General features: G+C 35.6%; 6 protein-coding genes and 1 long non-coding RNA gene across 8 annotated transcripts in view; 4 read left to right on the forward strand and 3 right to left on the reverse strand.

The window, feature by feature from the left end:
* The first annotated feature begins 3,273 nt into the window (after positions 1 to 3,273).
* Positions 3,274 to 10,535, forward strand: si:dkey-79d12.5 (maternal B9.15 protein). Its single transcript, XM_051132188.1, has 5 exons — positions 3,274 to 3,455; positions 5,666 to 5,846; positions 7,186 to 7,323; positions 7,465 to 7,762; positions 8,988 to 10,535. Exons 2-5 carry the CDS (start codon positions 5,674 to 5,676, stop codon positions 9,180 to 9,182), a joined length of 804 nt encoding a protein of 267 aa, XP_050988145.1. The 5' UTR covers positions 3,274 to 3,455; positions 5,666 to 5,673; the 3' UTR covers positions 9,183 to 10,535.
* Positions 10,536 to 11,803: 1,268 nt separating this feature from the next.
* kcnn4 (potassium intermediate/small conductance calcium-activated channel, subfamily N, member 4) lies at positions 11,804 to 41,559 on the forward strand. Its single transcript, XM_051131523.1, has 9 exons — positions 11,804 to 12,534; positions 16,896 to 16,991; positions 22,242 to 22,696; positions 23,065 to 23,200; positions 31,755 to 31,865; positions 35,179 to 35,300; positions 39,679 to 39,748; positions 40,496 to 40,662; positions 40,743 to 41,559. Exons 1-9 carry the CDS (start codon positions 12,250 to 12,252, stop codon positions 40,744 to 40,746), a joined length of 1,446 nt encoding a protein of 481 aa, XP_050987480.1. The 5' UTR covers positions 11,804 to 12,249; the 3' UTR covers positions 40,747 to 41,559.
* LOC127178567 (uncharacterized) lies at positions 26,917 to 28,637 on the reverse strand. The gene is made up of 3 exons (XR_007829414.1): positions 28,549 to 28,637; positions 28,251 to 28,430; positions 26,917 to 27,037 (listed from the first exon to the last, which is right to left on the reverse strand). It is a non-coding gene; the product is annotated as an uncharacterized LOC127178567 (long non-coding RNA).
* A 1,131-nt stretch (positions 41,560 to 42,690) lies between the features above and the next one.
* Positions 42,691 to 49,154, reverse strand: si:dkey-79d12.4 (zinc finger protein 628). Of its 2 annotated transcripts, none has more exons than XM_051130482.1 (4): positions 49,088 to 49,154; positions 48,779 to 48,866; positions 48,570 to 48,649; positions 42,691 to 46,309 (listed from the first exon to the last, which is right to left on the reverse strand). In XM_051130482.1, the coding sequence occupies exons 3-4, from the start codon at positions 48,621 to 48,623 to the stop codon at positions 43,823 to 43,825; spliced, it is 2,541 nt and encodes an 846-aa protein (XP_050986439.1). In that variant the 5' UTR covers positions 48,624 to 48,649; positions 48,779 to 48,866; positions 49,088 to 49,154; the 3' UTR covers positions 42,691 to 43,822. The 2 variants fall into 2 exon arrangements, with proteins under 2 accessions (XP_050986439.1, XP_050986440.1); XM_051130483.1 differs by having other exon boundaries at positions 48,999 to 49,133.
* Positions 49,155 to 58,582: 9,428 nt separating this feature from the next.
* LOC127177892 (urokinase plasminogen activator surface receptor) lies at positions 58,583 to 60,295 on the forward strand. Its single transcript, XM_051130424.1, has 5 exons — positions 58,583 to 58,633; positions 59,021 to 59,128; positions 59,212 to 59,358; positions 59,444 to 59,557; positions 59,659 to 60,295. The coding sequence occupies exons 1-5, from the start codon at positions 58,585 to 58,587 to the stop codon at positions 59,865 to 59,867; spliced, it is 627 nt and encodes a 208-aa protein (XP_050986381.1). The 5' UTR covers positions 58,583 to 58,584; the 3' UTR covers positions 59,868 to 60,295.
* Positions 60,296 to 62,334: 2,039 nt separating this feature from the next.
* On the forward strand, positions 62,335 to 66,095 carry negaly6 (neuromast-expressed gpi-anchored lymphocyte antigen 6). The gene is made up of 5 exons (XM_051130404.1): positions 62,335 to 62,439; positions 63,839 to 63,952; positions 64,041 to 64,187; positions 64,304 to 64,414; positions 65,523 to 66,095. Exons 1-5 carry the CDS (start codon positions 62,391 to 62,393, stop codon positions 65,732 to 65,734), a joined length of 633 nt encoding a protein of 210 aa, XP_050986361.1. The 5' UTR covers positions 62,335 to 62,390; the 3' UTR covers positions 65,735 to 66,095.
* A 2,058-nt stretch (positions 66,096 to 68,153) lies between these two features.
* The window catches only part of ywhabl (tyrosine 3-monooxygenase/tryptophan 5-monooxygenase activation protein, beta polypeptide like), a 16,991-nt gene continuing 13,659 nt past the window's right edge, over positions 68,154 to 71,485 (reverse strand). The window contains exons 5-6 of the mRNA XM_051131401.1: positions 71,480 to 71,485; positions 68,154 to 69,253 (exon numbers count right to left, since the gene is read on the reverse strand). The exon at positions 71,480 to 71,485 is cut by the window's right edge and continues 90 nt beyond it. Of these exons, the coding sequence (XP_050987358.1) occupies positions 69,194 to 69,253; positions 71,480 to 71,485 (66 nt within the window). The 3' untranslated portion in view covers positions 68,154 to 69,193. The remainder of the gene's footprint in view (positions 69,254 to 71,479) is intronic.

The raw sequence follows: 71,485 nt of genomic DNA on the forward strand, positions 1-71,485 counted from the left end.
GCAGCTGGGAGAGCAGGAGAACAAAAAAAATTAAAAAGTACTTTCAGAAATTAAAGGTGAAATGTGTCATTTCTTCGGCACATTGCCAAACTGGCACAAATTCTGACCAAATTATTTGCTAAAATTACAAAAACTATGACCGAACACTCCCTGTGTCTGCCATTGGTCAGTCATGCAGATAGCCCTGCCCTAAACTCATGCCATTGGTCGAGCCACTGTTGCTGGGCTGGTTGGGATGCACAAACAAACAAAATGTTTTGATAGAACCACAGTGTTTAGACTTTAGGGAAATCAGCCTACGAATGGCTAAAATGTCACATTCAAGACCGTATTGAAGAAAACGAATCAAATGCAAATGAACCAAGTACACAGGTTTCTTTCATTATGGTTCACGTAACGCCAACCTCTCAAGGGCTGAGGTGCCAGGTCAAAGGAATGCATCACACTTTTAATTCAAGAGGGACGCCAAATCACCCATGGCTGTTTGACCAAATTAATTGCTTGTTCAAAGGCATCCAGGAAAAATCCAATCAGTCAACCCAGCTGAGGACCGGAATTACCCACTGACAAGGAACCTGGAGCCAAGTATGTATACAGCCAGTTGGAAAAGACAATGGAAGGGGGAGAAAATGAGGAGAAATCATGCTGTTTTCCCATTTTGTTATTAAATTAAATTACAGGCAGAGGCAGATTGGCTGCATTGTCAGTACAAACTTATTGAATATTGGTAATGGCCATCTGATCTACTTTCTCTCTTTAAATCTGTGTGCACCTCGCTTTCTTTTAGCCATAATGTCCTCGATATTTAGCACCTAGGAAATGCTGTATGAGCTGACCGTGACTTTGGTTGGAACTAAAGTGACTGACTGCAAAGGAATGATATTAAGAAAAATAAGTATAACATTTATCTCATGCTGTTCTCTGGCTGTTCTCTAGAATTCATATCATCAGGACATTTTCCATTTTCAATACAGGCAAGCTGAGCTAACACTTATGCAGGTTGATGAACATGCTCTTACATCAGATCCTCACCCAGAGAGCAACAGAAGAGCAGCAGAAATGAGAGAAAAAGGAAAGAGAAGGAATCAATTCTGCCATCTGCTGCACATCAGAAGTAGTTCACCCTCTATCAACACTCAGATGTTCACTTTCAGATAGTTTGAACATTAATGTGAGTTGGAAGTGTATGTACACATCTACCATATAATGATAAAAAAATCCATGCAGTGGTTTTTAATTAATCCGTAAAAATAATTTCCCCTTTTCCACATTTTTTTTTTATGAATCTCTGCAATCACCTTTCCTAATAACATGCTAGTTAGCAAGTTTCACAGCTAAACGTGCTAAATGCGGCTAAAGTAAACAATCTCTCAGAGCACAGCTCCTCACTCCACAGCGAGAAGAGAGGGGCGGGGCCAGCAGAGCTCATTTGCATTTAAAGGAACAATCCATCAGAATGGGTTGATTTTTGCAGAGCTCATTTTGACAAGGTAAAAAGGGTGTTGTTTTTAGGGCTGTAGCTATCGATTATTTTAGCAATCGAGTATTCTACCAATCATTCCATCAATTAATCGAGTAATCGGATAAGAAGTCGTTTTTCTTTATTAAAGAACAATACTAAATATACAAGAGAAAATAAGATAGGTCTCTTAAAATAAACAACTACATTAATAACCATAAAAACTAAACCCATTTTACATTTAATTTTAAATAAATAAAATGTAAAAAAAAATCAATTTCACATTACTTAAGAAAAAGGTAAACATTACAACCTAAAACAAAGGCATAAGTCAAGAAATTGAGGCATTTAGATGTAGGCCTATTTACACACCATTTAACTCAGCTTAGAGGGACAAGAATGCATTTAACTTGCAGCTACAAATGCATAGACAATAGTTTGTTATTTTAAATAAAACATTGAAGACTGATATTTACATGTATTGTTAAAATGAAGATACTTTAACTGAATCATTTAACAGGTGATTCATTCAAGAACGAAACACCGTCATGTTGCTCAAAGACGCAAAACGGTGCTGTGGCTGTGTTTGGAATGGTTATTTGTTGGCGAAATAGAGCAAAAACAGGCAATATGCTGTCTAGAATGTAAGTCTCTTAATATTAACTTCTTGTTTATTGATGAACTGTTGCATAAAATCAGTATCACATTTGTAATCATGCTGAGGCACTCTTCGTTTGATGTTGACTAACTTGCTGTGTCACAGAGAGGGAATGAGACAATGGCACTTAGTCTTTTACAAAACATAGCTAATTTAGGGACATATCATAACTAACCACCATTAATTTACGGTCTTAAATATGTCCAGCGTTTATCGGTTTGTGCGTCAGTAATAATGGTCCGTGGAGTTCCATATGTAAGTAAATGGACTAAACGAAGATGACTTTATGTATTTAAGTTACTTGAGGAATCGTTTCAGCCCTAGTTGTTTTACACTACCATTGAGAATTTTTAACCAAAGTATATTATAGACTTTTTATTAAGACCCTAAAGAATCATCAACTTGTGGAAAATGGCACTACTTTGTTTTTTAATATAGTGCAGTTAAAAATGTTTAACCCAGCCTTTTGGGCAGTTTTATGTATCCCAACCATTGCTTAAAAATTGCTGTATTTCGTGCTTAAAATGATCCTCAAATAGGTTGGAAACTAACATTTATTAATGTTTGAATAAATGAACATTGATTAATAAGTTGAATAAATAACCATTAAATAATAAACATGTATTTATTAATTATTTATTAATTGCTTATTAACAAGTGTTCACCTTTTGATTATCGCTGATGCCTCTAATAATGTCTAATTTTTAATTTACAAATTTTAGGTTCATTTTAGGCCATCCATATAGTAATTTAGATAGATAGAAAAAAAAAACTACCCAGAAAGATTAAACATAACCCAACCGCTGGGTCAAAACAACCTAACTGCTGGGTCAAAGTTCAACACAGCATTTTTGAAAGCATATAATTTACAGCCTTTTAATTTTTAATTAAATCTAAACTATACAGACGTAGTACACTATACATTTTAATCTATAATATGTTACAACGTCTTCTTAAATTCCTCATGTAAAGAAATATTCCGGCCAGCTGGATTTTATACTTACTTCCTAGTACATTAGCTCTGACCATATTTGGGCTGTGAGGTGAATCAGCGTCATAATAACAGACATGACTGCTTGTAGTTGAAACGGTGTAAGCTGTAGGCTAACGTTACTTTATGGACAAGGAAGTGAGTCATATGCTAATCGCTGACGGTAAAATGACGCGTTTGTTGGTCGACCGAGCCCAACACGAATGAAGAAACGTGGAACACTGGTGGATTAAACAACAAGGAAGAAACGTGCTTACTCAGGTTATTATTTGGATATAACAGCTTTAAGGAAGTAAAAGCTAAAGAGAACGAAAAACATCCAGTCGTTTCGGATTCAGCTTATATCGGTAAGAAATTACTTTAGGAACGATTATACACAATAACAGTTAAAGTTTTTCTTTCTTGTTTGTTCTCTAGAAGTTAAGGGAATTACGTTGTAAAAGTGTCTAAACATAAATGTGATGTATGTAAAATCGAGTATTACGATTGTACATGTTACTGTAATTGGATAGCAAAATTATCACCATTATATTAAGATAAAAAAAAACTGAAAAATACATTATCAACTACTTTTGGAGACACCACTGTTTTTTTATCACTTTGTATTGTATTGAATTTGTATTGTACATACTGAATAAATATGTATCTATGCCTGATGTATATACATACATATTACATACATGTGATTTGATTTGGGGGTTCTTTTGGGAATTTCCGATGATGCGCTTTCCCAACCGCTTGCTTGAAAATCTTCAGTATTGCATGTGGTGCGCGTGTAGCACGTGACTGAATAGCGATTCTTGTGTGCCTTGCGTTGTTTACTCCTTTATACAGTAATTTTACTTTACTTAGTTTTTTAATAGACCTATCTAGTTATTATCAGGTTTTATCAGACTGTAGCAACAGAAGAGAAAAAATGTATTACTGTAAACATTATCCCGCGACCCTACATAGGACACGCGGTTTGGAAAATAAGCAGAGACATTATCTGGAAATTTGCCTGAAATGGTCTGCACTGAGTTTATAACGTGTGATTCATCGTATGAAGACGTTCAGAGTTCATTTATAGTGTATGTCAATCATTTCTCCTTTTTTATTTGTCTGCTTCTGGTAAACAAACTTTTTAATCAACAGTCACTCATTTAAAACACAACCTCTCCTCTTCAAAATGATTTGTCAGACACATCATACGATATGATGTTTGTGTGATGTGTCTACGATTAGATTACACAATTACTCATAGCCTAGACCTGCTCACTTCATACACATGAGTCAGTGGCTGTTTGGAGTCCATCTGAGCCCATGCGCATGGTATTATGACTTTCTGCTTTGCTTAGTTTGCAGATTCTGTCACAAGTAGCCAAAAAGTGTGACATGTAGGTGGAAGATGGATTTAATTTCAGCTCTGTTTGAGCCCTTTGTGTATTCTTAAAGAGACTTACTGTTGAATGAGCGATTACTGTGTCACTCAAATCAGCATTCTGACTAATGCATGAGTAGATTCGCAGCGTGTTGCTCAGAGGTTGCATAATGCAACAACCTCACCCACATGCTTGGAGGGGCAGATATTTGGTTATTTGGTTTAATTAGTGTTATATAAATATTAAAGGTTAACCTGATTTTTTTTCTTGGAATTAACAAAGTAGGCAAACATGTTTCACAAAGATCAGTTGGAACAGTAGCTAATTGTAAAATAAAAAGTTGATTCATTTAACAATAACGTCTTTGTTGTTTTATTATCTCAAAAAAGGGAATATACACATGTTAGTTTTCTTAAGTTTTTCTTAGTGAGAGTTCCGAGACTCAAAGAACATCAGTATATGAACACGCTTTAAATGTCTTTGATATAAAATCCTGCGATTCATAAAATGTTAAAAAGTGGCAATAAAGCACTATTAGAATACTAATTTGACAATACAACATGAGTCCAAAGTATGCATGTCTTAATTTGCAACCGTAAACCTTATTTAGCAATATGCAGTTGGAAAAAGAGCGACTCTTTTTCCTTATTTGTATCTTATTTTCCTGTAATGCAAATTATGACTAGTATTCTATCAGTATAACAAGTCTTCAGATGTGAGTAACAGCTGACACAGCTTCAACAGGTGTCAGAGAAAAGAGAAAACAGTGGTCAGGGAAGTTCCTCTATCAGAGATAACAATAGAGATGACCTACAAATGCGTAGGTGCTTCAGGTTGTGGCTGAGCATGAGAATATATTTATATGATATGTGTTAATGTGTTTGGCAGGTGACTGGAAACTAATATGCTTTTTATTTGTTTATTTGACTGTAAAAGACGCCTAGAAGAGAAAACTTTTTTCAAGCCTGGATATTATTTAGTTATTTTTTTCAAGCCTGAATATTATTTAGTTGTTTTGTGTGTGTGTTTAATTCACCACATTTTAAAATGTACACTGAGTACAGTATTCAAAATAAGAAAGCTAGAACTTTTTTGGCTTAACCAAAGGAGCTCAATCAGAGATTATGTCCTGTCTCTTTGATTTATGAATGTAATAAAGCGGCAGATTGAAATATCAGTGATGTTTTTCTTTACAGTGGTGAGAATGAAGAAGGAAGTGAGTGCTGGAGTGAACTTTCTGAAAGGTTTGGCAGTGGAGCGTGGAGGTGTGGATCAAATCAAAGCCAAACTTTTCGCTGCTAAATTACAAGAGCTTCTGCTTGAGAAGTTCACCAACCACTGGTACCCAGACAATCCTAGCAAAGGACAGGCGTACAGGTAAATGAAGAAAAGAAGATTTAGTAAAACTTATTATACTTTTTATAGGAAAGTTATATATTTAAGTTATAAATTGCACTGCAGTGCACTGTTGTATATACTATACTATACTATATCAAAGTTTGGGGTCAAGGTTGCAGTTTTTTTAAAATAACAAAATACAGTAAACACAGTAATATTGCAAAATATTATTATAATGTAAAATAACTGTTTCCAAATTTTATACTTAAATGTAATAAATAATCTGTACACTGCCAGTCAGAAGTCTTTGGACATTAATATTTTTAATGTTTTTTAAAGTCTCTTCTGCTCACCAAGCCTGCATTTATTTGATCCAAAATACAGCAAAAGCAGTAATATGGTGAAATATTGTTTACTATTTAAAATAACTGCTTTCTATTTGAATATATTTTAAAATGTAATTTATTCTTGTGATCAAAGCTAAATTTTCAGCATCATTACTCCAGTCTTCAGTATCACATGATCCATCAGAAATCATTCTAATATGCTGATTTTCTGTTCAAGAAACATGCATTATTATTATTATTATCATCAATATTTAAATATTAATATTTAGATATTGAGTACTGATGAATAGAAAGTTGTAAAGATCAGCATTTATCTGAAATAAAAAGCTTTTGTAACATACAATGTACCATTCAAAAGCTTGGAGTCAGTATAATTGTAGAATTTAATACTTTTATTTAGCAAGGACACTTTAAATTGATCAAAAGTGATGATAAACACATTTATAATGTTACAAAAGATTTCTATTTCAGATAAATGCTGACCTTTTTTACTTTTTCTACTTTATGTTCATCAAAGACATCTGACAAAATTCTACTCAGCTGTTTTCAACATCATAATAATAATAAATGTTTTTTTAACAACAAATCACAGTATTAGAATGATTTCTGAGAAATCGTTTGACTGGAGTAATGATGGTAAAAATTCAGCTTTGAAATCACAGGCATAAATTACATTTTAAAGTATATTCAAAAAGATAGCTGTTATTTTGTATAGTTAAAATATTTCAAAATTGTACTGCTTTTGCTGTACTTTGGATCAAATAAATGCAGCCTTCAGAAATCATTCTAATTTGCTGATAAGGTGATCAGGAAACACTATTTTAAACATATTTTTATTATCAAACAGTTGTGCTGCTTAATATTTATTATGGAAAGTGATATTTTGATTATTAGAAGTTCAAAAGAAGAGCATTTTTCCAAATATAAACATTTTATGACATTGTAAATGTATTTACTTTTGATCAATTTAATGCATCCTTTTTGAATAAAATATTTTCACAATACAACCAAATTTTTTATTCCCTACTCAGATGCATCAGAATAAATAACACAATTCCCTGTGATGAATCAGTATCACAAGCTTGCAAGGAGAGCGGCTTAAAGCCAAGTGAGTTGGGCTTTCCTCGTGAGATCACAATATGGATCGACCCGTCGGAGGTGTGTGTGCGGTAAGTTCTAGAACATTTCTTGTTATTTGAGAAATATAAAGATTGACTGTTTCTATTGGCCTTTCTCTGAATGATTATAATTTACATTGTCTGTGAAGTGAGAACTTGTCACTGAAAGTAGTGGTTTATATGTTCCCACAGGTCTGGCGAGAATGGCAGATATTTTACAGTAGCTCAGTTTGCTAAAGTGGAGGATGAGGAAAAGGACTTAAATCAGAATGATACTTTTAGCCAAGTGGATTCTGTGAATCTGGATACATCCGACTACCACTCAGCGAGCTCATCTGACTGCGGCTCAGCAGTCTCAAGTGATACAGAAGAGGAGGCGAAAGAGGACGAGACGAAAAAAGTGGAGGGGAAAGCAGTGAAGAACACAGTTCACACAACTAGATCTAAAGCAAGAGAGCCTAAAGGGCCACGCAGGTTTCCGCCAGCTCAGGTAAATACTATTATGCATTGCTTAAAGCCCACTTCAGCAAACTACATTCAAGTAAAAAACTAAATTAAAAGAGAAGTTCACTTCCAGAACAAAAGTTTGCAGATAATTTACTCACCCCCTTGTCATCCAAGATGTTCATGTCTTTCTTCAGTCATAAAGAAATTACGTTTTTGAGGAAAACATTTCAGGAATGTTCTCCATATAATGGACTTCTATGGTGCCCACAAGTTTGAACTTCCAAAACGCAATTTAAATGCAGCTTCAAAGGGGTCTAAACGATCCCAGCCAAGGAAGAAGGGTCTTATCTAGCAAAACGATGGGTTATTTCTTTTTTAAATGTACCATTTTTATAGTTTTTAACCTCAGATGCTCGACTTGTCTAGCTCTGAGTGTACTCTGTGCACTCCGGTTCAAGACAACTAGGGTAGGTCAAAAAACTCTCATTTTCTCCTCCAACTTCAAAATCGTCCTACATCACTGTTTTGTCTTTTTTTGTAAAGGGCATTTGACTTCCTTTGCACGTTCACTCTGTAAACACTGGGTCGGAACATCTGCAGTGATGTAGGATGATTTTGCAGTTGGAGGAGAAAATGAGATTGGAGTTTTTCTACCTGCCCTAACTGTTTTAAACCGGGGTGCACAGAGTACCCGCGCACATTTACAGAGCTAGACAAGATGAGCATTTAAGGTTAAAATTATATAAATTGTACATTTTTTAGAAAATAACCGATCGTTTTGCTAGATAAGACCCTTCTTCCTTGGCTGGGAACTGCATTTTGGAAGTTTAAACTTGCGAGCACCAGTCAGTGCCGATAGCCTTGGGGTCAGCGCACGGACATATGGCGCAGTTGCGCTTACGATGTCCCAAGTTCGAATCCCACCTCGTGCACTTTTCCTGATCCCACCCCCATCTCGCTCTCCCACTTGCTTCCTGTCATATTTCCACTGTCCTATCCAGCAAATGCAAAACTGCAAAAAAAAAAACAAAACAAATCCACTATATGGAGATAATTCCTGAAATGTTTTCCTCAAAAAAGCATAATTTCTTTACATGAGTACATTATCTGTACATTTTTGTTCTGGAATTGAACTTCTCCTTTAACTGCTTTTATAATCAGTTCTTGCCAGATTTGTTTTATCAGCACTTTTTGAACACAAACTATGGTACCTCATGGTAATAAAAGTAATTAAACTAACATTATGAAATATTTTCTGTCATTAACAGATCCCTGGCCCACAGTACTTTTATAACCCTGGACCAATGTGGCCCCAGTATAAGAAGAAGAGAGGCATGTTCTTTACAACTGTATGTGCACCGGCACCTTCTCCGTTGTTTGCTTACTATGTCGTACCCAAAGCCCCTCCTCAGTTCATTGTGCCTCATGCTACCTTTCAAACTTGGGGGACAGTAAAAGGGTAAAGAGCTCAAAACCAGTGTATTAATACTGTATCTGCCAATCTGCAGGGAACTTTATAGCTTTGTTATAATGAAATCATAAACTTGAAATATAGTGTCAAGCATGTTGACTATTTAACTTTTCACTGATGCTATATGCATATATATTCTAATGAACTTTAAGCTTTTTTTAACTGTTCTGCCATTATTTAATTTTCTTTGGGTTTGTAGCTTTAGACGTATTTAAACTGCTCTTGCACAAAACACTGGCTCTGTTATTACTTGATCACAAACTGTACAGGAATGCCAAAGTTGGATTGCTACATACTTGAAATTTTTAGCCATAGATATAGTAATCACAACATTTTCAGTAGCTTCTGTAGTGATGTTTTGGTAACTTTTTAATTCATAGAACGCTTGTCTGATGTTTAATGGAATAGAAAATTTTGAGTGAATGAAATACTCAGTGGAAGCACATTCCCAAAAATTACCAGCGGTTCAGCTCAGGTGTGATAGTTTATGAAATTACCTCTAAAACTCCAGGCCTCCTATACCTTTTCAACAACAACAACAACAACAAAAAATCATCTCATATACTGAGGCCAAAGAGTGCTGTGTGGGTCAGGTTTCAAATGAAAAGTTCCTGACTAATGTGAATTCACCTTTAAGAATAATCATATCTGTTTAAGATGTAGGGAGGACTGCATTAACCAAAACATTATTTAGTTAATTATACTAGATTCTGTGCACAATGTTACCATTTACCTTTGCTAAATGGTAATGATAATTGTACTGTAATTTTTTCCAATACCACTAGGTGGTAGTATACATTGCCTTAAGCCATATTTCATTATAAGCCATATTTCAATATCTTGATATTTTGAATGTACATAGTAGATTTTCTTGTAGTATTTGTTTTGCAAAAACTGCATTTAAAAGTGTACAGTGTCATTTCACAAGTGCTATCATGTGTTCCAGTGTATGTGTGTATTTAATTTTATAATCTGCATTTTTATATTTGACTTTATGTAATCTCGACTAATTGAAACTATTATAACTTTTAATAGTGTAATAGTCTTCAGCGCTGGAATTTTACCTTTGATATATTTACTTTTTTATACATTATTATTTGTATTTAAATTGTGTGCCGTTTTGTATGTTATACATGTAAGCTTTACTATTACTTAAATTATGCCTGTTTTTTCTGTCTTCAGATGCATATTTATTTGTGCTTTCTTTCTCAGTAATTTTTTAAATAAGGTTTTGCAGTTATGTAATCGCTGTAAATGTTGCTTCTGCTTAAGCAAGAGTATTGAGATCTATTTTAAAGCTATGTTCAACTGATGTTACAAATACATATTTTATTACTTAAACAATTGCATTTTTCCATTTTATTTCATTATGATAAAATGTTCCTGAATTGCACTGATTTAACAGATTCTGGATATCTATTCCTATTATTAGTATTCTTCATAGACTAAAAAATTAACAAACTCTGACTCTTAAACCTTTTGTTAAATCTTTCCATGCTCATAAGGCCTGGCTGAAGAATGAAGAGTTTGGGGAGTCTCAAGTAGGCCTACTGCGAAGCCTAAAGGTTATAGAATATCTGTAAGCTTTCTTAAGGCCTTCTAACCTGTGAAATCAAGCCAAATGGTTGAAACTTCCTAGCAGGGTAGTACTCTTCATTGGCTCCTACAGTGAGCTGGACTAAACACTTATTGGGATGGTTGTTGTAGCTTCTGTGTTACAGGATGCCCTGGCGGAAGGATCCACATGGGCGAGTGCGTCACATGGCCCAAGGTCATTACGTCATTCCTAGAGGAAGACAAGCAAGGATTTGAGCATAGAAATAGAATCTGCTTCAGTTCATTGGGTTTGAAGGAGGGGGATTGTAAACGAAAAGAAGAGAGCAACAAACCTCGTGGCCATGCGTGTTTATTTGCTGAGTTCCTGTCCCTCTTGAGTTCATTATGGAAGTGACAGTTTGATATTTCATTTTCCAAATAGTCTACATAATCTCCTTATCCTATGGTTTAAATTAGATGTCAGTGTCAAACAAGCAAAAAATATATATATCAGCTGCTGTGGGCAGTGCAGTTGGTTGAGATCCACCTGCGAGCAAAGTTTGGTCTGACCTTGTTTTAAGGTACTTTAAACAAAGGCTCTGAGTCTTAAAATATATGTTCATTTTACATTTAAGTTTAAATGGCGTTTTGAAATGTTTCAATAACCCTGAAATGCAACTTGTTGCTAAACATACGCTAGCTGGTCGCTACTTTCACGCTTTCCGTTGCGGGCGGTACACAAACAAACATGACCGTCAGTATTTATCACTTACCTAACAAAAATATGTTTTGTGTAAAAAGACAAATAGCCTAGCAACGTCACGCGGGAACAGATTGTGCCCTGAAAAAACGTATACAATAATTTTTAGGAAGTCTCTGGACCTATACAGAACACAGTTAACAAACCGATAGTCTTGCACTAAACGGGTCTCCCACTAGAGGTACCCCTCTGGACAAATTTGCTGTTGTCTATATTGAGTGTATTTCGTAGCTCAACCGTGCTGAGAGCGCAAATATGAGCTATTAAACACTTAATACTAATTTCTAAGACTTGACAGTGTGTGGTGATATCAGAGTTTCACTCTGCCGTACAATGTACTTTTAGTTTCGCATTTCCACTGATCTTGAACTGTAACTCTTTCAGCACACTTTGCCAAAGTGTGAACAATAATATCCTGAAAGAAACATTAATGACAACAAACGAAGAAAAAATGTATGCCACAATCATCAGATGAGGCGATACCAATTCTACAGAAGTCGATGCGGTCCATCCACAGCATACGTAAGAGCGCTACTTCATAGTGCACATTATCAGAGCGCCTACCCACAGACCCAAGTCAAATGCTGAGGCGCGTAACAGTGTAAGTGTAAGTTCGCAGGTAGGAGCGCGCATTTCGGTCTTGACTCTGATACTTCTTGACTTCGACGTGCTATGCCTTCCGAAATTTTGGTTGGAGAGGGGGAAGGACAGGATGGAGAACAAGGCGACTGATGTCTGTATGGGCTGAAGACAAGAGCGCGCTATGGAGATGACCGCTCGCTTCGCGCACTTGGACACCAAGGTGGATGGCAGAAACTGTGATGGACTTGTCAACCACAACGGGGAAACGATGGAGATCAGAGTACCGCTGTCTCACACGGGGAAGAGACTCAGTCCAATCGAGGGGGGAAATCTGTACAGACTGCGTGACAGAAAGTTCCTTTTGGAGGACAAGAAGCGCCTTTGCGCCTGGGCACTGGGAACCGCTTTGTTGGGCATTTTGCTGATGGTATTACATGCTGAGCTGTGCCCAGTGGTGTATCAACCAGTAAGTAGATCTATAGCTATAGTGAAATACAGATAACAGAGTGCTTGAGACAACCGAGGAGTGAATTTGATGGATGGAACATCAATTGTGGGCTCTAGGGGTTAAATGATATTTAAAAAAGACAAACATCACACGTCTTTAGGAGACAAGACACAAATAATCATTTACCCAAATACAGTAACTAAACCTCCCAAAATTCTAATTTCAATTCAGTTGTGAGGAACTAAAACGTCGTTGCTGAATTAAGCAACATTTTAACTGTTTTGTTACACTGTAAAAAAAAAAAAGTGGATACATGCACTGTTGCTATTTGATGTAACCCTCAAAATGGCTTTAAACAAGAGTGAATTAGGCTGATTTAGTGGTAGACCTATTAAATAATGTTTCACTTGGATAAAAGCTGTTAATTTACGGGGGTTCGAGCACCCACGGAAAAGCACAAGATATTCTTACTTAACTTTCACCAATCAAAAACTCGATTCGGGAACTTTAAGGTGTCACACTGGGTCCCTGCGGGTCGCAGTTCACACAAATGCCTTTATACATCAGTGGAGTTGCGTTCGTTCCGTTTCCCAAATCAGCCAGTAATCTCGAAAAATGCTTGCGTTGAATCAGACTTGTTGTTTTTGAAAACACATTAATGGGAAGGTAGCAGGTTGACCAAAAAACATCTTTTTATCTTGCACATCATGACTCTATAGCAGGTTTATTTGGTCGTATATGTCTTCACAAGGAAAAAATTAATAAATTATAGACTAATGCTAAGGCAGGCTAAAAGTAGAGCATACAAATAAAACTTAACACCACAAGAGTTGCCATGTAATAATCTGTTGGGCACTGAGGTGATTCACAGAAACTTCAGAACTAGCGCAGGAAACCAGATAGTTTGTGCACTGTAATCACTTATTACCTGTTATGTATCCCAGAGTAGTCATTATTTTGAGTTGTCTGATCATTTATGCCTGAAGCCAAAGCAAATCACAGTGCAGCACAGTGTATTGTATCAGTTAATGCATTTTGACTGATGATACACTGGGAAACGTTTTGAGCAATGTTGCCGTGCAACTTTGGGCAGTGTTGCCGTCAGTGGGCAACACTGCCCATTTTATTAAATAATAATAATAATAATAATAGTAAGGATTAGTACAGCCCTGGAGCCAGGTTCACAAAACATTTTAAGGCTGATGATACACAGGGGAACTTTTTGAGCAATGTTGCCTGGCAACTTTTTGGCATTGTTTCCAAACGATGTTGCTTGGGCACTTTAACATCGAGAATGGGCAACAAATTTCTATATGGATGCTTTAGATCGGTCATGGGTTGTGTTTCTCACCTGGTTGCCTATTGACGGCAACATTGGCCAACAACATTGCTTAAAAAGTTGCCATGTGTTTCATCAGTCTAAAGAATAAAATTCTTCTTAACTGCTATTTCCGTAGTAATTACTTACATAAGCCTGTCATAAAAAAAAAAAAAATTCTTCTGATGAACTGCCCTAAGGAACATTCTTTTGAATGTCTTTGAATTTATCTAAAGAAAGTTCCTAGTTCCTTCTTTCCATTTTTTTTTTTTTTTTTTTTTTTTTTTGGTGTAATCTGGCTCTGGCTCCTTAAGAAAAAAAAAAAAAAAAACATTTTTAAGAAACATTTTTAGAAAATTGCACTTCTTTCAAACTTCTTGGAATTTATTTTTAGAAATTTCTTCATTTGATTCTTTAAAATGTTTTTGTTTATCTGGCCCATGCTCTGATTTCCATTTTATAAATGTATAAACCAACTGATTTGAAGACCTCATTACTGTATATTATATTACTGTAAAAAAATCTGAATGCAGTTAACTTTTTAAACAATTCTTTACCTGTATTTACAATAGTTACATTATTTTTTAACATCGTTAACAATATACAGCTTCTACATCTACATTTAGACTTTTATAAAATGTATTACTCCTCACTTCTGTCACATGATCTCTATTTTTGCACTGTAATAGTCAACCTGGGTGACTGAAGAGTTTTAACGTCCTGACTGACAACTAATCAGTGTTTACATCTCTGTTTTCTTAAATTCGCTCTAGCAAGTTTCCTCCAATTATGTTTGGTCGTATTGCTTAAACCTTATTTTTGATTCTGCTTCAGACAATTTAGAGAAAGAATTAATTTACGCCTCCAAAGCATAACCTACTTCTGCAAGCGTGACGGTGTATTTAAACGTACCATTCTCATGGAAACCAAATTATACAGGAAAAGCAGCTATTTATGCAAGTTTTTCCACATTTTGTCCCCCCTCCCTTTGTGCTGCTCAGACTGCCTATTGCATCTTTCCACACCATTTAGTGCATAATTAGCGCCTGTTTGAATAATGGATTTGAGTGTTGACCTCAAACGGGACATAAGCACTATGCTGATTTTCACGTGCTATCCTGTCCACATACCGTGGTGATTGAAGTGGGCAAAACAAACTTCAGCACTACCCCCTGTAAACTTTACCTACTGTTTCCTTAATGTTGGTGTGTTACATTTACAAACATCAGCATGAACACAAGAAAATTCTTTTTTTTAAACCAATATTTGTGAGAAACTTTATAAATTGTTTCTATAGATGCTTATCACAGTTATGTGGTTTTAAACTTTGCATTTAAAGGGATTGTTCACCCAAACATTTAAATTCTGACACAAGAAGATACTTTGAAGAAAGTTGGTAACCAAACTTTTTTTCCACAGTATGAAAAAAACAATGCTATGGAAGTCAATGGCTACCAGCAACATTTGGTTATCAACAATCTTAAAAATATCTTCTTTTGTGTTGAACAGATGAACCCAAAAATTCAAGTTCTATTAATAATTATCCACCCTTATGTTGTTCCAAACCTGTAAGACCTTCATTCATCTTCAGAACACAAATTAAGATATTTTTGATGAAATCCGAGAGCTTTCTGGCCCTCAAGTCATGGTACTGATGTGAACAAAGACTGACACAGAAGAACAGAAACTGTTGAATAAAGTCGTTATTTTTGTTTCATAAAATCACAGTTGAACCACTGATGTCACATGGACTCTTTTATTGATGTTCTTTCTACCTTTTTGGGCCTTAAACGTGGTAGTTGTGTTGCTGTCTATGCAGGGTCAGAAAGCTCTCGGATTTCATCAAAAATATCTTAATTTGTGTTCCAAATATGAACACAGTCTTACGGGTTTGAAACAACATGAGGATGAGTAACTAATGACCGAATGTTCATTTTTGTGTGTCCCTTTAAGGGTGAATAAATTATGACAGAACATTCATTTTTGGGTGAACTTTCGCAAAAGGATAAATTGAGCAAACTGTGTACAGTTGCCAAGTCTTTATACAACCCAAAGCGTGCATCGATTGGGTATATAACCTGGAAGTTTCCTCTCTAAGTGCACCTGGTCTTATTAAACCACTTTCGTTATGCCAGGTTTCTCTCTATGAAATGTGGTCTCTCGTATTGCTAAATTCACTGTTGATGTCTTATGAAAATGCATGGCCAAGCAGTCTGATCTTCTTCAAAATCTCTGCCTCAACTTTAGTGCATAAAATGATCTGCCGGCCACAAAGGGGTTTCACAGAATTCCAGCTGATGCAGGACGCCCTGCTTAACTTAACACCAGAACCGACAAGGAACCTGATCTATGAAAATATCATACTATCATTTTATCAGAATAGGCATAATGATGTAATTTTTGCCCATTTTCTTCTGGCAGTGTAATGGCATTTGCTCTTCTAGTTGCATAGCAATGCATATATTTGTTTTATATTATTCTTGTTGCATTGGCATGGAGAAGAAACACAGGCTAACAGAACGATCTTCCAGGCACGATAATTTATTTAAGCCCACCATTCTCTTGGAAAACAGGTTATGCAGGAAAATTGGCTATTTATGCAAGTTTTTCCACATTTTGTCTCCCTCCCCTTTGTGTTGCTCACACTGCCTACGGTCATATTGCATCTTTCCACATCATTTAGTGCATAATTAGCGCCTGTTTGAATAATGGATTTGAGTTTTGACCTCTAATGGCATATAAGCTCGATGCTGATTTTCATGCGCTATCCTCCCCACATAACATTGTCGGTGGAGTGAGCAAAGCAATCTTAAATAGGATTCTAAAAACGTTAAATTGCTCATTGCGTTCCACATCTTTCACAGGAAGCACCTGCCTCACTTAATTTAAACCAAATTTAATAATAAACAGAGGAAATTACAGTGAAATACTGTAACTTTAGACTAATAAATGTTTGTATCAAAGTAGCATTTTTCAGTTCTCGCATCGAAAAGTAGTACGACATTGAAACCCTTATTGTATAATTCATTCTCATTCTCTTTGTTTTGTCTTTTCTCTCTAGGGATCCATATATGCCCTCTCCATAAATGGTCTCATCAGTTTCTCCACGGGGTGTTTGCTCATTCTCATCATCGCCTTCCATTATAAAGACATCAGAGTGAGTGTTTTTGTCCAGTCTGAATCCTTTGAATTGCCTCCTGTTAAACTCTGAACATCTGAAGAATTTACTCTTAAAGGTACAGTTCACCCAAAAATGACAATTCTGTCATCATTTACTCACTCTCATATCGTTCCAAACGTGGATGACTTTATTTCTTCTGTGGAACACAAATGAAGAATTTTTGCCCATACAAAGAAAGTTGAGTTTCATTGTACAGACATAAACCGTTCAAATATTTAGGTAAACTATTCCTTTGAAGGGAACCCTGGGTATTAAGACTTGTATGGCTTAATATAACATAAATGATGTCTTATACTGAAATATGTACACTGTAAAAAACAATTTGTTGAGTCAACTTAAAATAATTTGTTACCTGGCTGCCTTAAAATTGTAAGTTCATTCAACTCAAAAAAAGATTATTCAACTTGAAATGTTAAATTATACTAAGTGACAACTTAGATATTTGAGTTGTTTCAACTTAAAATTTTAAGGCAGCTGGGTTACTTACCATCTGTTAAGTTTAACAAAAACAAATATCTAAGTTGTTACTTAGTACAACTTAATATTTCAAGTTGACTAAACTTATTTGAGTTGACTGAACTTAAAATTCTAAGGCAGCAAGGTAACAAATTATTTTAAGCTGACTCAACAAATTGTGCTTTTTGTTTTTTACAGTGTGGTAGAAAACCCATGAAAGAGTTGTTATTTTTTTAAAAATCCACATCGTTTTATACATATTTTGGACTAGACTGTCATGTCAAATGGTTGCACTCAGTGAGCTACTGGCACTACCTGTTGCTATTTTTACCGCAACACAACTTGAAAAATAAAATACTGATGCGATTTTTAGTCGAAGGGCAACAAGAGAAGCAATGTAAGTCTTCACTGCTTTCTTAGTGATAAGAAGAGGAGAGAAGCATAGGAAGATGCCTGTGGACGAATAAAACTTTTAAAGACCTGCGTCTTTGTTCTCTCCACTTTAGCCCTGATGCTTTTTAAGTTTTTAGTAGCCCACAGCTACTGAAAAATCTTACAAATGGCAGAGACAAGAAACGCTATAGATGCCATCCTGGCAGGATGTAAACATGCCGAAGCTTGTCATGACACCGCTGCAGTTTCTTAGCGCAGATTTCACTCAATATCCAGTGGCTTTTAGACTGATTTAGGAAAAATCAACAGTACGGCATTTGGTTTACGCCTACACGTATATCCATCGCCATCTGTTAGCTCTTTCAGTAGCTGTGGTATCATATCAGTATTTTATTTTCTGAGTTGTGTAGCTCAACAAGTGCAACCATTTGACATCATCGAGATAATGGCATCCCATAGCCCAAAATAGTATAAAACAATATGGATTTTTTAAATAAAGTAAATCTTTCATGGGCTTTCTACTTCACCTTTCAGTAGGAAACATCATTTATGTTATATTAAACCATACAAGTCTTAATACCCTGTAGGTGTTTTCATCCTACTGTAATTTTGGTGCTACTGTCAGTTTTATTTCACCTACACTGTAAAAAAAGTAATTTGTTATCCGGCTGTCTTAAAATTTTAAGTTCAGTCAACTCAAAAAAGTTTAGTCAACTTGAAATGTTAAGTTGTACTAAGTGACAACTTAGATATTTGTCTTCATTTAACTTAAAATTTTAAGGCAGCTGTGTAACAAGCCCAGCTTTTAAGTTTAACAAACCAAATTTTTTGTTTAGTCAACTCAAATATCTAATTTGTCACTTAGTACAACTTAACATTTCAAGTTTTTTTACAGTGTAGTCCTTTCTGTTGAAGTGCCATACAAATTTGAAAGGAATGACACCTGGTGTCCTCTGTGTTGACAGCTACAAAAGAAAGCAAATGAGTACATATTGACACAGTGATATGTTTATTTTACGATGTTTAATGGCATGTCCCTAAGAGGCGTTAAAGCACAGGATCAGATAGTGTAACCTAATACATTAGAGGATTCTAACCTTAACCATTACCAACTCCCAACTTCCTTAGTCATTTATACTGGAAAATACTCATTTGGTTGCATGACCACAGTTCCAAACTGTAGTGTATTTTGCTTTGAAAGCAAGAAAGTAAAAAAGGCCAGAGAAAGAAACCTGACTACATTTTAACTCATCAAATTCAGAAAACGTTTCACAGCAGGCGATCTACAAGTGTAGTACAGAGATAAGAAGGGTGAAGTGTGAGGAGCATATGGGGCTTATCTGAAGTCCTCACACAAAGTCAGCAATATGGGGGCTGAGGGACCTCATGGTTTTTAAAGTTTTTTAAGAAAGCTAATGTGACTTATTTGGGGCAAGGAAGTTAAACAAAAGTGAAGATGAGAAGGAACAGAACAGAAAAAGCCTTTTACTTGGGGACGTCTGAAAGAGTGTGGCATGTAAATGTCTGTGTTCTAAAATCTGGTGTACTTTTAGAAGTCAAAAGCCCCTGCTAGTCTTAAGTACCTCAGCACATGTCTCCATCGGCCCACCCTGCCAAGACATCACCTGCTTTTACACGATCTCACATCTCTCTCAGTTCAGACCAACCCCCACCCCATTCCCTGTGCCCGACGAACCCTTAACCGTGTTCCCATGGGCTCATATTGCACCCCTCATTCTCACTGTAAAAGCTTCATTCAAGGGACAAAATCTCTGAGTGTTTGCAGCTGGATTAGTGTATTAACTGATATATTCAGTGTTGTACATTCAAATATTTACACTGCTCCAGATTAAAGTCGATGCTTTTGCAAGTACACTCTTAAATATAAAAGTGCTTCCTGATGCCATAGAAGAACCTTTTTTGTCTAAATGGTTCCATGAAGAACCTTTAACATCTGAAGAACCTTTCTGTTTCACAAAAGGTTCCTTGTGGTGAAAGAAGGTTCTTCAGATTATAAAACGGGTAAGAAAAAGATGGTTCTTTAAAGAACCTTTGACTGAATGGTTCTTTGTGGATCCAAAAATGGTTCTTCTATGGCATCACTGTGAAGAACCTTTTAAAGCACCTTTATTTTTAAGAGTGTAGTCTTGCGTTGATTAAGGTCATGTTAGAGTATTGGTAGTTTCACTTGTGATTCCTATCAAAGCAGGAACTTATGCAACCACATGTTGCATACTTAATGTTATCAGTAGTGTACAACAGGGCAAAAAGCCCCTCTTTCATGAAAAGTATTTTTTCTTCTGGTCTTCTTATTAAGTATTAAGTAATCGTTTGTTTACACAGAAGTAAGAGAATTTTGTACAAAATAACTTTAATTTATATTGTATGATATGACCCGTTTCCACCAGTGCAAGTGCATTTCTGGGAAGAAAAGTCTGAATTGTGAGATATAGACTTGCTATTATAAGAAAAATAACCTCTTTCATTTCTTTTATCCCTTATTTTTTTACTTGATCAAGATTATAATCAAGATTAAAGAGATAGTTCAGCCAAAAATGACAATTCTGTCATTAATTACTCACCCTAATTTGTCATTCCAAACCCGTAAGATGTTTGTTCATCTACAGAACACAAATTATAGATTTAAAGATTAAAGAGACATCAGTGGTTCAACCATAATTTTATGAAGCTACAAAAATACTTTTTGTGCAGAAAGAAAACAGAAAAAACGACTTTATTCAACACTTTTTTATCTTCAGAAGGGTCAGAAAGCTCTCAGATTTAATAAAAAATATCCAAATTTGTGTTCCGAAGATAAATGAAGGTCTTGCGGGTTTGGAACGACGTGAGGGTGAGCAATTAATGACAAAATTTTCATTTTTGGGTGAACTATCTCTTTAAGTATACAAATATATTGGCACTTATTTTATTTTAAATGTTTTTAATTTATGTTTTATGATTTATTTATTTAAAATGTAATTTCATTTAACTGTATTTTTTATTTTGCCACATTAGGTCTATTCATTTAAAATGCTTAAAGGAGTCATCGGATGCAAAGTTCACTTTTACATGTTGTTTGAACATTAATGTGTGTTGACAATGTATGTACACATCTACCTTATAATGATAAAAATCCATGCAGTGGTTTTTAATTAATCTGTAAAAATAATTTCCCCTTTTTCAAATCGAGCCATTCTCAGATGCCTGTCGGTCTGGCGTCACACCGACAGAGGCTGTTCCCACCATAGTTGATTGACATGAGCGTCTTACCTCAGATCCGCCTTAAATCAGCTGTAACAGTCCATCCTCCATTGTTTCGATGCTGGAGCAGGGATGTAAGTTAGACAAGAATATCTCCGAATGAGGTGTTGTGTGGCTGAATGTAATAACGAACATAGTGGTTGTCATTTACTCCCCAAATCTAAGCTGCTGAAGATGCAGTGGATTACGTTTGTTTGTGAATGGAATATGCCTCCTTATCTACATATATCCGTCTATGTTTGCGCGAATCATTCATGATCCAGCTTCACTTACAGCAGAAGTGAGTGTAAGGGTTTTTTTTTTTTATGAATCTTTGCAAATTTAGCGGCTAAACGTGGCTAAATGCGGCTAAAGTAAAGAGGCTCGTCACTCCACAAAGAGAAGAGAGGAGCGGGGCGATCAGAGCTCATTAACATTTAAAGCAACCTCGACCAGAACAGGATGATTTTTGCAGAGCTGATTTTGGCAAGGTAAAAAAAGGTGTTATTTACACTACCATTGAGAGATTTTAACCAAAGCATGTTATAGACTTTTCATTAAGACCCTGAAGAATATCACCTTGTGGAAAATGGGCATCCGATGACCCCTTTAAGTGTTTGGTCAAATGACCTATAATTCCTCATGGTTGAGGAAAATTCTCCAGTGCAGAGTGACAAACTTTTGCAGATTATACAGCAGCTGGAACCGGTACAGTAAGTGTAGCAGGAAAATGTAAGCAACAATTACAAGCGAATTCTGGTCCATGTACTTTTCAAACTGTGTGCTGTAATCCAAGACGACTGTTGATTTATATGGTGTTACTCATTTTCAGCTCTAAGTCATGTTTAATATTTTTTGTGTCATGTAATTAATGAGCCATTCATTTGTGATTTATGGTTTCGAGTAGTTTCACTGACACACTTGTCCTTCACAAGCGAAACAGTTTACAGCTGGACGTCCTATCAGGGAGGGCAGGACCGTGTTTGTTTTGGCTCGGTTCTCGCAGTGAATCAAGAACGTCTTGCTCGCTCTCTCGTCTCTGCCATACTTTGTTAATCATTGCTTCCTTATGAGATCAATCAAGTGATTCTCTTGTTGATACACATCCTGCCTCTGTTTTTCTTTCCTTTCTTCAAGCTTTTCATCATTGACCACAACCAGGTGGACTGGCGCATTGCCATGACCAGTAACCGGGTGCTTGGCATCTCCCTGGAGCTCATTGTCTGTGCTATCCATCCCGTGGCTATCTACCTGAGGCCAGATATGGAGGAAAGACAAGGGGGGAAGCCGGAGCAAAATTCCTCTACCCCCCTCTGCTTGTCCTCCAGTCACAAAGAAGTCATGCTGGACGTGGAGCTGCTGCTGTCGGCACTCATGTTCCTGAGACTGTATCTCGTGCACAGAGCCGTCCTGTTACACAGCAAGGTGCTCCTCAGCGCCTCGTACAGGAGCATCGGTTCCCTCAACAACATCAACTTCACCTTCCGCTTCGTGCTCAAGGTGCTAATGAATAAGTACCCGGCCCGCACGCTGCTGGTCTTCATTATGTTCTTCTGGCTTTCGGCAGCTTGGATGCTGCGACTGTGTGAAAGGTACAGAACGTGCCATTATTTGTAGAGAAACACAAACACTTATGCAACAGTATTTATTATGCTTTTTCCATTCGCTTTCCTCGTTAGAAACAGCTCATCAAGTGTTATTGTGCTTCTTCTGATGTTGATGGTCAGTTTGAGTTGTGGTCATTCTTACGGACAGATTTATTTCAGGAACAAACAAATTGCTCTTTAGCACCAGCTCATTACTGACTGTCAGATTTTGAACAGTAGATTCTAGTTTACTTGTCAGGGCATGGATGATTCATTCATTGAAACAATTCTTTTGACATTTTCAGTCAGTTGAAGTTTTGCAGAATACATATGTTTCATATATTAACACCGCCACTCTCTGTCTCCACCTATAGGCAGCAACAGGTAGAGACAGGTGGCATGGACACAGCACTGTGGCTCATAGCCATCACCTTTCTCACAGTGGGATACGGAGACGTGTCCCCTCACACCAGCTGTGGCAAGGTGGTGTGTCTCTTCACAGGCGTCATGGTAAATATAACTCTTTCTACTGCTATAATTTTACACAAGAGCAATTCGAGACAAATGCAATTATTAACAAAGTAATGACATCGCTTTTGTTGTACCATGTACTTTTTTGCAAAGTGTGGTCTTTGTTAAAGAAGAAAAGATGTCCTAATGTTTCATTGGGCACCATTGCTTTGGTTTAGTACAGAAATAAAGTTTAGCATTATCATATGTCATTGTAACTTACTTTTAGTAAAACAGGAACAAAGCTGTCACTGGAGCAGTATCCATTAGAGGTACTAAAATGTGCCATTTTGGTACTAATATGTACACTTCAGATGCTAATATGTACATTTAAGGTACTAATATGCACCTTTTAGGGGTAAATAAGGTTTTTTGAAAAGGTATTGCCCCAGTAAGAGCTTTTGTACCTTTCTACTGAGAGTGTACACATACACATGAAAAAAATAGTTTAGTCCTTAGTGGTTCTATGGGGTGGTTAAGGTGCTATATCAGCACTGCCATACAAAGAACCCATTGAGCCCCTGTATAGTGTCCTTAAAAGTTAATTAACTCTCTCACCAAGCCAACTTCAAATACGTCTGCAAGATGTCTTATAAAGATCACTTGATCTGGAAAGCATCTGCTGTACACAAACATCTGACAGATGTCTGTAAGATGTCAGTTTTTCATAAATCATAAATATCTTAAAGACGTCTAATAGACGTCTCTTTGACATCTGATAGGAAACGTCCTATAGACGTATTGCAGATGAGCAAACACTCTAAAAAATACGTCTTCCAGATGTAAACGCATACATCAAACAGACGTCTCCGTGATGTATGTGTGCAATCAGGGTAACGGTGTTGTCGCTTCGTGTCGACAGCATCTGGACCAAAAAGCTGCACTCGAACACACCGCTGAGACTACAGCCGATTGTAAACTAACAAGTGTGTTCTGAGCTTGCATGAGAGGACTTAACTGTCTGTATCAGCAGCTGTCAATAGTATATATTTGTCATTCAAAACAAGAAACCGAAACAAGGATTAGGATATATGCAGATATACGAAACGTAAACAAAGCAGGGTTTGCTTACCATTTTGAATATCTGTTATGTTAATAACTTTCTTCATTTTAAGTGGCTCATGTTGTTATGAAAGTTGTTGAATCGGGCAAACTGTTGTCGATGTGAGCCTGACGAGAGCCGACATATGGAACACACCAAACAAACTAGCTTGACAGATGGCTTGGTGTGTCCTGGACTTTAGTCTCTTAGTTTAGTTGGGGAAAGGATTAAAAAATGACGTTAACATACAGTGTATTTCCTGAAGATAATGTGGTTCTCAAGTTTAAGTTTTGCCCTCAACACCCCCATAAGGAAATTTGCCAGGGCACCTTCTGACTTCAGAAATACATAAAAGTGATTCAAAACAGTTTTTGCCATTGTAGCAAACTTTCATTCATAGCAAACATATGAGAGTGGAGTAACATATCTAAAATCTAAGGAGGAGAATGGGGTTTGTCTTATGGTTCTACATAGCACCACTTGACAAAGTATAACTGTATAACTGCTGTATAACTCCTTCCAGCTATGCTATATACAGTGCCTTGCAAAAGTATTCATACCCCTTGTTATGCTGCTGCCTTATTTTACACTGCTTTACATTACGTTTTTTTTCCACATCAATCTACACTCCATACATCGTAATAGCAAAGCAAAAAAGAGGTTATTAACATCTTTCCAAATTTACTAAAAATATAAACTTAAATGATTCCATTGCATAAGTATTCCTACCCTTATCTGGGACAGCTGCAATTTAGCTCAGGAGCTTTCTTATTGCTTGTAGATGTTACTACACTATGAGCGAACTTAACCTGTGGCAAATTCAATTGAATGGGTAAGATTTTGAAAAGAACACACATCTTAATAAAAGGTCTAACAGCTGAAAATGCATATCAGTGCAAAAACCAAGCACTGAGGTAAAAAAAAAACGGGATTGCATCTGGGCCACACATCTGTGGAAGAGTTCAGAAAAAATTCTGCTGCATTGAAGGTTCACAGAAGCATGTAGTCTCCGTTACCCTTAATGGAAGAAGTCTGGAACAACCAGGACTCTTCCTAGAGCTGTCCTCCTGGCCAAACCGAGCAGTTTATGGAGAAGGGCTTTGGTTAGAGTGGTGTCCAAGGACCTTATGGTCACTCTATTTGAGCTCCATGATCATATATGGAGATAAGAGAAACCTACAGAAGGACAAACATCACTGTAACACTCCACCAATCTGGGCTTTATGGCGGTGTGGCCAGACTCAATCCTCTCCTAAATTAAAATACATGAAAACACACTTGGCATTTGCAAAAAAGCACCTAAGGACCCTCAGACTGTGAGAAACAAGATAACTCTGGTCTGATGAACCTCAATTTAAAGCATCATGTTTGAAGGAAACCAGGCAATGCTCATCACCTGCAGAGTACCATCCCAAAAGTAAAGCGTGCTGGTAATAGCCTCATGTTGTGGGGCCTCTGTTAATAGCCTCTGTTTTTCAGTGACAGGGACTGAAGGACTTGTCAGAGTAGAACAAAAGCTCAACACAGCAAAATATACAGATCGCCTTAATGAAAACCCAGTCCTGGGGCTTCAGAACCTCAGACTAGGCAGGAGGTTCACCTTCCAACAGGACAGTGACCCTAAGCACACAGCAAGAGTGGCTTATAGACAACTCTGTGAATGTCCAACTCTGTGAATCTGAAAATGTGTGTCTGCCCCCATCCAACCTGACAGAGCTTGAGAGGTGAAGAGATGAGGAGAAGAACGGCAGATAATTGCCAAATGCTGATATGCAAAGCTTGTCACATTATACCCCAAAAAAACTTGAGGCTCTAAAAGTGCTTCAGCTAAGCACTGAGGTAAGGGTGTGAATATTTATGCAATGCACTAATTTCAAGTTATTTATTTTTAAAAAATGGACAAAGTTGTAACAATTCTGTTTTGGCTTTGTCATTATGGTATGGAGTATATACTAATGTGGGGAAAAAAGTAATTTAAAGCAATTTAACATAAGGCAGCAACATAAAACGTAAAAGAAATGAAGGGGTATGAATATTTTTGCAAGGCACTGTAGCATTTAAAGTAGTTTACCCTATGATTATGAGCCAATAAACCATTTTTAGTGCTAGTTAGCACCATTTTTTTTTAGAGTGATATGCGTTATTAGGTAGCTCCTAACTATGACTAAAATAGTCGCAAATGCAGCAATATTTTAATGTGAAAACCCTGTGTGTGTTTATGTGCTTCAGTCAACTATATTGGTGTACACTATGTATACAATATTATCACAACGAACAGCATGGGCCATGATGTTGCGCAAAATTACTGTTATGCTTTGGATTGTTTTTATTGAACGATTTTTTGCTTGTGAGCTGGTGCTTTGAATCAGAGTCACTCAGTGAATCATTCAGAGCTGTTACTGAGTTCACAAGTGACTCTATCACAATCATTTTCCAGCTATGTCCTGTTAGAAATGAACTGAACCTGTGACTTAGATGTACTTTAGATTCACATTTTTGCTGACTCGTTAATCACATGGTAACAACATAATCCAGTTAGTACTGATTTTAGTAAGCGTGCATGTGGTTTGTAAGTCATCTAAATGACTCCTAAATGGCACCTACCTGCTTTGATTTATCATTGTCTGCAGTTGCGGCAGCTTCTGCTACATCACATTTAAAGCGTTGTGACTGAGTTACGAGATCCACGTCCATCTGGACACATTTTTTGTACAGTCACAGCTGTTCTTCCACCCTTCCTGACAGCGGCACTGGAGTCCATCTGGGATTTTAGTGATGCTGGGCTGGCAGTCACACTGATGAAGGATGAAGATTATAATTTAAATAGAATCATAGTCTGTGACATCTTTCAGCCATTCAGTCACATGATTAATAAACAAGAGGTCTGAATGAATGACCATCAGCTGCATTTTAACAAATGTGCAGCAAGTGATTTTTAGCTTGTCATAGATTGTACACCAAAATCATATCTTTAAGGCATTATGAACATTTAAAAAATGCTGTAAATACGGACTCTCAGGCTTCATGTGTGTGTGTGTGTCTGGGTGTATCTGTGCATAGAGTTCAGTAAGTGAAGAAGGGAGGGAATGATTTAGCAAAATGATACACAGATTGTTTTGTCTGTAAACCAAGTACTTTGGTTACACCCGTACAAGATCATTTCAGACCGAATGATTGAAAATATAGTTGATACGTATTAATTTCATAGCAAAAGTTCAAAACAGGAAGCATATTATTTAACATTTTATGTTATTGGATTTTTATTACATTTTTTCAATGTAAATATTAGGGTCAGATGGTAAATTTTATTTTGTAATTAAAATTATAAGTGTTTGGTAACATTTTACAATAAGGTTGCATTAGTTAACATTAACAATGAGCAATAAATTTGTTGAGGTATTTATTAACGTTAGTGTTAATAAATGTTGAAATGAACACTGAGATGAATAAATGTTTTAGTAGTGTTTTCCCGTTGTTCATGATAACGAACACAGTTAACGAACAGATGTTTACCGAATGTTTACAGTGACAGTAAGAGCGTGTGCCAGTGCGTGTTGTGAACATGTGTTGCGTTGCGCCGTATGTTCGTGAGGGTTGGGTTTCCAGCCTCTCCCTGACTCAGGCAGCTGCATCTGCACCGGACTGTCCGCCCTTCTCTTCTCTCCATCCCTCATTTCCGATCAGGGCAGATAAGCCGGCAGGATAGGAGCATGGGGCTCACACGACAGGAGCATGGGGCTAAAGCCAAACCCAGACACCTCCCTGACACAGTGGAAAATAATCCTTCACTCCTCTTTCTCTCCCTCGCGCAGTGTTTTTATAAGCTTTCCCCTTTTTTTAGGGAAAACTTTCCACCATTGCCATTTTTAGGTGGTTTATAGCATTTGGCGCCACTAGATCAGGAGGGTGTGCCAACCTGTGCCCAAGACTTGGAAAACCAGAAAAAAGTTTCCTAATCCAGTTGGAACAGTATACAGGGTGTTCATTAGCGTGGGATAGCCCACTCACCTGTAGCTCATTCAGCGGGAGCGTTCAGCATGCCTGGCTGCCTCATGTAAATCACTTTCTCCACATAAAGATGAGACTTTAATGACTTTCCAGTATCAGGATCAGCTTCCATTATCACCTGTTACCCATCAAGTGGAAGCGTGATGGAGCGTCTGAGTGTTTGACTTGCATGTCCACCACCTGCAATGGAAAAACATATTCTTAATCAGTATTTTTCTCTTGTTGTCCAAAAAGATAACAGGTAGTAGTTCAAGGGATAGTTCACCCAAAAATCTAAATTATCTCATTAATTACTCACCCTCATGTCGTTCCAAACCTGTATGACCTTCGTTCGTCTTCAGAACACATCAGGGTCCATCTTTCTGACCCTGCATAGACAGCAACGCAAGTGACACGTTCAAGGCAGCTTCTTTTAGGTAGTTAAAATAATACTTTTTGTGCACAAAAAAAGACTCAAACAAGAGACTGTATGACATTCACGTTACATGATTTAACAGATTTTTATGTAGAAAGGGCAACAGCACACTGCATTAAAAGAAATTAACATTCATGTTTTGATAACCGCTGGCCCACTTCAAAAACTAAACAAAAATTAACCGTCTTTAAATTAAGGGGACCCCCTGGTGTTTCGGAAGCTATGCGCAGTTTGCGTATTTCGCGTACAGTGAGGATCGGCTCTGACTGTGCCATGTTTACAAGCAGAAGACGCACGCTGTACATAAAACAGTCTTTGTAAACATGTCTGAAGATTTCGACAGCGAGGATGACTTGCAATTTTTTGCCCAGTCTTACTTATTTGAACCAGAATATACAGATGAAGTAAGAGAGATGGACATTCTACGTAGCGTTATTTTTGTAGCGTAATATTCTTGTAGCTTCATAAAATTACGGTTGAACCACTGATGTCACATACTACCTTTCTGGGTCTTGGAACGTGTCAGCAGTGTTGGGAAGGTTACTTTGGAAATGTAATAGGTTACAGATTACAAGTTACTTTATTTAAAATGTAATAAGTAGTGTAACTTTTCAATTACTTTATTAAAGTAATGTAACATTACTTTTAATTACTTTTTGATTACTTTTCTAAATTTCTAATTTTTTTCAACTGTTAATGATTTAAACATTGAAACATGAAAACATGAAACATTTAAACCAGGCAGAGTTAACCTTACAGTAGCACTCAACACTGATTACTGTCAGACTTTCAAAATTCTTTATCACTTTAATTAAGATTATAATAAGTAAGGGATAATATACATTTTTATTCTGCGATATCAACTGGCTGAATGGACATTACCTCACTTATTACACAGCTGCTTGATAGATTATTTAGATGTTTTGTGTCAAAATTATTAGACATGAAACACTGATCTGAGTTGAAATATTTCAGCGCAAAGCTTCCATGAAGAAATCAGTTGCTAGCAAATGGCAGGTTCAAACTAGACATTTTAGGGATACAGTGCAGTCATACCAGTTTTCTTACACAACATTTCACCACATAAATAAGTAGTAGTACTAGTTTGCTAGTTATCTTATAATCCATTATAGTGTACAAAAAAACACATTTCATCAAAAATATCTCAGTTTGTTGTCTGAAGATGAACAAAGGTCTTACGGATTTGGAACGGCATGAGGGTGAGTAATTAATCATAGGATTTTCATTTTTGAGTAAACTATTCTTTTAACTAAAACTAAACCATAATGCATTTTTGTTATCTAAAATTAAGTTAAACTGAAATAAAATAAAATAAAATATTAAGAACATAAACGTATTTTATTTTACATTTTTCTCACTGTAATTTAGTTTATTCTGATGTACTAAAATAGCTAAAACTGAAAGAAAAAAAGACATAATTAAAAAAAACTAAGTAATAATTACTAAAGTACTAATATAATAACATTTTTACTAAATTAAAATCTAATTAAAAATTTACTAAAAACCTTGAACTAAAATTAAAATGAAAACAGAAAATCTAAAAATAAAAAATAATTCAAAATATGAGTAAAAACTATAATAGTATCTCAATTATACTAAAATAATAATTGTTATAAATGTGACCCTGGACTGAAAATCCAGTCATACTGCAAAATTAATGAAAATCATTAGGATATTAAGTAAAGGTCATGTTCCATGAAGATATTTTGTAAATTTCCTACCGTACATATATAAAAACTTAATTTTTGATCAATAATATGCATTGCTAAAAACTTCATTTGGACAACTTTAAAGGCGAATTTCTCAATATTTTTTGCACCCTCAGATTCCAGATTTTCAAATAGCTGTATCTCAACCAAATATTGTCCTATCCTAACAAACCATACATCAATGGAAAGCATATTTATCACCTTTCAGATGATGTATAAATCTCAATTTCAAAAATTGACCCTTATGACTGTTTTTTTTAGTCCAGGGTCACAAAAGGCAAATTGTTTCCTATAAGCTTAAACTTCATTAAATCTCCTGAGAACGAAAAAATGAACAAACAAATAATAAGATAATATCTTAATGCCTTATAGTTGTATTTACCAGATGCTGGGTGAAAAAATAGCTTACATTTTGTGACAATAGAAGAATCAAGAAATAGAGATATGTTATTGTATATCATCATATTTGGGCATAATTATATCCAGCTTAATATAAGCTTACACTGTGTTACTTCCCAAGTAATTTGGTTTGAGTATGTTTGAATATTTATAGTAGGGGAAAAAATCTTAATTAATAAAATTTTGGTAGTATATCTTTTTGCATCTTGCATGAATTCTTGAACATTCTTCTTATGGGGTGGAGAGACAGTTCAAAAGATAAATGTGAATCTCCATATATTAGATTATAACACAGAGGAATTCACGCTGTCTGCCAACAGAATAAAAGAACATTTTGGAAGCAACTCTTGTGAAAAATTATGGTAGTATTAAAGATTTTGCCCTTGGAATTGATTAATTCTGGATTACTAAGATGATTGACGAAGGGGAATTCTGTAATTACACTTCAACATTTTCCTCGACTGCTGTGAATAATCAACTATGGAAAAACTGTAAGCCTTTGTGTTTTCAGATGTTTTCATCAATACCATGAAGAAACCTCAAAGCGAACAAACTACTGCTTGCTAACTATTCTCTCTCCGTTACAACTAACTGGCTCTCTCTTTGTCTCCCTTTCTTTATCTCTCAATCATTTGTTTCTCTAATGCAACAAATTAAGGAGTTCAGGTAAATGAACTGTTTAGTGTGAAATTACATGGAAACATTCTTCATACAGACACATTATTTTACAATTTTATTTCAATTTGTAGATTTTTACTTTTGTTTTGAAACAGCTTTCCAAATTTTGAGACTGATTTAAATCAAATACCGTTATATTTCATTCCCCATAAAATGATGAATCTTTGTGGAATTCTGTGTGCTGTCTGAATATCATTAACTCTGAATACTTTATGTCTGAGTACATGTTTGGGATAATGAGACAGATGGTAACCATGTTCATGTCTATGTGTTTGTTGTCAGGGTGTGGCATGCACTGCTATGTTGGTAGCAGTCATGACTAAGAAACTGGCGCTTAACAAAGGGGAGAAACATGTGCATTTCTTCATGATGGACATTCAGATCTCCAAACGGGTGAGACAGAGCACCACCTAAAACACCCCATAAATGCCACTCTCTTTCAATTGTTCATTGTCTTTTTGTCGACACCTATGTGTACTTAGGTATTTCCTTATGACCGATTTGGTAGTGATAAAAAAGATCCGTTAATGATAATCAGGCTTCGCTTAGCCATTTGGGAATGCTTAACTTAATCTTTAAAAATACCCCTCCGTTTCGGATGAGAAACATTAAAAGCAGTGACCCGGAGGATGCAGAGGCATGAATGGAAGCAGCGTTATTTTCCGCGTCGCACGCGTGTTATGATTTCGGAGGCTTTTTATAATATTATTTTTTCCTTAAATAGGGAATTCCAAATAGCAGCACAGTGTGGGAAAATGCTTAGAACGGCCAGGCGGAGAGCTCTTAATAGCCGACAAAAGGCGTCAAAGGGAGGAAACAATCAGGTCCCTGTCAGGAAAACTTGTGTCGGTCCATGAGAAGTTTAACTCTGACAGGAAATAAGATGCACTGATGTGTGTCCTGTAATCGGCGTTAGCATATGCGCTGGAAAAGAGTGAAGGATCGAGGTGCTGAGGGGCGGATCCATCTGTTTGCTTATCAGAGGGAAGGAGGAGAGGCCTCAAAATAAATGCATAGAGGAAGATGGTAGATGCTTGGAGTTTCCACAAATGAGAGTGCCTAGTGAATTAAAAATACTAAAATAGACTTATTTTGTGCTAAGTATACTACAAATACAGTTGCATATTTATGTGCTTAGTAAAATGACCATGAAATTGCACTCTTGGTATACTAAATTGGTGTACTTAAAGTCTGCTAAATTGGAACAACTAATTTTGTGCTTAATTCACTTTAATTGTGCGGAAGCAGTGCTGAAGTCCAACTAAAATATACTCAGGTATATTTGACTGTGCTAAGGTGGAACTATTGCACTTTAGGTACACTTTAAATATCTTCCATTTCAAGACTGAGATCATATGATTCTCATTAATAGTGATATTAAAACACATTTTAGGTATAATATTAAGAAATGTGCATTGTGCAGTAAAGAAACACTCCAAATAAAGGTTAATTATAATTTTATATCAATAAGTCTTAAGTGATATGTCAATAAATATGTTTATGGATCTGAAGTATACTTTGTATAACATTTATGTATTTTAAATAAATTATGTCATTGGACTTTTTTTTTGCTTTGAGTGATCAAGCATTGACATGTATTTCTGTAGTTGCATTTGATTATTTCCCACCACTGAAAATATTAACGTTTTAAAGGGATATTCCAGGTTTTAAGCTTAATGAACAGTATTTATGAGAGAAAATTACAACAAAAAATGTTTTGCCTTGTCCGTCATTTTCAGTGTTGCCAAGTCCGCACTCTTGTCGCAGGTTGTTTTTCATGTCTGTGGGTTAAAGTGACCCCAATAACATGATATTTAGCCACTGGAATGTGAATTTTGGGCTAGTTTTGAATAGCAAGTGAGTCGGTTTTCTTTGGGGAAACCTGGCAACCCTAATCATTTTCAAAATTATTGATAAGATTTGTGGAAAGCTGAAACAAAATACTTTTGGACAGTTAAAAAATTTTTATTATTAAACACATTTTAATTATTATTATTTTTAATTAGTAATTTATAAATAATATAAAGAATAATGTGAAAATGTGATATAAAATATAATTTATTAAAAAGATAATTGTATATATTATGTTAGCTTTTAAATATATTATATTTATATACAGTTGGGGGTTTTCTTGGGAAAACCTGGCAACCCTGATAATTTTCAAATTACCAATATGATTTGTGATATTAATTTAGCCCCTGGAATGCAAATTTGACCAGGGGAACCCTACCAAAAAACATGTATTTTACCCCCTTGAATGCGATTGGGCTAATTTTGGGCTAGTTTTGAATAGCAATTGGTTGGGTTTTGTTGTGAAAACCTGGCAACCCTGATTATTTTCAAAATTACCAATATGATTTGTGGGAAGCTGACACAAAATACTTTTGGACAGTTGAAAAAGTTATTTTTAAACATATTTGAATTATTATTATTATTTATTTAAATAATAATTTATAAGGAATATAAAATATAATATAAAAATGTGATATAAAATATAATTTATTAGAAAATATAATTGTATATGTTACGTTAGTTTTTAAATGTACAATTTATATACAGTTTAACACCTCTTAAATTATTATATTAATATTTAAATATATATAAATATATTATTTAAATTATTATTTGTTTTTATTGCAATAGGGAACTTACAATATAAGCAAATCTGGCTCTTTTTTCAGGAAAAAAAGGAATACGAAGCCTTTATAATTATACTTATTTATGTGGCTATATATTATTTATGTGGCTCAAATCTTGTGGCTATACTGTTGAAATAATGAGTATTTTTTTTACATTTACAAACTGACCTCATTCACTTCTGTTAGTTTGCCTCACTGTAGACCAGCTTTTTATTTATTTTTTAAAGAGGGACAAGTGGAAATAGTTCTTGTGGTAATCAACATAATAAGGGTGTTGACTGAGATTGACTTGAACTGAGCCCAGAATATTCCTTTCATTCATGAAGGATCAAAACCTGTTTTTAACTTGCCAAAAGCCATATCCTGTCACAGGGTGTATCGTTGAGCGTGTGTGTATATGTGTGTGTGTGTGTGTGTGTGTGTGTGTGCATGCCACAGGTCCTACTCATCAGGTCCTGCCATGATTTACCTTGATGATACTCTTAAGGAAGACATCTGGACACAGTTGGACACTCTAATAATAACTGCAAACAGAAAATTGCCAGGGAGCTTGTGACATCATTATGAGCAGGTCTTCAACAGGAAGACGGACAGACAATAATAGAATCAAAGAAAGCAGAGAAATGTGTACTTTAAAAATCCCTCGACTGTCTTAAACCCACATATAACTTTATGACGGCTATTCTCATCCTCAAATCACCCTCAAAATAACCATTACTTGTTCTTCCGTTCCCGTCTTTCCATTTTTGTTTTTATCAAGGCCGCCCCCTTAATAAACCACACCAGTTTCCTTACATCCTGTCCAGATTTTCTAGTAATACTCTTATGTTGTACTTTGTCGTTTACACAATCACATCACAAATTATGATGTTATAGTTACTGAGTGTAATTAAACAGACAGAAACTTGTACAGTGGTTTTAGAAAGTATCTGATCAGCTATCTTTTGAACAATGTAAACATGCAACTATGTACTTAAGGAATGGCCTGCAGACTGCCAATAGACAATCATTGTACAGTTATGATGGATGGTTTACTCATTACTGTAACCAAATTCTCTGTGGCGCAGATTCGGCATGCAGCAGCCAATGTGCTAAGAGAATGTTGGCTGCTTCATCGCACCACCCAGACAAAAGACAACAGCGGAGAGCATCGTCATCACCAGAGATGCCTGCTGGAGGCCATCCGTGTGTGAGTGACACATTACAGTCTACATTCAACCACTGTACCAGACATTCAAAACAAGAGAAAGAGGGTCTGTGGGTAGCTGACATAAATTCCTTAAAATGTCTTATAATTTATAAATACATAAAAACCCTCTTTTGTGCAAACTACTTCCTTCCACCACGGTTTAACAGCTGATCCCAAGCCAATTCAAAAAAATCATTTTAGAACTAGTAAGGAAGAAACATTGAGTTGCTTCATTAAAAGCTTATTGTACTACTGTATTGAAAGCTCACTGTATTATATAGAGTATTATGAGAGAGAGACTGACTAAGCGCGATGACCTGCATCTGATACAGCATTCATTCTTCAGATTAATCACAATAAAACATTAGTTTGAATAGTTGGAAATCTTCGTCGTAGCTACTATCCTTTCATCTGTTAAGGGTGATTTCCGATAACATCGCTGCATCTTACAAGCTGCTGTTGAAAGTAAAAATAACTTTCTTGTTTACAACCACATTTCACAGTCTCTTTCAATGTAAAAGTCTTTACTGCTGACTCTCTTGTCGCCATCTAATGGCAGAACAGTGTAACTAAAATCACCATCACGAACACAAATACTGTTTCCCAATACTAAATAATATTATTAAAAACTACTTTATGCCAAAATTTTGGAACCCCTTGGAGAATCTGTGAAAATGTGAATCATTTCAACAAAATAAAAGAGATCATACAAAATGCATGTTATTTTTTCTATTTAGTTCTGCCCTGAGTAAGATATTTTACATAAAAGATGTTTACATATAGTCCGCAAGACACAAATAACCCCCTGCAAAAGTTTGGGAACCCTTGGTGTGGTTACCTGGATGATCTGTGACTGTTTTTTTGTTTTAGTGATTGTTGTTTATGAGTCCCTTGTTTGTTCTGAACAGTTAAACTGAGCACTGTTTTTCAGAAAAATCATCTAGGTTCTGCAGACTCTTTGGTTTTTCAGCATCTTTTGCATATTTGAACCCTTTCCAGCAGTGACTGTATGTTTTGAGATCCATCTTTTCACACTGAGGACAACTGAGGGACTCAAACACAACTATTAAACAAGGTTTAAACATTTACTGATTCTCCAGAAGGAAACACAATGCATTAAGAGCCGGGGGGTGAAAACTTTTTGAGTTTGAAAATCAATGTAGATTGTACTTAATTTGTCTTCCGGGAAACATGCAAGCATCTTCTGTTGCTTCCAAAGGGCAGTACTAAATGGAAAAAAGTGATATTTCAACAAAATAAGAAAAATTTGGATTTACCCAGAATTAATGTATCTCATGTTTAACCACTATAGAGACATCAGAGCTAGCAGCAAATTCGGCTGCTGACGCCCTGGCGCTCACATGTCCGAAATATATAAGCAAATTTTTAAATAGACGTTATTTTTATTAATGAACCGCATATTTGAAGTCTAAACAAATACACTAAAAATACACTAAAAACGCTTAAAACTACATTTAGGGCTGCACGATTAATCGCACGATGTCTTGAGGCGCGTTTAGTCAATGAAGCCGGTACTTTGATTAGTAGTAAAGCTCCATCACGTGCGTTCAGCTGGAGCGGCAAGTAATACACAGAGCCGTAAAGTACTGACAAGCTACGCCAAAATCTGATTTCAAAAAGATTTTGGCGTAGCTTGTCAGTGCTTTACGGCTCTGTGTATTACTTGCTCTGTCTACTGAACGCACGTGATGGCGCTTTACTACTAATCAATGTACCGGCTTCATTGACTAAACGCGCCTCAAGACATCGTGCGATTAATCGTGCAGCCCTAACTACATTCGTCACACAAAAACAATACTATTAATAAAATTATAGTGGATATGGGCATCTGCCATGACACTCACTGTGAGAAATACCACAAGCGGAGAGACAAAAATGAGAAAACAGTTAGAGTTTGGATATCACTTGAACATGGGATGTTCACCAGCCAATCAGATTCACAAAACTCATGCAACAGTTCGCTAATCAAATATCTGGACCCTCACCTGGAATATTTTACTATTTAAGCCCATTAAAAAAAAGACACTGCGTTTTTTAACGGAACTGATGGCCATTTTTTTATGTAAAAAAAAATCATCCATGACTTGTCAATTCCACAGAAATCATTTTATGCAGTGTAAATCAGCTTGTATAAAATGTGGTCTTGTGACTGTCCATCCTGTGTTCGTTGCGAGAATGTCAGTTTCCCCATCTCTCAGCTGATTGTTGACCGCTTTATTGTTTACAGTAAGTCCTGACATCTTCCTGCAGATAAGGGGCTGAGTTTTGGGAGAGCTGCTCAGCTGGGCTGCCCTCTTTGGCTGCAGTTCCTTTATGACCCGCGAATAGGAAGCTGTGATGTGTGAATTTACACCGCAGCGTTTAACATCGTTAATGACTACAGGAATCCGGCTCTTAGAATGTTCCATGTGCGCCTGTATGAGATCCGAGAGTAACTGTGGATGGCCGTAAGGGTGGAGGGATTCTGACTTCCTGTTTTACAGTTAGCAGAACCACCAAAAATACTCTGGAAAGAAAGCGAGTGCCGCAATGACAGCTAAAACAGCATCCCAGCAAGCAGACCGCCAAATAGTTAGGAGGTCATTCTGGTTTGTGTTTTTGTTCTGTTCCCTTTTTGATCCCATGACACACGTACGCCGGTCAATTTTGCATGCTTCGTCGGCAGTTGCTGATGGTTCCCCTGCAATAACTGGTTTCCGTTTTTCATTTTTTGGGATGCAGCATATTCAGAGACTTCTGCCAGTAGGCCCATTGAAAAAAAAATAAGGAAATGTATCGCTAGAAGTTTCACTGAAAGCGAAATTCATGAATTTAACCCTGAAATGACCAGAAGGACCTACACGACTGCAGAAATGTTTCAGTAATATTCATTTGTTTGCTTAAAATGTACATATACAATAAAATTTTCAGTTTAAAAAGTTTAAAAGTTGTTAAAGTTGTTAAAAGTCTGAAATATTCTTACTATTTAAAATAACTGTTTTCTATTTTAATATATTTTAAAATGTAATTTATTCCTGTGATCAAAGCTAAATTTTCAGCATCATAACTCCAGCCTTCAGTGTCACATGATCTTTCAGAAATGATTTGCTGTTTAAGAAACAATATTATCAATATTTAAAACAGAGTATTTTTTTTTTCAGGATTTTTTGATGAATAGAAAGATCTTTTGTAACATTAGAAATTATAGAAATTAATACTTTTATTTAGCAAGAATGCTTTTGACCAAAAGTGATGATAAAGATATTTGTAATGTTACAAAAGATTTCTATTTCAGATAAATGCTGTTCTTCTGAAGTTTCTATTTCTGTAAAGTTCTACTCAGCTGTTTTCACATAATAATAATAATAATTATAATAATAAATATAAATGTTTTATAATAATAAATGTTTTTGAGCAGCAAATCAGAATATTAGAATAAATTCTGAAGTATCATGTGACTGAAGTAATGATGCTAAAAATTCAGCTTTGAAGTCGCATTAATAAATTACATTTTAAAATAAATTCAAATAGAAAACAGTAATTTTATATATATATATATATATATATATATATATATATACTTTTTCAAGAAAAACAACAACAACAACAACAACAACAAAAAACATTAAAAAACACTGTTCAAAAACTTTTGACTGGTAGTGTATGTTTATGTGAGAAATGTTTGTGCATATGTATGTATAAAAGAGGCCTATCCAGAGTATTGAAAAAGCTAGAAAATTTTAAATAATAATATTAATAAGACTATCTATAAACATGTCACAGACCACATTTCTGACAAACCCAGGGAGTGTCAGTTACTTAAATATTACTCTTGACAAAATTTAAAAAAAAAAAAAAAAACAGTCAAGATTGTGTAAGTCATTTTGATCCAGTATTGTCATTGTAAAACTAAACCTATTTAATAATAATTGAAATAAAATAAATATTCATTAACCTAAAATATTTAAAAACCTAAAATTAAAAGCACTGCCTTGTCAACCAACTGAAATAAAATAAGTTTAAGTTGGAGTATTAAAAAAGAAACAAAAACCACTGCAATGAAACATAAAACTAAAATTAAAATCAAAAGTTCACATTTTCAGGAACTATTTCGAATTTAATAAATACTATAATAGCATATAAACTACACTAAAATGACTCTGTTTTGACACCCATTAAGAACACTTGCTAAAAATATTATTTTTATAAATCTATGGCCAGTGCATGTAAATAACATAGCTGATTTATGTGAGATTTAGGAAGAATACATAGAATATTAATTCATTTAAACCAAGAAACCAAGCTGACTAGAGTTCAGTTAAAACCACTGTACCAGAACGTAACCAGAATGTAACGCATTTTTTCGTGTCTCGTCTAGATTTCGTCACTTGCGGTTGAAGCAGAGGAAGTTGAGGGATTTTGCCAGTGAGATGGTGGATCTCTCAAAGGTAAGTCAGACATACATCAGATTCGTGTCTAAGTCTGTTTGGCTGCAAAAAGAGGCATTCACCTAACCCAGACATATAAATGTTCTGTGAAACCATAAAAATCTCTGTAAAAACTACCTTAAGTCTGACAGCGTCATAAAAAGGAAAAACAAGAAACTGTATCTTCCTCAGTGTGTGTGGTGGTGTTCTGAAATGAGGCAAAGTCCTCAAAAGTTAAATTATATCCCAGTCACCTTTTCTCGGTTAAGTAAACATTACTTACACTAAAAACAAATCTATTTGATATTTTTTACCATAACAATGTAATCAGGTAATTATTAAACCCAATAATTTCCTATTTTTGAACTGATCATCAGTCATCAAATCTCAGTAAATTTTGGTTACAAACAAGTAAGATTTACTTTAAATTTCTTTTTAAGTTGATTACTCACTAAAGCCTCCCACAGATCATGTTTTCATGCCATCCAAGTCTTATTTTGATGTAAAAAATAGTTATAAGTTTTTGAGTTTTTTACTTACTTTATTAAAGTCTTCACATTAACGCCATTATACAGTATTGTTTGATTCACGAACGCTGAATGCGCACAAACTCAATAGGTGGGATTTACCGCATGAACCAATCACAGCCAAACTTAACCAGTCCTATCCAATCATATCGCGATGGAGGCATTGCCTCCTTTCTGAAATATAGCTGTAGTAAATCTAAGACATTTACATTTACTGAAAATGACCTTTGTCTTCAAACAGATGCAGATGATCATGTGTGATCTGAGTGCAAACTGGAACAGCTCTTACCATGAGCTTGAGCAGCGAATCATCTCCATGGAGCAGAAGCTTGACGAGCTGGGACGCTCCTTCCAAAACACCTCCGAGCTGCTCACACAGGCGCTACATCGCCGAAGGCTGGACCACAGGTAACGCCGTCAACGGCGTTTGTGTGCTTGACCTAAACGAGTAGGTTTATGCTATAACGTCTAGCTTTGTCTCTTCACAGGTGACCTGTGACATCTCTTTGGAAGGCTAATGTAGTCTTCATCTTCTGAGTGTTCTTCAAACCTCTTGAACTGATGGAGGAACTTCATGATGAACTTAAAGAGCAGCAGCAACCACAGCAGACAACGTTTTTTCTGAACAGACGTTCCGTCGTGTATTTATGAACGTTTCCTCAATGCCACAAAATGAACTTGGGAAAACGTTTTGGTTACTTTTTTAACTTTTGACTTATGATTTTGAGTTTCAGAACTATGAGATGGAGATTCTGGTGTTGCACCAAGGAACAAACAATTTCTTGTAAAGCAAGCGCACAGGCCTCCGTCCAATGTATATCAGTGCGAAAGTCACAGAAGGAACGTTAAACTTTAAAAATACCATCAGCCTTTCTGTAGTTCCTGTTTCAAATTCACGCTGAGGAAGTTAGTCATTATTGAACTGAAGAAAACACCTGAGGTTCAGATGTTCAGTCTTAGATTTGGGAAGTATGATTCTTGGTAATAACTTAATGACTCTAATTTGATACACTATTTTCCAGTTACATTTAAATGTGCGTACAACCAGGTCATGACACACTGATAAAGGTTTTTGTAACTTCCTGGTAACTTTTCCAAAGGTAAGTCAAATAAATTGTTGTTAGGTGTCAGACTTCCTCACAGACTATTGCCCTTGCACACTGATATTTTTAGAAGGAACCTAATTCAGGCAGAGCCACCTGCACCCACAGCGCCCCTATAAAAAATCTGTGAAATGACTTGAATTTCCATCAGCCCTTTAACCTGACAGGGCATCTGTTGAATGACGGCATGTGGCGGCTCTAATTACACCATGAAAAGGGTTACGTGTAGTATGGTCTTCACAATACTGGTGTAACGGAAAAATCTTTATTGCTCAAGCCTGTATTTAGGTTCATTAAGACAGAGGCTGTCGGTGCTCTCTGGTATCTCCTCCTGGTGGACAAAAGTATGTGTTGCATAATGTTGCTGTTAAGACTGCGCTTGTCCTTTATTGTTTAGGATGTATGATTTTCAAAACAGACTCAGGACCTGGATGTGTATGCAGTATAATGATTATATAAGGGCGACGGAGAACAGGTCTGATGTGTAGCTCTTTTATGAACAAACAGGAACTTCATCTTAAGTTTTACTGCTGTCTTTGCATATTTGATACTGCTGGTATGAGGGAATGGCACCTGACTCGTTATTTGACCAATCATTAACTGCTGCTGCTTATTCAGGAACTAAAAAAACATAGCAAACCAGAACATTTTTATCGCTTTAGAATCAAGTTGATCAGGAATTCAGTTTTGCATGTTGTATTGTAAAATACACGTAAAAATGCCAGGAGAAAATGACGGAAAAACGTTTACAGCATTGTTTTTGCACATTTTAATAAAGCCATCTCATGTTAACACAACTTTGTGTTTTCCCAACTATATGCTGATGAGAAAGCTTTAGAAAACACACACACACAGAAACTGTGTATTATGTACAGTTTTTATTACAAATGGGTTAGAATGAATCACACAAAACCCTTATAAAAATGAAAAAAAAAAAAAAAGTGTTGTATTTTTCTTTGGTCTTTAATAAATGAGAGCTTGCTTAAAATACTCAGTAAGCATTCTTTTAGTAGTCACATCCATCTTATGATGGAGAAAAAATAAAATCTATATTTATAAATGAGGTCAAAAGTTTACATCTTGCAGAATCTGCAAAATGTTAATTATTTTACCAAAATAAGAGGGATCATACAAAAAAACATTAAGATATTTCACATTAAAGATGCTTACATACAGTCTACAAGAAAAAATAATAGTTGAATTAATTTTAAAAAATGACCCTGTTTAAAAGTTTACATACACTTGATTCTTAACACTGTGTTGTTAATGAATGATCCACAACTTCGTTTTTTGTTTAGTGATAGTTGTTCTTGAGTCACTTGTTTGTCCTGAACAGTTAAACTGCCTGCTGTTCTTCAAAAAAATCTTTCAGGTCCCACAAATTCTTTGGTGTTTTAGCATTTTTGTGTATTTGAACCCTTTCCATCAATGACTGTATGATTTTGAGATCCATCTTTTGACACTAAGGACAACTGAGGGACTTATATGCAACTATTACAGAAGGTTCAAACACTTACTGATGCTCCTGAATGAAACGATGCATTATAAGCCAGGGGTGAAAACTTTTGAACAGAATGAAGATGTGTACATTTTTTATTTTGCCTAAATATACATATATTCAGAAGCTGCAGAAGATACTTACGTGTTTCCCAGAAGACAAAATAAGTTAAATTTACACTGATATTCATATTCCAAAAGTTTTCAACCCCCAGCTTTTAATGCAACGTTTTTCCTTCTGGAGCATCAGTGAGCGTTTGAACCTTCTGTAATCGTCCCTCAGTTGTCCTCAGTGTAAAAAGATGGATCACAAAATCATACAGTCATTGTTGCAAAGGAGAAGTTTGTGTGGGAGAAGAGTCTGTGGGAATTTGTGGGAAGGATTTTTCTGAAGAACAGCGGGCAATTTAACTGTTCACAACAAACAAGGGACTCATGAACAAATATCACCAAACAAAAAAACAGCTGTGGATCATTCAGGTAACAATACAGTATTAAGAATCAAGCACGTAAACTTTTAAACAGGGTCACTTTTATAAATTCAACAATTATTTTCTCTATATGTAAACGTCCTTTATGTGAAATATCTTATTCTGATCAGTACTAAATAAAAACTAACATGCATTTTGTAAGATCCCTCTTATTTTGGTAAAATAATTAACATTTTGCAGATTCTCCAAGGTGTGTGTAAACTTTTGACCTCAACTGTATATAAATTATACCAGTGCTCACTTCACATTTCTTCTGAAACAAATCTTACCTGTAGGGTTAAAGTGTTACTATTTGTGCTATTATGGACTTGGGCTTCAGTCTACCAAAAAAAAAAAAAAAAACTCTGTGAGACACACTACCGTTCACCACATAATAATACAAACTTTATACAAAAAAAATCAATTTGACGCAAAGAAAAACACAATTTGTAGTTGAATGGTCCAGTTAATTGAAATCTTATGTCTCTCCCAAAAAATTCAAACAGAGTTTTTTCGAGTACGTTTCAAAATTTTTGAGTTTTTAAGCATATGCCACAACAGTGCAGACGGCCTTGTAAACATCTGTCCACAGCTACAGTTAAAAGCCGCCTTGCATTTTGTCTTCGCACACCGCATGCCTTTTCTATGCTTCTGCCTGTGACAGCTCAGCTTATGCGCCCCTTCGAATGTATCCCCGCACCGCACGCAAACAAATCGGACTGACTCCGCATGCTGAACCTGATGTCTCAGTAAATGCAGCTGCCTTTGGAATGACCTTCCACACTGGCATCTGTACAACCTTGACCCGCGGTGTAAGTAGCGATGGCGCACCCTCAGTGACGGCTGTCTGGAGATGGCGCCGCAGTGACGGCAGGGTAAGATGGTCTTGAAGCGCCAGCTCTGCTCGAGACGCTTCTGCGGAGCCAACTCCCTGCTTCGGTTCACATACATGGCCACTATTTGCAACGGAGCCTGAACCTGGGCAGGAGGGACCTGTGGCTGGTTGGTCCCAACAAGAGCGCTGACCAGGGTGGGACAAGCGACCGAGGTCATCACTGGGACGTTTACAGGTCTAATATTAGCCGGAGGCGCTTGTCTCAGAACAGGCCTGTTGGCTGATACTAGAATGGGTGCAGAGACGTTCACAGTGGGTGAGAAGGATACAACGACTTGAGTTGGAAAAGGTGGATTGGAAGGGGTAGGGATACGAAGAGTCATCCTGGCCAGATTCGACATCAAGGGCCGTGCAACCGAAGGTATATAGACAGGAACTTGACTTGGCAGAGGTGGATTTGAAGGGGTAGGCATACGAAGAGCCACTCTGGCCAGGTTCGGCATCAAGGGCCGTGCAACCGAAGGTTTATAGACAGGAACTTGAGTTCTAAGAGGTAGATTGGAAGCGGTAGGGATACGAAGAGTCATCCTGGCCGGATTTGGCATCAAGGGCTGCGCAACTGAAGGTATATGGAGAGGAACATTCGGTCGAGCAACAGAAGAACTCTGCGGGAAACGGGGCCTGATTAGAGTTTGTGGCATAGCCACAACTTGTGGAACCAAGTCACTCACCTTAGCAGGAACCAAAGGAGATGCCTGAAGTACCGTCAAAGCTTTGGCTGATCCTGCAGGTGGAGGATCAGGGGCGGTGGAACCTTTGTTCATGGTCTGTGTTATTTTGATAACCTTAATGGTGTTTTGATTGGCGAACAAAGCAGGGGCAGAAGGTTTTACTTGACTGCTGCTGTCAGATAAAGGCACGACAGGTAACTGGGTTACCGGGGTGGCCGGCAAGTTCATGCCACCTGTTGGTCTTCTCAAACACACGTGATTTTTGAAACTATCCTGTTGAGAGAAAACATTGTAGCAGTATGCACAGATATACCCAGCTGTGGGGTGTTTTTCGGTCATGTGCTTCAGCAGCAACTCTTCATTCTCACATGCCATGTTGCACAGGCAACAAGCTAACCTCAGTTTGTTCCTGCAATCGTCCATGTGCTTCTCCAAATTTGCGAATTTGCCATAGCAGCAAAAAGGAGAATCGGATTGAAACCCAAATTTCTCTGTAATGTTGACTGATTCTGGATTTGTATTTGCAGGGCTTTTCCTGTCAGGAGTCTGTTTTTTCTGTCTCTTTTTGTTTCGGTGATGGTCGTAGGAGCTGCTTCTTGAGTCACTGTCTTCAAGATCTGAGCAGAAGTCCTCTTCCGGGACGTACGGCGTGTCACCAGGGGGTAATGAGTCAGGATTTCCGTCATCTTCAGTGTCTGTACTTTCATCATTCTCTACCAGTCCAACTTCCTCCTCTGCAGCCACCTCACATGTTGTACTTTCTCCAAGCCTATGTTTATTGTCATTCTCTTCCTTCAGTCTAAAGCTTGGGTGCTCTTGCTCTTGACTCAAGGGGCATGACGAAAAGCTGAAGGTGTCGTTTTGTTTATCAATAATAGGCAAACTCTCCGTTTCTGTTTTGATGGCTATGGCTTGATTTGTGGAGTTTGTATCATCGTTGGTGCAATTCTGGATGGCATTGCAAGTCTCAGTTGTAGCTGCTTGTTCCGAGGCACAATGTGAATGATCCCCCATGGTTGTTTTTGTCATATCAGTGTGTTTTGTGGTCTCTTTGATGTCGATTTCCACAGGTTTTACCTGTATTGCATCTTTCCGATGCTTTTCTATATGTCCATTCAGATGCCATGTGCACTTAAAGAAAGCGCCGCACTTTTCACACATGAAACTTTGCTGTGGGTGGGCATTTTTTAAGTGTAACGCCAGCGACATCACGCGTTCAAACTTTGTCCGACACAGGTGGCAATACACCTCGTCTGTGTGCGTCTTAAAATGCTCTATCAGTTTATTCAGGATAGGGACGGTGTCTCCACAAACACAGCACACAGAGCCGTCCTCACTTTTAAATGGCGCCATGCAGTCATCCTCATCGCTGGAGTCGGAGAGACCTTGTAGAGATGTAGAGAGGATGTTGTAAGAGCGCTAAAAGAAAAGAATCCTGTGAGAACTGGTAGTGTCAGATGGCCTGTAAGTTAATATATGTGACCCTGGACCACAAAACCAGTCATAAAATTTATACATCATCTGAAAGCTCAATAAATAAGCGTTTCATTGATGCATGGTTTGTTCTTGGTTGAATCTGGAATCTGAGGATGCAGAAAAAATCTAAACATTGAGAAAAAATGCTTTTAAAGTTGTCCAAATGAAGTTCTGAGCAATGCATATTACTAATCAAAAATTAAGTTCCCGTACTGGACTGGTTTTGTGGTTCAGAGGCACATATATTAGCCTACCTTTTAAATTTTGGGGTCGGTAAGGTTTTTTTTAATGTTTTTGAAAAAAAAAGTTGCATTCATCAAAATATCAAAATATAACAGTAAAATTTTGAAATATTACTGCAATTTAAAAGAACTGCTTTAATATATTATAAAAATGTAATTAATTACTGTAATGGCAAAGCTGAATTTTTAGCATCATTACTCCAGTCTTGGGTATCACATGATCCAATATACTAATTTGCTGCTTAAGAAACATTTATTAATTATTATCAATGTTGTTTTTGTTAAAATCATGATTTTTAAAGATTCTTTGCAAAACAGAAAGCTAAAAAGAACAGCAATAGATTTTTTTGTAACAATGTAAAAGCATTTACTGTCATTTTTGATCAATTTAATGTAACTTTTCTGAATAAAAGTATTATTCTTTAAAATAATATCTTATTGACCCTAAACTTTTAAATGGTGGTGTATATACAGTTATGATCATAAATTTACATACCCCTCGCAGAATATGCTAAATGTTAATAATTTTAACAAAATAAGAGTGATCATGAAAACTGTTATTTTTTTCATTAGTTCTGTCCTAAATGAACTATTTAAAATATCAGATGTTTTTATATATAGTCCACAAGACAGAATAATAACAGAATTTATATAAATGACACCGTTCAAAAGTTTACACACCCTTGAATCTTAATATTGTGTGTCATTTCCTGCATGATCTATGATTGTTTTTATCTTTTGTGATAGTTGTTCATGAGTCCCTTGTTTGTCCTGTGCAGTTCATCTGCTTGCTGTTCTTCAGAAAAGTCCTTCAGCTCCTACACATTATTTGGTTTTTCCAGCATCTTTTGAGATTCATCTTTTCACACAGAGAACAACTGAGGAACTCATACATAACTTACAAAAGGTGAAAACATTTACTGATGCTTTAAGAAGGTAACACAATGCATTAAGAGCCAGGGTGTAAACTTTTGAACAAGATGATGTGTATATTTTTCTTATTTTGTTTACAGATTTTTTTTTTCCATTTGGTATTGCACTTCAGAAGCTATATAAGTAAATTCTCCTAGAAGGCAATAGAAGTACGGTTTCCTGATCATCCAATTAAAAAAGTTTACACACCCCAGCTCTTGATGCATTGTGCTGCTTTCTTGAGCATGAGTGAATGTTTTCATCTTTTGCAATAGTTCTGTATGAGTCCCTCAATCATCCTTGGTGTGAAAAGATGGATCTCAAAATCATACATTCACTTTTGGAAAGGGTTCAAATATGCAGATGACGCTGGAAAACCAAATAATGTGGAGAATTTCTCTGAGGAACAGCAGGCAGCTGAGCCGCTCAGGACAAATAAAAGACTCGTGAATAACTATATCAAAACAACTTTTAAATGGAATCATTTTTATAAATTCAGTTATTATTTTGTCTTGTGGAGTGTATATAAACATCTGTTATGTGAAATAGCTTGTTCAGAATGGTACTAAAAAAAAAAACATGCAATTTTCATGATCCCTCTTATTTTGTTAAAATTGCCTATTCTGCAAGGGGTATGTAAACTTATGAGCACAACTGTATATTCACCAATATTTGTACTTCTTGTCAACTCTTTTTGTTTCCTATAAAAATGATACTCATGTAAACAGAGTAACCCAGTTTTCATGATAATCTCGCTGAAGCAACAGCTCTAAACATTTAGCTTAAAAGCACAAATATTAGAACAGATTCCTAAACTTACATAACACCACTACCAAGTAAACAATCTAAAAATGGCTTATTTTGCATGTTTTATTGCTCATGTGCATGTCTGACATGGTCAGCAGATGGCAAGCATGCAATTCAGAAAGTAATCTGCTAGAAAAACACTATTAATACAGAAAGTAACTACTTAATGTGCAAAGTCAAACCAGAATTTGCGTTTCACTGTTCATTAGAAGGGATGAGTCTGATGAAAAGTATTTTGGCACCTGTATTTTGGCACTAGCACCACGCTCCACCTCCTCAAATAGTAAGATTTCCATGGCAGCTACTGTGCAGCAACTTTAGGCTGAAACAATAAGAAAAATCATAAAGTAACCCGTATGCAAAAAGAGGTGTAGCAATATTGCAGTCTACATATACACCTGCATTCGCAACTTACTGTACCTCAGTGTCCTACAGTGCAATAAAACTTTACCTTAAGCATAAAATCAGTTTGAATCTTGTTCCAGTAACTTTAGAGGGTGTGGTCTGTGTTTGTGCAGTCAGAGGTTTTTCAGTTTTTTCTGTCAAAGCATAACAGTGACGTTATGTCAGGCGGATACCACACTTTAATATATAACGTTAATTAAAACAATCTCTTAACCTGTACAAGCAACCTGACATTTAAAAGGACAAGATACAAGTTAGTGCCAGACCTTTCATTGTAGGACATTTCTAACACCTTTTATATTATGTCAACGTTGTTGAAAACGGGAGAGTCTCCCTTACAAACGCGTATACTTACAATATAATGATTTCATTAATAATTTTCGTGTTTTGGTGCTGGCTCCTCCCCCAACCATGTACGCAGGCGCGAGTCCGTCTCCTAAAATCGTCCGGGCAACAAGTCTATGTACTGCGCATGCGCAACATTTTTTTATTGATTTTTTTTTTTTTTCACATAGCTTTCTGGTTACAGGTGTAGTCTTTAATAAGATTTTATATTTTCATTTGCTATTTTGCTGAAACAGATTTCATAAACATTTATATAAACACAAATATTTTTGCCTACAGAGGTGGCCAAAAGTATTACAATACTAGTATTTTCACCAGCTTAAATGGTTTTCTGCCTTTAGTGTGTCAGTAGGAAATATCAGTTTGCATTTCCAAACATTCATTTTGCCATTAATTGTATTAATACAGTGAGATTTTTCTGTGCACAATGAGCCTGACAACAACCAGTGCTCATCTCAACATCATCCAGAGACAGACTAAGTCCAAAAAAACTGTTGCAATGTCTCCAATATGTGTCAAGAAACCTACCTGCAAAGCTACAGTACTATTAAAACGTTTATGCACTTGTGTAAAAATGCTGAAAAAATAGAATGCTGTCAAAAATAATGTCATAAATGGATTTTATTTTTCAATTAACTTCTATTAACTAAATTGAATCAACATTAGGTGTGACCATCTTTTATCCTCGTTGCACTTGCTCATAAGTTTTCAGGTTTTGAAGGTAGGTTTCTTGAAACATCTTGGAGACGTTGCCACAATTCTTCTGGATTTAGTCTGTCTCAGTTTTCTCCATGTCATTCCAGGCAGACTGGATAATGATGAGATCAGATCTCAGGTTGTTGTCAGACTCCTTGTGCAAACAAAAATCTCAGTGGATTATTACAATTAATGGCAAAATGAATGTTTAGAAATGTGATATTATATAAACTGATATTTCCCACTGACACACTACAGCAAAATTTATAAATAACTGACTTAAAACCATTTTTAGCTGATGAAAAGACTAATAATTTTCTAATAATATCTGATAATAAACAATAACTGAGTATGATTTAGCAATTTTTCCAAAAACAATATGGACAAATTGAATAATGGAACATTAATTGACATCTGTCTGTTAAGATTAAACCACCTAGAAAATACAGACTAATTACTTTTTTTTATTTTAGTAAACATATATATATAAACTCATGCTGTAATTGCACCTCAGTTACAAATTTTTGTTAAAACACATATCTGAAAAGCAACGTGAACTGTCATACTGTTTTATTTACATCAGCCGATTAAAATATGAAAATTCAAAGGCTTCTGCACATATTTCACTGCACATTACATCACTGAATCTTTGCATTTTATCTTTTGCAATAACAACGAGTTTAACACATGACTGGATGGAGGACCCTGGCAGGCACTTGCTAATTTTCATAAAACAACCAACTCATGCACAACTCCCAAACCGCAAAGCATGCCGCTGCTGTGATCCAGACCTCACAGAGGAAGATGGTTAACCCTCATACAGCACTACTGCATTTCTGTGGCTTCTAAGAAACTGCCTCCGGTCTGAAATCATCCGAGCAGGAGCCCAGTCTTCTTTAACAGTGAACTCTCTGGTATTTAGGCCATTATAACTACGACAGTAGTCGGCTATATTCAGAGAGCGCAGATGATTTCTTAACACCATCCCAAATTCTAGCCGCATAGTGAAACCTGTAAAAACACACATAGTTATCTATTATCTTCAAGAATAATGTTGTTTAATACTTTCTTATAAACTGATGTAAAAAAACATACATGAAGAATTCAGTTCTAAACAAAAGAACAGAAGTATTATGTGTCAGGGTGTGCCTTACCAGTTTTTCTCAGTGAGGATTGTGTGAGAGAGTTGACTGCGGGACATAGCCAGGATCTGACTGCGGAATTTAGAAACAAGTGAGGAAAAGCTGGGATGACCTCTGTAACCAGGCAGCAGAGAGAAAAGAGGGGGACCTGAACCTGGTGCACAAAAGATACAGACCCATACAACTTAAGTTAGCAGATTCATCAAAGTATCATTTAATTATTAAAAGAGCTATTTGCATAAAAAATAGAAATGTCACAAGACTTTCAGGAACACATTTGGTTATGACTCACTTTTTGTAAATAGCTACTTAAAATACAGTTGAGGTCAAAAGTTTACACACACCATCTTCCAAATGTAAATTATTTTACCAAAATAAATGTTAAAATAAATTACCAAAATAAAACGCATGTTAATTTTTTATGTAGTACTGACTTGAATAAGAGATTTCACATAAAAGATGTTTACATATAGTCCACAAGAGAAAATAAAAGTTGAATTTATAAAAACGACCCCATTCAAAAGTTTACATACACTTAAATCTTAATACTTTGTTGTTACCTGAATGATCCACAGCTGTGTTTTTTTGAACTTTTGAACAGAATGAACATGGGTGCATTTTTCTTATTTTGCCTAAATATCATATTTTTTCATTTACTACTGCCCATAAGAAGCTACAGAGCATACATGTTTCCCAGAAGACAAAAGTTACATTTCTTCAAATTCAAAAAGTTTTCACTCCCCTGGCTCTTAATGCATCGCATTTACTTCTGAAGCATCAGTGAGTGTTTGAACCTTCTGTAATAGTTGCATATGAGTCCCTCAGTTGTCCTCAGTGTGAAAACATGGATCTCAAAATCATACAGTCATATTATTTTCTGTTGTGGGCTATATGTAAACGCCTTTATGTGAAATATCTTATTCAGGTCAGTACGAAATAAAAAAAATAACATGCAATTTGTATGATCCCTCTTACTTTGGTAAAATAATTAAGATTTTTGCAGATTCTGCAAGGTGTATGTAAACTTTTGACCTCAACTGTAATTCTGCAGTTCTAAAATGTTGCTTAACAACAACTATTTTCTGACCTGCTCTTGTCAAAGCATCTTCCCCATCATTCTCCATCATAGGTAAGAGGAAAAGATTGACTTCTGTTTCTAAGTAATCTCGATTCAGTCCCGGGAATATGTTACAATCCAGCATGGATAATGTGCCTTCAACAGGAAAGAAAAAGTCAGTCAGTTAAAGACCAAATCATGTGGTGTTTATGAACATGTTTACTGTCATGTCAAGTGCACTGACCTTTATATTTTAGGTGGGAATGAGCCATAAGTTTGTCAACTGCCATATGCATCTTCTTCAGGTTTCGTGGACAGAACTCTTCCCTCCTCGCTTTGTTCTGCAAGAACACTATGAAAATAGAAAGAATGTGAAAGGACAATCCATTATAGTTTAGTAAATGATTCAGAGATAATAAAAGTTTTCTGACCAATGTGAGGATAGTACTCAGAGCCATCATCTGCCCCTGAGGAGCCGGTGCTGTCATGACTGGCAGACGGAGTCGAGGGTTTCAGCATCTCAGCAGTCTGCAGAAATCTGCTTATAGACACAGCTGTTAGTTTAATGCCACAGAGCTGCTGTTCAAAAGTTTGGGATCAATAAGATTTTTAATGTTTTTTAAAGAAGTTTTTTAAGCTCGTCAAGGCTACATTTATTTAATCAAAAATACAGAAAAAAACAGTAATATTGTGAAATATTATTACAATTTAAAAAAGTGATTTTCTATTTTAATCTACTTTTAAATATAATTTATTTCTCTGATCAAAGCTGAATTTTCAGCATCATTACTCCAAGCTTCAGTGTCACATGATCCTTCAGAAATCATTCTAACATGCTAATTTATTACCAGTGCTTGCTGCTTAATATTTTTTGGAAACTCTGATCCTTTTTCAGGATTTTTTTAATCAATAAAAATTTAAAAAGAACAGCATTTATTCAAAATAGAAATATTTTCTGAGAATATAAACTAGTGTTTACAAATTTGGGGTCAGAAATTCTATAAATATTTTTATTCCTCAAGGATGTGTTAAATTGATAAAAACTGACAGTAAAGACTTATAATGTTAGAAAAGATGTCTATTTAAAATAAATGCTGTACTTTTAAACTTTTTATTCATCAAGGAATCCTGAAAAAGTATCACAGGTTCAAAAAAAAAAAATATTAAGTAGCACAACTGTTCCCAAAATTGATAATAAATCAGCATATTACAATGATTTCTGAAGGATTATGTGACACTGAAGACTGGAGTAATGATGCTGAAAATTCAGCTTTGCATCACAGGAATTAATTAAATTTTAAAGTAAATGGGGAAAAAAAAAAAAAACTGTTATTTTAAATTGTAATAATATTATGGTTTGATCAAATAAATGCAGCCTTGATGAGTAGAGGAGATTCCTTTAAAAAAACATGAAAAATCTTACCGAATCCCAAACTTCTGAACAGCAGTAGTAATGAAAAATAAAAAGGCTACTTAAAATGTTCAAATTGTATGCTGATTTGTTTCCATGGCACTATTACTGAAACATACAATCACATCATTACCTATATAAGTTGATATCAGTGAACCAGTCCTGAATCACAATCACAACGTGACATACGGTAAAGAGGAAGGCAGTGATCTGCAGAGACTAAACCAAATAGGAAAAAAGAAATACTAAGACTTTCAGTTTACTTAAAGGAGAAGTCCACTTCCAGAATAAAAAGTTACAGATAATGTCCTCACCCCCTTGTCATCCAAGATGTTCATGTCTTTCTTTCTTCAGTCGTAAAGAAATTATGTTTTTTGAGGAAAGCATTCCAGCATTTTTCTCCATATAGTGGACTTCAATGGTGCCCCAAGTTTGAACTTCCAAATTGCAGTTTAAATGCAGCTTAAGTGCTGCTTCAACCAATCCCAAATGCAGTTGTTAACGATCCCAGCCAAGGAAGAAGGGTCTTATCTAGTGAGACGACCGTTATTTTCATAAAAATAATAAAATGTATATACTTTTTAATGCCAAAAGCTCATCTTGTCTTTTTCCGGTTCATGACAGTTAGGTTATGTCAAAAAACTCCCATTTCATGTTCTCCCTCAACTTCAAAATCGCCCTATATCGCTGTTTTACCTTTTTTGTTAAGGCTGTTTGATCTTCTTTGCATCTTCACTTTGCAAAGACTGGGTCAGTACTTCTGAAGCGATGTAGGATGATTTTGAAATGATTTTTGAAGTTTAAGGAGAAAATACGATTGGAGTTTTTCAGCATACCCTAACTGTCTTGAGTCAGAATACAAGCAAGACAAGATGAGCGTTTGAGATTAAAAAGTATATACATTTTATTATTTTTATTTTTTTTAATTTAAATTGTATTATTTTAATGAAAATAACTAATTGTTTCACTAGATAAGACCCTTCTTCCTTGACTGGGATCGTTTACTACCACATTTGGGATCGTTTGAAGCTGCAATTTGGAAGTGCAGAAAAATGTTTTCCTCAAAAAACATAATTTCTTTACGAGGGAAGAAAGACATGAACATCTTGGATGACAAGGGGGTGAGTACATTATCTGTAAATTTTTGTTCTGGAAGTGAACTCCTTTAAAACTACAGAAAAAAAGTTGTCAAGTTGTATTATTTGTATATTGTAAAACAGTACATGACAAATAAGCCATGGAATCCTATTTGTAAAAGTCTATGACATAATTATTAATATGAATACATGGCATATAGTAATTAGAATATAGTATTTGTAAAATAGTACATGGCATTGCCTTGAGCTCACCTGCATCTCCACATACGTATGTGGGAGGTTGTATTCGGGCGGAAGCTTGCGGTCATTGTTAATGAGATGATCCAATATAGAGGGGCTTAAAATTGGCTGTACATGAAAATGACTATTAGTTTATCAAGAAACTACACGAAAACAGAAAACAGCTCTGTTACGTGTGACCTTATGCGTATCTGACCTGCGTGTCCAGAAAGATGACCCTCTCCTGAGTGATGTAGAAATCAATTCCACTGCTCTGGTTCCCAGCTCTCTCCTTGATCTCCTGCGTCTGAGCTCTGAATACATATGCCCTGTAATAACAATGCAATAACAATGAAGTGGAATGGTAAATAAATACGTGGTAACAAATACAAAATCAGGATGATGATGCTGGACTAACCTCTGGTCCTCCTCAGGGCTGTTTGCAGACAGGAGAGACATGATTGTGGACTTGCCGGTGCCTTGTAGCCCAATAACTCCCACTACTAACATATCTGTCTGGTCTCGCAAGTACTGATAAGTAATAAACAAACAATCAGCAAACATTCACCTGACTGTTATGTACTTACATAGTGCAACAGATATAAAACATAACATTATTAACAAAAAGAAATATGGCCTCACCTCCATAGCGCTGTCACACCAATTCATTTGGTCATCCACCAGCTTAATGCTGTGCTTCATTTTTTCAGGAGGGAGGAGTTTGGTCTGGCCAATCACAGCTGAAAATCACATGTCGAAATATGATGGTTAGCTCATCAGAGAAATGAATTAAAATTTGCTGACAATATATTCACCCTCAGGCTGTCTGAGATGTAACAGAACAGATATGGAGAAATTTAGCATCGCATCATTTGCACACCAACGGATCCTCTGAAGTGAATGGGTGCCGTCGGAATAGAGTCCAAAGAGGGGATTAAAGCATCATAATAATTTACTCCAGTCCAGTCCACTAATTACGAATAACTTGTGAAGTGAAAAGCTGCCTGTTTGTAAAAACAAATCCAAGTTTTAACTTTGTTTTATTTGTTTACCGTTTTGGATTATTGTCACTTTCAAACAGTACTTGATCTGTGCATATTTCTCTCCTGATTCATATGAGACAACTTCTTCACTGGACAACTTTATGCTTCACAAGACATTAATTGATGTCTGAAGCTGTGTGGATTACTGTAATGTTTTTATTAGCTGTCTGAACTCTCATTCTGACGGCACCCATTTACTGCAGAGGATCCATTGGTAGGCAAGTGATGTAATGCTAAATTTCTCCAGATCTTTTCCGATCTGCTCCATCTACATCTTGGATGGCCTGAGGGTAAGTAAGGTTTTTAGCAAATTTTCATTTTTTGGGATGAGCTATTTCTTTAAAGCTTACATGTGTAAAACTTTGCATTGCAACTACCTCTATCGTTATAAAGATAAGTTAAGGAGTAAAACGTGAGAAAATAACTGACGATCCACAGCTCCACCAGATGCAGCTGAGCCCATGCCTCTGTTCTGGATCTGATACACAGGTTGAGTCGGCCGCTGGCCTTCCCTCTCCAATTTGGCAGTTCCTGCGCCTGACACTGAAGGAGCCACATCAGGAGCGTTCCCAGGTTTCCCCCCTTCATCTCTGGTTTTAATGAGCATGATTGGCTTTTCCAAAGATGGGGCTCCACTTGCTGGAGCGCTCGGTTTGGACTGAAACCAAATAAAGACAATATCATATATCAATACTGTACACAAAACAAACCAAAGCAAGAATAAAACATTCAGTTGAATTGCTAGCTTGTGTAGGATAAACATAAATCATACACATACTCGCTCTCCAGGAGGTTTGGCAAGAATAATGGGAGTCTTCTGTAGAAGAGGTCCTGTAGGTTCCTCACTGCCATCCTGAGAATACACGACAATTATATCATACAGCTTAACATTTCAGTCACTTAAGCAGGGGTTTTCAAAATGGGTTTTGATACACAATCTCACCCTGCGCTCACGGGGAACATAGTCTCGATCCCGACTGGGGCCGGAGAGGTTTTGACCCGGTGGTCCTGGGTCTCGGTCTCGCCGTCGCCTCCTCCTCCTTCCCTGTCCGTACAAACCGGGCTGACTGTGGCCGGACTCCGACATGTCTGCTTGCTTGCTAGATACCACTCTTGAATGCTGGACTTCTTAGTATTTAACACTTTTACAGCAGTTTCTTAATGGTCAAAACGAATATTTACTATTCTAACGTTTTATAGTGTTTCATAAAGCTGCAACATCACATATCAAACCATATTCATAACAGCTGACTGTATTTGGACTGTCGACAGCCAACTTACAAATGAATGAATAAGTAGTCGTAGTCGACTTACATTATGTAACTATGTAGCAAAATAGCTCATTTATCTTCTTTTTGTAATACAGTAGTATTTAAATAGATGTCAGCGTCTAAAAGTACCATACTGTTGTGTGAACGAAACGGTACGAACCCGAAAATAGGCCGATGAGGAAACACAACGTCGTTTCTTGGTTCCGATGATTAAGTTTTTAAAATCACACCACTGGCAGCCAAACTACATGAAAATATAGCTGTATTATATAAATATAGTAGAATTATGTAAAATATATAATTGTTTTAGAAATTATTAGCTGTATTGTATAGTATTTGCTCAGTGAGCACCCAGATCGTGCATATGTTGTAATATCTCTGCATTAGTTGGTTTAATCGGAAGCTTGTGTAAAAAAACACCTGTAGTACTGAGTTAAAATAATGTAAGAGTGTCAATATGATTGCCATTAATTTTGTAAGTAGCCTCTTTTGAGCAGTGATTTGATTACGTGAATGAACATTTACAATGGAGGCCCAAAACCAAATGAATGAATGATTAATTGAATGAATGAATGAATGAATGAATGTAACAGGGAGATAACATAATTAATTTTTAACTATATTTGTATTAATTTTAACTCTTAAATCCTATTTATTAAAAAAACTCATATTCAATTAAATAAATATTTATTTATTTATTTATTTATTTATCATAGCTCTAGCAACTGTAATAATAATTATAATTATATTTTGATAATTAGAACTTTTTTTTTACACATTCATGATTAAAACTTTCATTTTTAATGATTCAATGATTGTCTTTTTTTTTTAAGTAAAGATAAAATAAAACATATTGTGACAATAGAAAGCTAGTGTCAGCAGCGGTGACTCAAGCACCACTCCAAGAATTTGTTTTTAAAAAGGTAAGCGTCACAGAAAAATGCAAAAATAGGTAAAAACTAAACATGTAATGTAAACATGACATTTGCATTGTTATGAAAATGTATGCGTATAGGATAGGACTACTAGCCATTTGTGATATATGTGTGGCACATTTCATATATTTCTGAAATGTAAAAAATATTTTAAAAATAAAAACTCTTGTTTCTGATGTCAGTATATGTAAGTTTGTATGTATTTAATATTTGCATATATACTGTAACATTGCTATAGGACTAAATATATGTATAAATATATATATATTAGAAAGTAAAAATGTTAATGTGCATTAAAATGTCAGAAATAAACATGTATTATCATCAAGCACTATAATGTGCACTATATTTGCACATTTATATTTACCAGTGTTAATAAATGTTTATTGTTAGTTGTTAGTTTATGATACTACATTAACTGATGATAAATTGAACCTATAGCTTTTCCAAAAAGTTTTCCTCCTTCAGATTATGTTCAGACAGGGGATATTGCCTTTGAATTCTGCTTAACAAATGTAGTTTCTGTATGAAATCAGCAATGCTTAATATTCCTGGCCGCAATGCAAAACAGACCTGTGGAAATGCATATATAAGAACTCCAGCTGAGGAGCTGCCGTCCTTTCAGTTATTCCAGCTATGGCGCTGCACATTACTCTGCTTCTCACCACTGTTTTTTTCTCCAAAGGTAAAGTGCAGAGATACTAACATACTTTAATAGTTTTTAATTTTATATTTTATATTTCTGTTTTCAGTTTTTCTCTTTTTGGCATATTTATTTTAAATGGCTTAGTACTTTTTTAATATACCTATAATCATTAACTTTTATTTCATTTTTTTAATACATCAAAACAAACTAAATGAAAATGTTTTTTTTTTTTTTTTTTTTTTTTTTTTTTTTTATTTAACAAAAAACGATTATGGTTTTAGTTACCTATATAGAGTTTTTATTTTAAATGTGTATACTATTTGTTTCTACATTTTAAAATCAGATATAAGATGCAAACTGGTTTCCTGTTTAAGATTGGAGCTGACACCAAAGTTCTTATCAGTGTATTACACTTTATATTTTCAGCACTGACTCTGAGGTGTTACGGATGTATAACAGATTCAACTGGATCATGCACACAAACTGTAACCTGTCCATCTCGTTGTGGCGCCACGACCACAAACATATACGTAGGTAAGAAAACTAGCGATCATGAAAAATGTGCAAATCTTCTCAGGGTTTTGTTACTAAAGGGGTTTTACTTTTGGTCTTTGTAGATGGCAGAAAAGTGGGCAACAGCAGTGCAAGGTCTTGCGCAGATCCTGTTTTGTGTGTTACTGGGAGCATGAATTCTGGACAAAGCAAAGTGACTCTCAACTCCCAATGCTGTACTACAGATTCATGCAACAGTGTAAATGCACCAGGTACTTTGATTATGAGATCTGAGTTTGAGGTTTTAGCTTTTTAAGAATATAGATTCATAAATATGTCTACTTATAACCTCAACAGATTTGCCACAAAAGCCTCTTAACGGGAAGAAATGTTTCACCTGCAATGCCACTACAGACTGCACACGTACACTGGCTTGTGAGGGTGATGAGACTCAGTGCTTTGTTACAACAGGTGAACCTTTTTAACAAAGCTTTAAATCTATGCATAGAAAGAATGTCAGTAATTAGCTGTTTTTATTTAGGGCTTTAAAACTCTTCTTTTTTGTTTGTCAGCTGATGTCGATGGCAAGAAGGTGACCACGAAAGGATGTTCAAGCAAGCTGCTGTGTGGGAACGGGACGCTGGCACTGGGATTACCTGTACAGTCCTATGGCTTTGGTACTTACATGAAATGTTGTGAGGGAAACCTGTGTAATGGTGCTCAGAGCTTGAGAGTTTTTTTCCTGATGCTGGTACCACTTCTCTCTCTATTAGTCTTCTGATATGTGCTATCTTTCAGTTTTTGTTTTTAGAGTTTTGCTCTTAAAAACACTTCTTTGTGTTCTGGTACATGCTGAATGCATTTCTGTACTTTCATTTCAACATATACTGTAACAACTGTCTTTGCAAAACATCTCGATATCTAGACCTATCCACCTTATTCTTCAACTGGGAAGATTTCCGGTTCATTATCCGCTATAAGGAAATAACGAGAAGAATAACAAAGAGGAGTAAACCGTAAAACTGTTTGCACTACAAACCAGTACGTTCATAATTAAGATAATACATATATATGGTAACACAAATGTACAATATCACGCAGCAAAACAAGCTGTTTTGTACAGCTAAAAGTGAGCCACAGGTGATCGACATCAAAGTAAACAAAAAATCCACCTTATTGGCCCTTTTCACATACTTAGACACGTTTCCACAGTTCTTAACATCGTAAATCTAACAAAGTTTTACACTGTTATTAAAAAATAATAATTGTAAATGTATAACACAATGCTTTGCGTTATATCTATTTGAGCAAATGGACCCGCAAAACGCTGTAGAAACGGTGAGACCACAAAAGTAAAAAGAGCTCATTGAGGAGACAGAGACCTCTGGTGGTGGTGGAGAGGACTGTAGTAGATGTGGAATACTTTTGAAGACGCTTTCCTTACTCTCCAGACTTTACGAAATGATCTTGTTTTCCATCTCTGTGTATATATCTGTGTTGACTATCCTAATGTAAACAGTTTTATAGCGTCGACCATTTGCAGCTGCTATTTCTTGCTCTACAGGGGATAACCAAACAATACAGATTTAATAAGGTTTCAGAAACTAAAACTGACCATTTTCCTAAAAAAACAAAAAAAACAAGTGACATTATAAAGCTAAGAAGACAAAAAAAACTTATGGATTTGTTTATTGCTATGATAGTTGCACTTTTTGATAGAGAACAGTTTCAATGCAGGCCTGTAAGAAATATATATATATATATATATATATACCCAGATAGCACACATACATCTGCAAGATGTCTGTTAAAGATCTTTTGATCTGGAAAGCATCTGCTGTGTACAAATGTCTGGCAGACGTCTGTACGATGTCAGTTTTACATACATTCTAAATCATAAACATCTTAAAGACATCTAATAGATGTCTATTTGACATCTGATAGAAAACGTCCAATAGACGTATTGCAGATGAGCAAACTACGTCTTGTAGATGTCTTGCAGTTGTAAATGCAGACGTCAAATAGACGTCTCCGAGATGTATGTGTGCTATCAGGGTAAATGTGTAAGTATGAATAGATTTCGTGTTTAAAGTGTTTTAGTTTTTAAAAGTTGTTTTAGTCTTAAAATTATTTGAATTAAAATGCTAAAAAATAAATAAATTTGTACAACATTAAACTGACATAAGTTTTTTTTTTTTTTTTTTTTTTTTTTTTTTTTTTTTTTTGTGATTTTTATTTTATTCAAATATCATCTTGGATAAAGGGGGACCTTGAAATCCATAAGGGTGAGAACCACTGCTACCCAGATAGCACATGCACGTCTGCAAGATGTCTGTTAAAGATCTCTTGATTTGGAAAGCATCTGCTGTGTACAAACATCTGGCAGACACCTGTAAGATGTCAGTTTTACATACATTCTAAATCATAAACATCTTAAAGAGATCTAATATACGTCTATTTGACATCTGATAGAAAACGTCCAACAGACGTATTGCAGATGAGTAAACTACGTAAAAAATACATCTTGCAGAAATAAATGCAGATGTCAAATAGACATCTCAGAAATGTACGTGTGCTATCAGGGTATATAGTGCATATTAAAAAAAGTTAAAACACAAAGTAATCCTTAACTAGACAGAATAATGTGTTTGTGATCAATTCTGATCAAAACCTGATTTACTTCCTGTCATGCTTACATGTTTTGTTTCAGAGAAAAATAAGAGTAGCAGTTATACAATAACCATTTTCTTTTGTTTACACAAAACTATATCTATACACCAGCATTTGTTCTTTGTAATGTTTTCATTTTAATAAAAGGAACACATTTATTCCTTTTAATAAAAATAAATATAGTCTGTCATAGTGACAAGCTGCAGGACATGTTACTACAGCACACAAACATTAGTTTCAGACAGTAAAACTACTCAGTGCAGGTCAAGCATAAGCTGTTCCCACAGGGATGCAAGCTGAAGTCATCCTGATCATATTCCCTCCTTTTCTCCCACTTCTTTTCTGTTTATCTCTATTTAAAAACAAAATACACCATAAAACATGCATTCTCCATCTCTCCCACACACACATACTGTATATTATCATACCAGAATTAATCCGTAAACCAACAAGTTTCAAGTTTTCAGATTTAATACAGGAAAAAAGTTGTGTGACACGTTGGCGACACTTTTTTTTTCTTTAAGGGACAGTATCAGTTTCGTCATGTTTCATGTTTCCTCATAGGCCGGGGGATGTAGTCTTAGTCTTGTAGTCTTGTCCCTCACTTCTCATCTCAGTCTGAACTCAAATCAAAATGGCACAGCCTCTCCTCTGTATTCTCATGAGTACACTTTTCTACAAAGGTAATTGTTAGAATTTTTCTTTACGCATATGTTTGGTTAAAATATGTTTGATATAATTTTGTAGGGTTTTCTATAGTGCACTGTGTAACTGAGAGAACTGTTAAAACGGATTTAATAGATTATAATAGGAGTTAGTGTACTGAATTTCTGTAGTATAAAATGTAGCAAACTTAAACATCGTTTTGCTTTATATCATTTTCAGAATTCAGTTGAGGTCAAAAGTTTACATACCCCTTGCAGAATCTGCAAAATATTAATTATTTTACCAAAATAAGAGGGATTCATGCAGGTTATTTTTTATTTAGTACTGATCTGAATAAGATACTTCACATAAAATACATTTACTTATAGTCCACAAGACAAAATAATAGTTGAATGTATAAAAATAACCCCTTTCAAAAGTGATTCTTAATACTGCGTTGATACCTGAATGATCCACAACTGTTTTTTTGTTTGTTTGTTTGTTTGTTTGTTTTTAGTGATGAGTCCCTTGTTTGTAGCACTTAAACTGCCCGATTTTCTCTTCAGAAAAAAATCATTCAGGTCCCATAAATTCTTTGTTTTTTTCAGCATATTTGTGTATTTGAAGCCTTTCCACCAATGACTGTATGATTTTGAGACCAATCTTTTCAAACAGAGGACAACTGAGGGACTCATATGCAACTATTACAGAAGGTTCAAATGCTCACTGATGCTTCAGAAGGAAAAATGATGCATTAAGAGCCACGGGTGTAAACCTTTGAACAGAATGTGTACATTTTTCTTATTTCGCCTAAATATTGATTTTTATTATTATTATTATTATTTAGTTCTGCCCATAAGAAGCTACAAAAGATACTTACATGTTTCCCAAAAGACAAAATGAGTTAAATGTCTTAAAATTCAAAAAGTTTTCACCCCTCGGCTTTTAACCCATCATGTTTTAATGTTTCATTGTTGGAAAAGGTTCAAATACACAAAAATGCTGAAAAACCAAAGAATTTGTGGGACCTGAAGGATTTTTCTGAAGAACCGCAGACATTTAACTGTTCAGGACAAACAACTATCACCAAAAAAAAAAAAAAAACACACACACAGCTGTGGATCATTCAGGTATTAAGAATCAAGTGTATGTAAACTTTTGAACAGGGTCATTTTTATTAATTCAGCTACTATTTTCTCTTGTGGACGATATGTAAACGTCTTTTATATGAAATATCTTATTCAGGTTGGTACTAAATAAAAAGTAACATGCATTTTGTATGATCCCTCTTATTTTGGTAAAATAATTAATATTTTGCAGATTACGCAAGGTGTATGTAAACTTTTGACTTCAACTGTATGTGCTTCAACCAGATTTTTCTGAAAGGGCATTTTTATTTATTTATTTAAATACGCTTAACGATGTGTTAATTCTCAGTCAGTTCCTTAACCTGCTATCAGTGCATTCCTGAGACATCAATTAAATGCACTGAAACTAAAGTGGAGTGTCCTGTTGGTCAGTGTGGGACTATGAGAACCACATCTTATATGGGTATGTTTTGGGCAGACTTTGAATTGAAATAATATATCTTCAATTTTAATTTTTCCAAAAATGAGGCTAACGTAGATTTCTGCTATAGGAAACAACACATTGGCTGACATGATTATGAAGAACTGCTCTGCAACTCATCAATGCACAACTGCAACGGCAAACTTCGGAATTACGAAATTAGTCATCAGTAATCAATGCTGCAATACTAACCTGTGCAACACCCAGACTGAAATAGGTATGTTTAACACAGGAGGAAGAATATTCTTATTTGACATAAAATCTACATACTTAATTCAAATTATTTACTTATTTTCTGCATATTTTCTTGCATTAACTATGCATGTTTCATAGAATTACCCAAAATCATCCCAAACGGAATGCACTGCTATACTTGCAATGGAGAAGATTGTGCAACAACTTTACCTTGTGTTGATAAGGAAGATCATTGTATCAAGGCAACTGGTAAGATTCATTCTTAATTCTTAAACAAAAATCTATATTCTGATATTTAGGATATATGTAATGTAAAAATAAAAATCGAATTAATAAACAATTTTTGTATAATAAATAATTCATATTTAATAATTTATATTAATTGTATTATTTTTTATCATTCATAAATATCTTTAAACATCACTATTTAAAAGTCAGTAAGATGTTTGGAAAGAAACCGATACATTAAAATGACCAGAAGTGACAGTAAAGACAGTTAATTTTTTACAGAAAAATGTAGAACTACCACAGTTTTCCCAAAAACATTAGCCAGCACATTTTTCATGTGTAAAACAAATGTTTATTAAACACCAAATCAACTGTGATTTCTGAAAGATAATGTGAAAATGAAGGCTGTTGAAAATTCAGCTTTGCTGTCACACAAATAAATTAGCTACTTAAAAAAAAATTAAATATACATCTTTTTCCTCAATGCGGAAGTAAGCCTATAGGTGAGACTTCGGGTTCATTATCCGCAATAGGGAAATAATGAGAAGAATAACAACGTGCGGTAAATGTTAAAACTGTTCGCACTACAAACAAGTGTGTTCATAATTAGGATAATACATTAAAATAATATGGTGAGACACACCAATTTTCAATATCAAGCAGCAAAACGAGCTGTTCTGTACAGTTACAAATAGAGACCGGAAGCCACACCCATAAAATTTACAAATGGCCACACCCACTTTTAAGGGTAGAAAACGGTGGATAGAAGCTAATTTTAAATTGTAATATTTCACAATATTACATTTTTAAAAAATAAATGCTGTCTGAGCATAAGAGGCTTATTTTACAAACATTACAACATTTTAATGGACACTTCTGAACCGTAGTTTTAAAATTGGTTAAATATGAAATATAATATAAGCCTACGGGTATTTCTGACATTATCAACATGTCACAGGAGTCGAGTGTTGCCTCTGCTTAGCACTGCAGGCAATGAAACCGTTTCATTTTTCAAAGCTCACTGCCCCAAATAAGACTGTTTTGTCATTGTTGTTCAAAGGTTTCGTTCCTCAACATCTTTTGCCTGTGATCCTTGCTTCCCTGAACTTACCGTATAATTTTTCAACAGTCAGTAGTGATGGCCAGATGTTGACAATGAGAGGATGTGCGACTGAAAGTTTTTGCAGGGGTGATTTGTCCACTCAGATCGGCCAGTCCAGCATAGCGGCGGACCAGAGCTGCTGTAAAGGACATCTCTGTAACGGCGCTCAAACCGCCACTGCGAGCCGCTTCTTTCAGCTGGGGATTCTGATCTACGTAATACTGCAGACGACACTTTAAACGTCAGCTGTCATGATTCTCTGAGGTTTTACAAAAAATGAATCCAGCCAAGATTCTTATATTGTTTATATCGGTTAATTACAAATTATATGTTGTCAATGCATGATCCTTCGAAGTGCTTGTCAAGTGTACCGATATTTTCATTATATTGTCATTTTTTTCCCTCTTTCTCAATACTCACAAACACCGATGTAACAGATATAACAATAAGATTATGCAATGGCCAGTAACTATATATATTTTTTAAACTTAAACATATCTTTGGTCCGAACAACCTATTCCCCCGAGAGACTGGTGTGAAACAGTGTACATATGTTTACTGATTATTTTCCTTTCAAGAGGGTGTAGATTTAGGTTTCTGCATGGAATTAAGTTTCAATACACTAATATATCATTGCACAAATCCTTACGCCTTGGGCCTTTGAATTGTTGTGGACAAAGGAGATGAAATCTGATGATCTTAAAGCATCTCTTTGTGTTACACCTCTTGGGACTTTTGCACACTTTAATATGTATATTAAACTCTTTCAAAAGTTTGGGGTTAGTGAGACTGTTTTTTACATGCATTAATTTGATACCAAATACAGTAATATTGCAATGTTGTTGGTTTTTTTTTTTTTTTTGACATTTTTGCCTTTTGTTAGGAAAGGACAGTGTTGTAGACAGGAAGCAAAGAGCAGGGGGTGTAAATGTAAATATATGAGAAATCAGTCTCAGCCAGTGGACTAAAACGTGCACTATTTCTGTAGTGACATGAAAAATGTCAGACACATTTTTTACATAAACTTTTATAATTTTTAATAATTATTTTAAATAATTATAATTGTTTAATTGCACTTAAAAACATAAAAAGATATTTTTAAAAATAAAAATGGAATAAAATGCAAACATTTTTTAAATATAATTTTCATAAGTTACAATTTATTGGTCAGGGATCAGAGCAGCCACCTCCCAATTGAACGTACTCAATAAATTATGATTTTATATATATTATATAAAATAATATATATAATATATATATATATATATTATATTTTTTTTTGGTTGTGGCACAAATTCTGTAGAATGGCCTATGTGTTTATATACAAGATTCGTATTTACTAGAAATACATTTTTTTTTTGTAACATCATATCTCTCACATCACTTTTGATCAATTTATTGTGCCTCTGCTAAATAAAAGTATAAAAAAAACACCTACCACAAACTTTAAACCTGCAGATATCCTTAAGTTTTCTCTGATGGCTATTTTAGGTTAAATTATGATGTTAGAATGACAAGAACGCATTTACATCTGATTGACATGATTTCACTTCCTAATATGGTCAGACTACGGAAGCCTATTTCTGCCACTAAACAAAAAAAAAGTTATTGAGACTTTTTCTCTCAGAATTGCGTGGTACAAACTCACAATTCTGCCTTTTTTTCTCACAATTTTGAGTTATAAAGTCAAAATTAAAAGATATAAACTCACAATTGTGAGTTATACAGTCAGAATTGCCAGATAAACACTCGCAATTCTGACTTTTTTTCTCGCAATTGCAAGCTAATATTATGCACTTCTGACTTTTTCTCTTAGAATTGTGATATAAACTCACAATTGCGAGTTATAAAGTCAGAATTGCAAGATATAAACTCACAATTCAGACTTTCTCGCAAATGTGAGTTCATATCTTACAATTTTAACTTTGTTCTCAGAATCGAGACAAATTTGCAGTTGCAAACCTAAAAGTCAAAATTCTGACTTTTTTCCTCACAACGGTCTCTTTTTTTCTCAGAATTGTGAGATACAAACTCGTAAATGCGAGTTATAAAATCAGAATTGCAAGATATAGACTCACAATTCAGACTTCTTAACTCGCAAATGCGATTTGATCACGCAATTCTGACTTTTTTTCTCAGAATTGTGCGATATATACTCTCAATTCATACTTTCATATCTCACAATTCTGACTTTTTTCACACAGTCGAGACTAATTTGCAATTGCGTAATAAAAACAATTCTTTTTTCCATACAATTGTGAGTTTATCATGCAATTCTGACTTTTTTTGCTCAAAATTGTTATATAAACTTGCAATTGCAAGAGAAAAACTGTAAACTTGCAATTGCGAGTTTACATCTCACGATTCTGACTTTATTTTCGCAACTGCGAGTTTATATCATGCAATTCTGACTTTATAACTCACAATTGCAAGTATATATATCTCACAATTCTGAGAAAAAAAGTCTTTGAAAGAATTGCGAGTTGGTAAAACATAGTTTTGAGAAAAAAAAAAAAAATTAGAATTGCGAGATGTAAACTTGCAATTGCCTTTTTAAATTTTTTATTCAGTGGCTGAAACAGGCTTCCATAGTCAGACACATCACATTTTAATAAATAAAAAATAAATAGATAATAAAAACACCACAAAGTAAAATCATTGTGTTAAATTATTTTTTAATCCACTTACATGAAATTACATATTTTCCCTCCAAATAACATTTATGCTTGGGTGTTCTGTATGAAAATTCCAGAGACATGACACAAAGCTAGCCAGCCCGACAGTACTCCCTTTCCTCCCCATATTAACTACTTCATAGCCACATGCAAATTAGGCAAGTATCAAAAGAAAATTAATGGAAAATGGAAAAAAAAAAATAATAATAATAAAATAAAAACAAACCATTTACTGGAAAACTAAATCACACTAGGATTTCCTACTGCTCTGCTTGTACAGTCATACGGTAACAGTATCAAGCTTATGTGCTCTTTGTTCTTAGGGTCCTCTATACCTCGTAATTAACAGGGAATAATAAATGCCATTTGCAGGGCACCAAATGCCTGGAATAAGAAACTTGAAAGTGACAATAAATGGAATGTAACTTCTTTTTTGCCCATCGTTTTGCAGGACGTGTGAGCGAGCAGTTCACTGTATGGCGCGTGACGCTGCCGTTGCTTCTTCCTAGCTAAAGACTAGCACTGCTATCCCCACCTCTACTCGAAGACAAGGGCTGTTATAATGCATACGCTAAATTGCAGGTGTACATAATGACCATGACAAATGACTCCTCGACAGAGATTTACATACAGTATACGAATAACAAAAGGGTTTAACTTGCAACTTTGCATGAGCTGAGAACTTGCCTCACCCGCATTTCTTCCACGCTAATGATGCAACAACCTAGAGCTCCCCACGGAGAAAACAAGGTTAACAGCAGACAAACCTCATCCCCTCCCAGTACCCCCGCCCCGGCCGCATCCCGACGCCCACCCGCCCCCCATTTGACCCCTCCCACCCACCTCCCGTTACACAAATCCTTAGAAAAAAACCCCACAATGACAGGGAAGGAAGAAAGCAAGGAAGGCGCGAGAGTAAAAGAACTAAAAGAGACAGAAGTTGACGATGAGGTGGTCTCAGTGTTGATGGTGAGCTGGAACGATGGCAGGTGAATAACAGGGGAAGGACGGACAGAGCGAGACTCAGTTTTCCCGGCCCTCCTCGGTGTCCTCGCCGTCACCCTGGTTATCTGAAGTCCACAGCTGTAAAACGGAGGGGAGGACACTAGTTAGTCATAACTTACAACAGCTTAACACCTGCTCTTAGTCAGTCATTAACTGAGCAAGTTACCTCAAACATGAATGAAGGCTAAGACACTTGTCTTTTAAACTAGATTAATAAAAAAAACTAAATTAATAAAAAAAATGCTTTAGTGATATAAACTTCTAATCAATCAGACTGCAACTTGCTACCAAATGAAACAAAGCAAACAAACCATTTAAAATCTTAGTAACACTTCACAATAAGGTTCATTAGTTAACTATATTAGTTATGTCAGTCTTTGTGGTACTCCCGTGACTGACACAGAAGAGAAGTAATTGTTGAATAAAGTTGTTATTTTTTTTTCTTTGCGCACAAACATATTCTCGTAGCTTTATAACATTACGGTTGAACCACTGATGTCACACAGACTATTTTATTGATGTTCTTACTACCTTTCTAGACCTGGAATGTGGTAGTTACATTGATGTGTATGCAGGGTCAGAAAGCTATCAGATTTCAACAAAAATATCTTAATTTGTGTTCTGAAGATGAACGAAGGTCTTACAGGTTTGGAACGAGATGAGGGTGAGTAATCAGTGACAGAATTTTCATTTTTGGGTGAACTAAATTTTTAAAGCAGCAGACGACATAAATTTAGCACACGCCTAAAATAAACAATGTTATCATCTGCTGGTGTGGATACTAATAGTTATCAGTCTTAGAGTGAACAGGCCTAAACCCTATTAGTGACCTACAGTCCACAAAAATGCATTTAATAATGGACTAAATTAGGGGTGACCCTGAATAGTCGAAGATTCGATGCTTCGATAGGAAAAGCCTGATTCAGCTACAATGTAAAAAATAAAAAACACAATTTGTTGAGTCAGCTTCAAATAATTTGTTACCCTGCTGCCTTAAAATTTTAAGTTCAGTCAGCTAAAATAAGTTTAGTCAACTTGAAATGTTAAGTTGTACTAAGTAACAACTTAGATATTTGTGTTTGTTAAACTCAGCGGCTTTAAAATGTTAAGTTGATTCAACTCAAATATCTAAGTTGTCACTTAAGTTGAACTTAATTTTAAGGCAGCCAGGTTACAAATTATTTTAAGTTGACTCAACAAATTGTTTTTTTACAGTGTACCAACCTCTCAGTTGAATCTTCATGGAACGAGGATAATGCAATTTTTGCTATATGTAGGTGCTCAATGTCTGATTTCACGTAAAACTATCGTTTTTCTCCCAATAAAATTACATCTAGCCTATTATAATAATGCCGTGATCTTGGCGGCAGGGACTTAAATCTTTAACAAGACTCAAATTGACACAGACAGTGAAAGACTGGATTTTTTTTCTCGATCAGGTAGGGTACAAATGTGTTCAAAACATTTTAGCCAGTTCTAATTTCATTTTTGGATGCTGTGAATATATGCGCCAATCCCGTGGCTCGAGCGCCCATCGAGATATTCTGTATTCACTATTATATTGGCGAAACAGATCTTGCAAACCATCCAGTGCATATTTGTGTTTGCGCTCTGGAGAGAATAAAACGGCTGCATATTTTATGCGGGAATCATATGTGAAAGAGCAGTTGAATGGATTAAATATACATGAACATTTATGCGCATTGAAGCTAAAGCACACTTTCTGAAGCACCCTCAGTATTTAATTCTGGAACTAGGCCTGGATAAAACTAGCTGTGTTTGAGCACTTTTCACACCATTCAGATGATCACATGGAGTTTTATGTGGCAGTAGACTATGCCTCAAAGTCAGCAAAAATAGCAGGGTATTTGTTAATTTCCTCTGTGCAAATCTCTACACAGTTAAATTAAACACACATAGGCTTCATCAAATATTCCTCGCATCTGTTGATTATTTGTTTTTATTTAGTGCAAATCTTCGGTTTCATTAACAACATATGTGGCCAGACAATCTATCTTTTAATCACATAAAAATCACATCTATCTTTTTATTACAAAATATTTACCACGTTTGCATCTGCGAAGTGTCAACACATTTTCCCTTTGTGTTAACGTCAGTATTTATGACTGACAAATGTCTGACTCTTGGCAATAATGTATTTTGCCCCGCTCCCACACATACAATTTGACTATCAGTTGACTACAGGCAAGATTCGACAGTGCAAATCCTTAGTTGGGGACAACCCTAGACTAAATTAATGTGTCAAATTGTCTTAATTTAACCTGCTGTTAAAGAGAAACTCACTGTCAA

The sequence above is a fragment of the Labeo rohita genome, chromosome 16 (assembly GCF_022985175.1).
Source record: "Labeo rohita strain BAU-BD-2019 chromosome 16, IGBB_LRoh.1.0, whole genome shotgun sequence".
Classification (NCBI taxonomy): Eukaryota; Metazoa; Chordata; class Actinopteri; order Cypriniformes; family Cyprinidae; genus Labeo; species Labeo rohita.

Excerpts from the sequence above, each read along its gene's own strand:
- si:dkey-79d12.5 (XM_051132188.1), top strand. The coding sequence starts at position 5,674 with ATGAAGAAGGAAGTGAGTGCTGGAGTGAACTTTCTGAAAGGTTTGGCA. Across the intron at positions 5,847-7,185 it reads AGCAAAGGACAGGCGTACAG|ATGCATCAGAATAAATAACA; the intron begins GTAAATGAAGAA and ends TTCCCTACTCAG. Across the intron at positions 7,763-8,987 it reads GCAGGTTTCCGCCAGCTCAG|ATCCCTGGCCCACAGTACTT; the intron begins GTAAATACTATT and ends TGTCATTAACAG.
- kcnn4 (XM_051131523.1), top strand. The coding sequence starts at position 12,250 with ATGGAGATGACCGCTCGCTTCGCGCACTTGGACACCAAGGTGGATGGC. Across the intron at positions 23,201-31,754 it reads GTCTCTTCACAGGCGTCATG|GGTGTGGCATGCACTGCTAT; the intron begins GTAAATATAACT and ends GTTTGTTGTCAG. Across the intron at positions 35,301-39,678 it reads CTGCTGGAGGCCATCCGTGT|ATTTCGTCACTTGCGGTTGA; the intron begins GTGAGTGACACA and ends TGTCTCGTCTAG.
- si:dkey-79d12.4 (XM_051130482.1), bottom strand. The coding sequence starts at position 48,623 with ATGGAAATCTTACTATTTGAGGAGGTGGAGCGTGGTGCTAGTGCCAAA. Across the intron at positions 46,310-48,569 it reads GTGCTAGTGCCAAAATACAG|CGCTCTTACAACATCCTCTC; the intron begins GTGCCAAAATAC and ends CTTTTCTTTTAG.
- LOC127177892 (XM_051130424.1), top strand. The coding sequence starts at position 58,585 with ATGGCGCTGCACATTACTCTGCTTCTCACCACTGTTTTTTTCTCCAAA. Across the intron at positions 58,634-59,020 it reads CACTGTTTTTTTCTCCAAAG|CACTGACTCTGAGGTGTTAC; the intron begins GTAAAGTGCAGA and ends TTATATTTTCAG. Across the intron at positions 59,558-59,658 it reads TCAGTGCTTTGTTACAACAG|CTGATGTCGATGGCAAGAAG; the intron begins GTGAACCTTTTT and ends TTTGTTTGTCAG.
- negaly6 (XM_051130404.1), top strand. The coding sequence starts at position 62,391 with ATGGCACAGCCTCTCCTCTGTATTCTCATGAGTACACTTTTCTACAAA. Across the intron at positions 63,953-64,040 it reads GAGAACCACATCTTATATGG|GAAACAACACATTGGCTGAC; the intron begins GTATGTTTTGGG and ends TTTCTGCTATAG. Across the intron at positions 64,188-64,303 it reads CAACACCCAGACTGAAATAG|AATTACCCAAAATCATCCCA; the intron begins GTATGTTTAACA and ends CATGTTTCATAG.